Source organism: Euphorbia lathyris, chromosome 10 (genome assembly GCF_963576675.1).
Source record: "Euphorbia lathyris chromosome 10, ddEupLath1.1, whole genome shotgun sequence".
NCBI classification, from domain to species: Eukaryota; Viridiplantae; Streptophyta; class Magnoliopsida; order Malpighiales; family Euphorbiaceae; genus Euphorbia; species Euphorbia lathyris.
The window spans coordinates 42685197-42757285 of NC_088919.1; the positions used below are offsets into that span (position 1 = coordinate 42685197).

Below are 72089 nucleotides of genomic sequence, written 5' to 3' on the forward strand. Positions count from 1 at the left end.
CGTACGCCATGAGGCGTACCAACAACTACACTGGGCGGATCTCAAGTTTACTTCCTGCCGAAGGAATTCACCAACAACCTCTGACGCTCCGTACCTGCACCTCTGGTCCTGTTGTCTGGGCGCATTACCTATCTTACCTTCTTATTAATAACTGTATTATAACCCTAGTAGGGGTAGTCCCTGTCCTTTGTTATCTTTTAGAGGGTGTATTTAAACCCTCATTTTGTAAGGATAAGGCAACTTTTAATCAATCAAATATCATTTCTCTTTGAGATTAAGGTTTATACCTTTGTTTATCGGGATTCACTCCTTCTAGTCTAGCTAGAGAAGAAGATCTTTGTTGGTTTACGATTAAAACCTCCATTTATCGCTTTCAATCTGTATCAGTTGGTATCAGAGCCAATCGTTTCCTGACCCGAAACTTCTTTTGGCAATGGTTCAACCCCGACAACCGCAAGATTCCATGGAAACCAGTGACCGGAGATATGAGGAGCTGAGAGAGCACCTCGCGGAACAAATCCAGGCCAGCCTGGAGCGGCAGAAACAAAACGACCAACGGTTCCAGGAGCTAACCGCTTCCCTGGAAAACCTTAGATTGGAGATCCGTGCAGTGGTCAGACCAGCCGCCGGGGAGTCCGACCAGAGGAGGGAAGGAGTCTTTGAACCACGACCCCAAAGGCAACCCACGCCACCTCGACTGCCGTTGACAAATGTCCAACTTCCACAAATGGGTCCTAGGGATCCTGAGGTAAGAAGACCCAACTTTATCCTTGTACATAACGCTGATAGTGATGATTTTGAGGATATTGGGGACAATGGTGCCTTTAGAACTGTGAGGAATGGTGGTCCGATTGATAACAGGCGTGTGGGTATGGCTAGGGCAGAACCAGACCTAGGAAACTTTGACAGAGATGATGCCTTTAAGCTAAAAATAGACTTACCATCTTTTGGTGGCAAGCTGGATATAGAGGGATTCTTAGATTGGTTATCGAAAGTTGAGCGTTTCTTTGAGTATGCTGGGATTCCTAATGAGAGGAAGGTGAGGCTGGTGGCGTATCGCTTGAAGGGGGGCGCATCAGTTTGGTGGGATCAGATGAGGGAAGAAAGAAGAAGAGGGGGCAGAGATCCGATTAGATATTGGCTACGGATGAAGGCGATGTTGAGGGAGCGGTTCCTACCGCCGGATTATGAACAGTATATTTACAGCTCCTACATGGGATGTTCTCAAGGGACCCGAAGTGTTCATGAGTACACCTCAGAGTTCTTGAGGCTATCAGCAAGGGCCAACTTGTCTGAAACTGAGAGCCAAAAGACCTCTAGGTATCTAGAAGGGTTGAGATACAACATCCAGGATCGTATTGGCACACAGATGGTGGTTCGAGTACAAGATGCTAGGAATTTAGCCCTCAAGGCTGAATCCCAACTGACTGGGAGATCCAGGAGATCCGCCACTACTGAGTATACGCCTGGAGGAAGAGATAACGTGAGGTCTTATGACAAAGGCAAGCAGGTGGCGAGTGCCAGTGGGGCCAAGGTTAACAGTGTAGGAAGGGGATCTGTTGGAGATACTAGGCCATACAAGGAAACACCTATACCACCTAAGAACAACAATCCGTATGCGAGGCCAGCACCTTTCAAATGTTTTAGGTGCTATGAGCCAGGACATAGATCCAACGAGTGTCCTAGAAGGAAGAGCGCCAACATGGTGGAGAGGTATGAAGATGACTATGACGAAGAGGATGAAGTATTTTGTGAACCCTTGGGAGAAGATGATGAGGTGGCGGGTGAAGAGAGGTACGTCATTCATGTGGTACGGCGTTTGTTAGTCTCCAGCCGGATAGAGGGCGATCAGAGGCACCGACTATTCAGGACCCGCTGTCTTGTGAAGGGCGGGCGATGTAACGTGATAATAGATAGTGGGAGCCAAGAGAACATTGTGAGTAGCAGCGCCGTTCAGAAGTTCAGATTGTTGGTAGAGGCGCACCCTGATCCCTACAGGGTGGGATGGATCAAGAACGTGGACGAGTTGAGGGTGACCCAGAGATGCAAGGTACCGATTGAGATTGGTAACTATCATGATGAAGTCTGTTGTGATGTGGTCGACATGGACGCATGCCACCTATTGTTGGACCGACCTTGGCAGTTTGATAACAACGCCACTCACGCCGGAAGAGAGAACACTTACAGATTTGTGAAGAATGGGGTGAAGTTTGTCCTTACACCAATGGTGAGAGAGCCAAAGGCCGACGAGAAGTCTACCTTGGTAGTCTGTCCTACACACAAATCGTTTGTGAGCGAATGTGAAGAGAGCCAAATGGTATACGTGGTAATGGTTAAGGCGAATCACGAATCCGCCCAAAGGGACGAAAGGGAGATGCCGAGTGAAGTGACCCGCCTACTTGGCGAATATCAGGATCTGTTCCCTAACGAACTGCCAAGTGGGTTACCACCTTTGAGGGACATCCAACATCATATCGATCATGTGCCCGGGGCTAGTTTACCAAGCCTCCCACACTATCGAATGAGCCCAAAGGAGAATGACATCACGAGACAGAAAGTGGAGGAACTCATCGAGATGGGATACGTTAGGGAGAGTATGAGTCCTTGCGCCGTTCCAGCTTTACTTACACCGAAGAAGGATGGGTCTTGGCGGATGTGTGTTGACAGTAGGGCTATTAACAAGATCACCATCAAGTATAAGTTCCCGATTCCAAGGTTGGATGACATGTTGGACCAACTTGGCGGATCTCGAGTCTTCTCCAAGATTGATCTTAGGAGTGGGTATCATCAGATACGAATCCGATCTGGGGATGAGTGGAAGACTGCCTTTAAGACAAGAGATGGATTGTATGAATGGTTAGCCATGCCCTTTGGGATGACCAACGCCCCTAGTACTTTTATGAGACTGATGAATCAGGTGCTTCGCCCGGTGATTGGGAAGTTCGTAGTTGTGTATTTTGACGACATTTTGATCCACAGCCAGACCTTGGCGGAACATGAAGAGCACTTGCAGACAGTGTTTGACCTGTTAAGGAAACACCAACTATACGCCAACACCAAGAAGTGTGACTTTGTCATGGAGAGCTTAGTTTTCCTTGGATTCGTGGTCAGTGGGAATGGAATCCAAGTTGATGGGGAGAAGGTAAGAGCCATCCGAGAATGGCCTACCCCGAGGAACGTGGGGGATATCAGGAGTTTTCATGGGCTAGCAACGTTTTATCGCCGATTCATTAAAAACTTCAGTTCCATAGTGGCCCCGTTGACAGAATGTTTGAAGAAAGGAAGGGGGTTCGAGTGGGCGGACGCCCAAGAAGAGAGCTTCGCCTTGATCAAGGAAAAGCTGAGTACCGCGCCAGTGCTGGCGTATCCCAATTTTGATAAGCTGTTCGAAGTTGAGTGTGATGCCAGTGGAGTTGGGATTGGTGGTGTCTTGATGCAAGAAAAGAGGCCCATTGCATACTTCAGTGAGAAGCTCTGTGAGGCACGGCAAAAGTGGGCAACGTATGATCAAGAGTTTTATGCTGTAGTGAGGGCGCTGAAAGTATGGGAACATTACTTGGTGGGAAAAGAGTTCATCCTCTACACTGACCATCAAGCTCTCAAGTACCTGGGAAGTCAGAAACAACTTCGAAGCTCTATGCATGCCCGGTGGTCCGCCTTCATAGATAAGTTCCCCTATAAGCTTATCCATAGTGGCGGACGCCTTGAGTCGAAGGGTGTCGCTAATCAAGACAGTTAACTTGGAGACCGATTGTTTTGAACACATCCGAGGAGAATACGTGGCGGATCCTGATTTTGGTAGTATCTGGGAAAGGTGTAAGAACCAGCATGGAGATGGAGCGTATCACGTGATGGATGAGTATCTAATGAGGGGCAACCAACTTTGTTTACCCTGCACTTCCATCCGCGAGAAGGTTGTCCGTGATCTATATGGCGGATCCCTGGGGGGGACATTTTGGGCGAGACAAGACATATGAAGCACTGAGTTCCCGTTATTTTTGGCCCAAAATGAGAAGAGATGTGGCGTACCTGGTAGAACGATGCTATATCTACCAGACTGCCAAAGGACACGCTACAAATGCTGGCTTACAGCTACCCTTGCCTGTACCAGAAACCATATGGGAGGATCTGTCCATGGATTTTGTCCTAGGGTTACCCAGAACTCAGAGAGGCATGGATTCCATCTTTGTGGTTGTTGACCGGTTTTCGAAAATGGCACACTTCATACCATGCCGTAAGACTAACGACGCCTCAGCAACTGCCAAGCTATTCTTCAAAGAGATCGTCAGGCTACATGGCGTACCGAAGAGCATTGTCTCAAACCGTGACACGAGGTTCCTGAGTCACTTCTGGCGGACCTTGTGGGCTCTTTTTGATACTTCTCTGAAGTTTAGTACCACCGCCCACCCTCAGACAGACGGACAGACAGAAGTGGTCAATCGGACTCTGGGAAACTTACTGCGCAGCAAATGTAAGGATAAGCCCAGGATGTGGGACGTGGTTTTAGCACAAGCTGAGTTCGCCTACAATGGATCTGTACACTCGGGAACTGGGAAGTCACCCTTTGAGGTGGTATACACTAAGACCCCGAATCACGTCCTTGATATAGCCCATCTTCCCAAAGGAAACGTGACTGCAAACCAGCTAGCCAAAGACTATGTCCAGATGCACCAAGAGGTGAAGGAGACTCTTGAGGAGAGAAACCAGAAACTAAAAGCTAAGGCGGATGAGCACCGCAGGGACCTACAGTTCGAAGTGGGAGATGAGGTTATGGTACACTTGGGAAAAGAGAGACTCGCCAACGCCACAAGCAGCAAGCTTCGACCGAGAAAGTACGGGCCATATAAGATCACCAAGAAGGTCAATGCCAATGCCTATCACATAGCCTTGCCAAATTGGCTTGGTAAAGTCTCACCGGCGTTCAATGTTCGTGGCCTTAGCCCGTGGAAGTCAGATGGCCCTTTGGAGAACAACACAGACAAGCCAGTGCCGAATTCTTTTAAAGAAGGAGAGAATGATGCGGACATCCTAACTGGGATCAATAATAACATGTGCCTTGGCGGACCTCCTCTCGGCGTTCCCACAGAGGTTGTATCTAAGAGGGCGGATCCCCTGGACACGCGAGCGGGGCGGATCTAGGCGTACGCCATGAGGCGTACCAACAACTACACTGGGCGGATCTCAAGTTTACTTCCTGCCGAAGGAATTCACCAACAACCTCTGACGCTCTGTACCTGCACCTCTGGTCCTGTTGTATGGGCGCATTACCTATCTTACCCTCTTATTAATAACTGTATTGTAACCCTAGTAGGGGTAGTCCCTGTCCTTTGTTATCTTTTAGAGGGTGTATTTAAACCCTCATTTTGTAAGGATAAGACAACTTTTAATCAATCAAATATCATTTCTCTTTGAGATTAAGGTTTATACCTTTGTTTATCGGGATTCACTCCTTCTAGTCTAGCTAGAGAAGAAGATCTTTGTTGGTTTACGATTAAAACCTCCATTTATCGCTTTCAATCTATATCAAATACCCTTTTGAGATTAGGAGGAATCCTTTTATATTTGTTTTCGTCTGGTTATAACTAAGTAAGACGGCAAATATTTAGTCTCACTAATCTTTAAAGAAATCTGAATTAATAGTAGGAGAAATTTTCAAATACCAAGTCAAAGCTTTGGTATCCGATAAGACAAACAAGTGATATTGACATTATAAATGGTTCTATAATTGCGGAAAAATAATAATCTATATAAGGTAGAGCAGCCTGCTTCTTCTCTAACCTTATAATTTCTGAAATCAAAAGCATCTGATATGGCAACTTCACCTCAAACTGGAGCTCTGTTAATCTTTATGTTATTGTTGATCAATGTCATGGCAATCCAAGCTCACCTCTCCTCTAAATACTATGAAAAATCATGTCCAAAAGCACTATTTGCTATACCAAAGTCAGTCAGGACAGCAATTGCACAAGAAAAAAGAATGGCTGCCTCTCTCATTCGCTTGCATTTCCATGATTGCTTTGTTCAGGTTATTATTCCATGAGTGTTAATTCCAAATTAACCAATCTGGTTCTGTAGAATATTGTCATGGAACCGTTTTAATCAACCGTTCAAATTGATAGTTAAGGTCAAAACATATATTTTATATTAATTTTGGATACATCCCACCATGTGTTTTTAATTACACAATTAACGAGGTTACGAGGACTCAAACCCTCGACCCTTTGGTCTAAGAGGCTTTGATACCATGTCATGGAACCGTTTTAACCAACAGCTCAAGCCGATAGTTAAGGCCCAAACATATATCTTATATTAATCTCTAATAGTGTTTAATTACTTGATTTTGTAGGGATGTGACGCCTCAATCTTGCTTAACGAGACATCATCAGAAGAGGGTGAAAAGACTGCAATTCCAAATAATTCAGTAAGGGGTTATGAAGTTATAGACAATGCCAAATCTAAAGTAGAGAAGCTATGCCCTGGTGTCGTTTCCTGGGCTGATATCATCGCTGTGGCTGCAAGAGATGCCTCTGTATATGTATGTTCCAAAATTAGCCTAAATTACACTACAAGAAAAAGGGGATTTAATGACAGGTAATACCATCACTAAAAGTCTAATTCCACTCATTAAATGTTTTTAATGAGCGGAATATTCCCCTTGAGGAAGCCCTTCTTACTAAAAGTATTAGTGAGCGGAATAATTCCGCTCATTATTAACTTACAATGAGTGGACATTTACCTTTACCAAAAGTATGTATAATGATAAAAAATACACTAATTAAAAGTATTTATAATGATTAAAAATACACTCATTAGAAGTATTTATAATAATTAAAAATACACTCATTAGAAATGTTTACAATGATTTAAAATCCACTCATTAGAAATATTTATAATAATTAAAAAGCCTCTTATTAAAATTATTTATAATGATTAAAAATCTGATTTGGATTGAAGGGAGCTACTCTAAATTAGGTAACTCGACTCTCAAATAAATTAAAATAACTTAAATAATTCCAAAACACGGTTAAAAAAGAAGTAAATATATGACTATATTATATAAACATTGATAAAATTGAATCAGTATGCAAACAAATAGCCATGAGATATCACTTGTTCTAAGATCTGAAACCCTGTAAAAACCTCTTGATAGCCACGAGTGATCTCTTGTTCTAAGATTTGAGACCCTGTAAAAAACCCCTCATAGCAGAGACATAGAATTACCTATTACAGAAATCAATGCCAATGTACACAAATCATGCATTCCACCAAAAAAGTTTTAGAGAAACAATTAAAAAACACAAGAGGAGGGAAGGAAAATGGGAAGAAAATGAAGGCTATGAACGACCAAAATCTCTAATTATCCATCCTGAAAGGGGGTAGCATGGAGAGTATATACCAGCACTGCAGTAGGTGTAGCTAGTCCCCGTGCACATGGGCAAGCAATAACCTGCAATGATATTCATCAGTGTCAAACAGATCGGATAATGAGGTGACCAACAATATTTCAATTTCAAGATCTCAACATTGAGCAGCTTTCTGCAGAAGCAACATCACCAGATGACTAGAGAATTAGATATTACTGAGTGCCATACCAAAATGCTGCAAGAGAGCTGCAGAGCCAGTGAAATGGGATTCCCATGGTGAAATGGATTAGGAGAACCAAGCAGGGTAAATTCCATGAATATATCACTACTAATAACATGTTTTCATGTGAACACTCTTCTCGTTCATTTGCACTTTGGATACCAAATCAGAGACTTTAAATGGAAAAATAATCAGTAAAAAAAAGATGAAAGAGGGAAATATTAAGAAAACAAGCCCATAATTGAATGACACTGCCAAGATGAACACAAATAATCTATACATAAAAACCTAAAATATCAAAGACATTATGTAATTAGATATATCACTTCAGGTTGGGAACCTATCACTGCCTAAGAGAAAAGCATCTTAATCTCAGGAAAAGGCAAAGAAAAGATGCAACTATGCATCAATGATCCTAAGGTAAAATAATGTCAATTATTGTACCTGTGCATCACAGCAACTAGAAGATAGAAATGTGGAAATAACTTAGCAAAATCAATAAAATGATACAAAAAATCCACCACCCTAGAAACTTTGATAGTCACAACAGAAAAATAATATCAGAACTATGGAGAAAAGAGACCTTGTCTGCTAGCCGTTACACAGGAGCTTCTCTGCTTTGCGGTTCTTCTACCAAACGAACAATGTCTCCGATGTCAGTCTCGCCACCCGGTCTCTGCACTGCAACTGTTAGAGTTCCATTAAGGTTTATGCTTCCAGCTGCTACTTGACTCTAGCACAAGAATAATTCAAGCATGATTAGAAAATTTGCAGAAAGGTATGGAGTGGAGTGAAAATTAGTTGCAGGCTGAAAATTCATGCCTTAAGTAAAAACCAAAACAACTAAAGCAGTTCCAGTTTTCAATAGTCAACAATATAATGCAAACTACAGGCTGATTGAGGGGCCATGAACGTCTAACATTTGAGTAGAAATGAATATGAAATTGACAGTCAAATTCTTTAAGCTTTGAATGTACCTCTGGACTTTGCAAATTGACAGCCTGAGCAGCTTTTACTATAGCTTTTCCAACAGGATGAATAGTATTGGATTCCACACCAGCAGCTAAAGTTAGAGCATCAGCTTCCAACCATCCCTCGCTAGAAGTTAGTCTGCATCAAAGCATATTATTCCCAACTCAGTATACGATATGCAGGAATATCTATCAGAATATGAATCTTTTGAGAATTAGGGAGACTTCAAATGTCTCATCTTTCACAGAATTTCCCAAATAGACACTTATCCCATACTGAGTTGGTCTAAGAGGCTTTGATACCATACAAACAAGGACCTAACTCACCCCAAAAGAACCTCAAAAGAGGAGGATTGTCTGACATATATAGGAGCCATATAGCTCATCAATTAAGCATGTGGGGCATTTAACATGTCCAACAACCATACGACCCAAAAGCTAAAGCTGATAGGTATTTAACATGTCCAACAACCATATGACCCATATGACCCAAAAGCTAAAGCTGACATGTCCAACAAGTCAGAGGGGAAATAATACGATAATCAAAGACTTATATAAAGCATAAAGTAGAACAATATGATATTATGTTGCTAGGCATTTCAAAAGCAGCACAGGAAATCTTAGGTGTTGCAAGAGCAATCAGGTGTTGGCCAACAAATTTGAATTCCTCCAAGATACAGTTACATGGAACATGCATATGTGTGCAAGAAGAGAATATGCAAAATACCTCTGGACCCAATCTAGTGTTCCAACAGACACTCTCTTGTTCTCAATTAAGGCTACTGCACCAGACCCTGGTTCCTCCAAGAATGTTCCATCTTCCACCTGCAGTATCAAGATAAAAAAAAAATGCGGATTCAAGCTGCAAGTAAAAGAACTTCCATCATACCTAACAGTCTTGATCTTTGATCCCCTTTAAACTTATGCAACATCAGTCCGAATCATTCTTTTATTGACAGCAAGCTATAGAATAGCAATTATTTATGGATGATGTCTTAGAACATGGTTTCAAAGGCCAAATTTGGAAAACTAGAGTAAATCTTCGACATGTTCATGAATATTACTTATTAACATCTCCAAACGGTCTCATAACCCAGGGCTAAGATTAGCCCCCCAAATCTAAATTCCTGGCTCCGCCACTAATTGAAACTATAAATTTAAGTATGGCTTTAATACCTGACCCCAACACTGGAAATAGATATCCCCTTGCCTTCTTCAGCTCTCATTGTGAACTGCAGATACAGACTATCCCTTCTCAAAACAGAGGCAGTCATATCAATATGTGGAGGATCATTGAAATTTCCCAAGCCTGGAACAAGATGCACACAGACCCTCTCATCTCGGTACAACCTATGAAGCTATACCTTCCAACCACCATCCCAAAGTTCAAAAGGAAATCCAGGCGGGATAAAAGGGAGGCGTCTAAATTTCTGTTCAGGGATCATTGAAAACAAAAGGATGAAGGACACACATATAAACTATGACTCAGTGTTGTTAAAGGCGCAAGGCGCACTAAGGCGCAAGCGGGGTCCTGGAGCCTTGGCGCAAGGCGCAACTTAAGGCGCGCGCCCGAGCGACTCGAGGCGCACCAAAAAAAAAATCATAAATTTATAAAACTAGTCATAAATAATCAAAAACCAACAATAAACCATAAAATGCACTAGTTAAGTTCTAGTTAACTACTAAGACCTAATCTAAAACTCGTAATTCTAACTTAAAACAACTAATAGTCTTGACTCTAGAAATCTTTAACTTCCTAGTCTGCCTTCCTAATCTTCATCAGAATCATCATCATCATCGTCACTACTTCCATCATCATATGCTTCTTGAATAAGGTTCTCAATCTCCTCATCATTGTCACCTTCCTCATCAATGTACTCATCATCTACAAAGTCGGGTTCATCATCTATAAGATGCATTTTACCCTTATCTTTCTCTTTAGCCTGAGACCTAACACTTGAACTAGATGCATTTGCAGCATTTTTTACTACTCCTCTAGTTTGATAAGCACTTTCATCCGCTCCCATAGCATCACCAACATGAGCCCATCTCAATCCCTCATTTGGGTGTACTAGATCATCATCATCACCCGACTCCCCTCCATCCAATCTACCCATCAACCATTCATTGGAGTCATCTATATCTCTTAAAGAAATAGGATCAATAGTGTCACGAGTTTCACGATGAAACTTTTGTGCTCGGTTATACTTCACAAACACTAAATCATTCAACCGTTCTTGAGCAAGCTTATTCCTCTTTTTAGTATGAACCTGAAATATAAAATATACAATATATCATATATTTTGAAAATTAAGAATGATGCTAAAGCTAAACAGTAACACTAACAAAGTCCCTTACATGTTCAAACATGCTCCAGTTCCGTTCACATCCAGAGGCACTACACGTGAGGCTTAGCACTTTCACAGCAAAATTTCTTAAAGTTGGAGTGGAAGCTCCATAACAAGTCCACCAATCAGCTTTTACATCAATAGAAAATTGAGCTTAAATTGAAACTTTTAATTAAAACTTAGTTAATATTACAAAAGACTAATCAATATTAAATATTACCTGGAGATTTTGTGCTCCGATGCCTAATAGCAAATGGGTTCCCAAACAGCCCTTTTGCATATTGATACATACTTAGCTCTTGAAGGATAGTTTCTTGCTCCTCATCGTTACGACAAAGCCTCTGGACACATTCATAGAACCCATTACAAACCTCTACATTCGAGAGGACATCATTCGAATAGAAGTATTCCGGGTTAAGATAATTTCCAGCCGCATGTAAAGGTTGATGAAGTTGACAATTCCATCTTTTGTCTATATATTCATAGACTTCCTTGTATTTCTCTTGCTTCTTCTCACTGTTCTCAAAAGCCTTAGCAATGGCTTCTTTAGCTCTATCCATCGCTTCATAAATGTACCCCATCGGTGGCCTTTTCTCACTATCAACCAATCTAAGAACACGAACCAATGGACCAAATATCTTTAAGATATAAAGAATATTCGTCCAAAATTTATCCGACATCACAATTAGAACAACTTTTTTACCACCGGCCTCTTTTGCCCACTTGCTACTTGTCCATTGTTCTGAAGTGAACATCTTCCTCAGATTATGTTTTTCTTGATGTAAGCGTTGAAATGTTAAAAAAGCAGTTGCAAACCTTGTCACCCCGGGCCTAGCAAGATCTCTTTTGTTAGTGAACATCCTCAACATGTTCACTACACCCGGTCGAACATACATGTAGGAATTCAAGGTTATTCCCTTCTTCAAAGTTAGTTGAACTTTAGGCATCTTTCCTATATCCTCCAATATCAAATCAATGCAATGTGCAGCACATGGAGTCCAAAACAAATGTTTGTTTTCTTTCATTAACTTTTTACCTATGAAAAAATAAACATAACTCCATAAATATAAAAATTGAAAATAAGCATTAAACATGAATTAAACTTAAATAAGCGTTAAACCACACTAACCTGCATTGACATTGTTAGCAGCACTATCAGTAACAACTTGAACCACATTTTCAACACCCACACGGTCCACCATCTTTTGAAATAGTGAACACATCAAAGCTCCTGTCTTTGAATGTTCAGAAGCATCAACAGACTCTATAAAAACAGTCCCACTCGGAGAATTCACCAAAAAATTGATCAAAGTCCTACTCCTCTTATCAGTCCAGCCATCTGACATTATCGAGCATCCATACTTCGACCATTCAGCTTCATAACTCTTCATTGAGTCCTTCACTTCATTAACCACCTTATTTAGAAAAGGAACACGCACTTCATGGTAAGATGGAGCTTTCATACCAATACCATATTCACCTATCGACTCAACCATAACGTCAAAACTCGGGTATTTGACTGCATTGAATGCAATGGCAGCATCATACATCCACTTGGTAATATCCAAACATGCTCTTTCTCGCAGTTCCTTCTTACATGCATCATTTATCGTTGTTTGCTTCAACTTCGATTCTTTTCTACTTTTCACCACCTTTTCTGCTCTAGGTGTGAAATACAAATCTATTTGACCCTTTTGTCGTGGTCTTTTTGATTTTTTCCCAAGTTTGGTATTGCTCCTTTTCAATGGTTCAACTTCAAATGCTATATCATCTTCATTCGAATCGTCACCCAAAGTTTCTACATCCTCAAAGTCCATAAATGCATCTCTTTGATTTTGAAGAATGGATCTTTCGGTCTTCTTCTTCACCATAGAGGATTCAATCTCATCATAAACATGTTGTGGAGCATTCTTACACTTCTTCGCATTTCTATAACCTCCTACAATGTGTTGTTTGATTCGACTAATCCCACCTCTGAATGTAATACCACAGAAATTACAATTCAAATCATTCTTATTCTTTGCCTCCAACATTTTACAATATTTCCACCCCGGGTCTTTTGAAGTAAGAGTACAATCAATTGTAGAACTATTGGGCTTATCAGTCCCGGAAGCCGAAGCCATTGCGATTCACCTACACATAATAACATAAAACTTAAACATTTATAATCAAAACATTTGAATAGCATATTCTGAAATTGAAATGAAACATAAACATAAGCATATAAACATGTTCAAATAACATAATCTGAAACATAAACATAAACATAAACAATAAAATATTCCAAATGAAATAGACACTAACATATTCAGAAATTGAAAAAACAACAACAGAAACACAAACAGAAAAAAAACACATGAATTCAGAAACCCAAAATGGAACTGAAAAAAAAGTTGTTCAAAACAAACTGAAACTGCAAAAAAAAACAGACACTAACATAAATTTGGAAAAAAAAACAAGAATAGAGGAAGAACCAGAGAAACAAAACACAGAGGAAGAAACAAAGAACATAGAAAGAATAGAAAAAGAAGAGAGCAAGAAGAGAAGAAAATAATAGAAAGAAGAGAAGAAAATAATAGAAAAAAGAGTAGAACAGAAAAAGAATTGGAAAACAGAGTACAGAGAACAAGAGAGAAGATAAGGAAGAGTACAGGAAGAAGAAACAAAAGAGAAGGAAGAAACATACCTGATGATGGAAGAAGAGCCGTTGTTGGATCGATGATGGAAGAAGAGCCGTTGTTGGAGGGAGAGCAAACTTTTGGAAGCTGCGAGTTAAGTGCGATATGTCTGCTACTTTTTTTCTTTTCTTTTCCTTTTTGAAGTTAGAAACCCTAAAATACCCTAAAAACCTAATATACCCTCAACTCAACCCTAAAATATCATAAAATACCCTAAATTACCAATAAGGAAGCCAAGGCGCGCCAAGGCGCGCGCCTTGTGCCTGGCTTGAGGCGCACAAAGGTGCACCAAGGCGCGCGCCTTACTGCCCGCGCCCGCCTTTGGTCACCAGAGGCGCTAAGGCTGGAGCCTTGGCCGAGGCGCGCCTCAGGCGCGCCTTTAACAACACTGCTATGACTTCCATATTAAATAATGCAACGACAACAATTTTTTTGTGATGAAGAAACTTATAAAGCCACTTCAAGCAGTACATAAGATGCTCATGGCCGGCTTTACTAAAGAAAAGCCTAAACAAATATAAAGCTTGTGGATGAAACTTATGAATTTCCCTGCAATGAATCAACATACACACGAATTCTCTCAATTCCGGACATCCTTCAATGAGATATGCCCCCAACCAGCATCCTCAATTTCAAAAGAAAATCAATCCAGGACGAAGACGGTGGGTTACAATTTCTGTTCAGGGATCATAAAAAACAAAAGGCTCAAGGACACACAAATCATCCATGACTTCCATATTAAACAATTCAATGACAAAAAAAGTTTGTGATGAAGGAACTTATAAAGCCACTTCAAGCCTCATGGAATGATATAGACAATGGGGATGGCCAGCTTTACTGAAGAAAAGCCTAAACAAATATAAAGCTTGTGGATGACACTTATGAATTTCCTTGCAATGAATCAACATAAACACGAATTCTCTCACTTCCGGACATCCCTCGAAGAGATACGCCCCAACCAGCATCCTCAATTTCAAAAGGAAATCCATCCAGGACAAAGACAGTGAGTTTCAATTTGTGTTCAGGGATCATAAGAAAACAAAAGGCTCAAGGATGAAACTTATGAATTTCCTTGCAATGAATCAACATAAACATGAATTCTCTCACCTCCGGACATCCTTCAATGAGATACGCCCCAACCAGCATCCTCAATTTCAAAAGAAAATCTATCCAGGACAAAGAAGGTGGGTTACAATTTCTGTTCAGGGATCATAAAAAACAAAAGGCTCAAGGACACACAAATCATATATGACTTCCATATTAAACAATTCAATGACAACAATTTTTTGTGATGAAGGAACTTATAGAGCCACTTCAAGCATGATGGAATGATATAGACAATGGGGATTGCCGGCTTTACTGAAGAAAAGCCTAAACAAAAATAGAGCTGGTGGATGAAACTTATCAATTTCCATGCAATGAATCAACATAAACACGAATTCTCTCACTTGAGGACATCCCTCGAAGAGGTACGCCCCAACCAGCATCCTCAATTTCAAAAGGAAATCCATCCCGGATATAGACGGTGGATTTCATGTTCTGTTCAGGGATCATCACATATCATCCATAAAATCCCCAAATTTCAATAGAATCTACAATTAGTAGAAAATGTGATGTCTTGCTAAATAATGATTAGGGTGAAATCTAAGATAATGGAAAGGTAAAAATATGTTTAAGGAGGAACAGAAGAAGAAAAGAAGGGTGTTAGAAAAGCATACCAAGTTTTTTCATCTCTCAGCCGCAACGAGTCTGAGAACCGCCCTAGAAGGTGGACCAGAGATCATTATACCAATAATATACCGCTAGTATAAGATGAATTCGAGGCTGAAGCGGAGGCAAAGGCAGAAGCAGAGCCGAGGTGGAGACGGAGGCGGAGGCGGAGGCGGAGGCGGAGGCGGAGTCCAAAGTAGTCTGTGTAAAGGGGCATTCTCTTTATGAGATAGGGAGAGAGAAACGATGTGCTTTTAGGGTTTTATTTGTTTTTTATTTATTATCACTTATTTTTGTTTTATTTTGGTGGGAACTTTGCCTCCATAAATTTTGGAAATGATAATAATGAGCTGAATTTTGTTTAAGTTACTGAAAAATGCAATATTTGATCATTATAGGTATTCCGATCATTAAAATTATAAAAATTAATGCTTTTAATGATGGTTTATTATACATCCATTAAGTTTTGGTCATTACTACTTGTTTTTCTTGTAGTGTTATATACGTGTTGTACAATATTTGTCTTTTTCACACTCTGCGTTACCAGTCAACTTTTGAATTTTAAAATGGTCGCGTGACCTGTCACAATACTGGTTATTGTATACAAGATGTGAAATAGGATAAAAGTTGTACCCTAATTTACCCTTCAAAATGATTATATCTTCCTCATTAATTTATGATCTTCATTTTATAACAAAATCAGGCTGGAGGTCCATCTTGGAGTGTAAAGCTTGGAAGAAAGGATTCAAAAACTGCAAATAAAAACCTAACTTTCATAGAACTCCCAAGCTTTTCAGACGGATTACATAAACTTATATCTCGCTTTAAAACCAAAGGTTTCACTGCTAGAGACATGGTTGCTTTGTCAGGTTTAATTACCATTACCACTTCTTCCTTTTCATTGATTGTGTTCTTCAATTTGGGGATGAAATAAAGCAATTGAGTTTCTCAAAATTGCAGGTTCTCATACACTAGGGCAAGCTCAGTGTGGTACATTTCGTGAAAGGATATACAATAATAAGAGTAACATTGATGCCGGATTTGCAAGAAGTCGCCGCCGAAGTTGTCCTGCTGTTGGTGGTGACCGGAATTTGGCTGCACTTGATTTGGTGACTCCTAATTCATTTGATAACAGATATTTTAAGAATTTGATTGAAAAGAAAGGGCTTCTTCATTCTGATCAGGTTCTTTTTAGTGGAGGTTATACTGATAATATTGTGTTGGAATATAGCAGAAATAATAAGAAATTCTACTCAGATTTTGCATCTGCCATGATCAAAATGGGAAACCTTATCAATCCTTCGAGGGGAGAGATAAGGAGAATATGCAGTGTTGTTAACTAGTTCTCAGTACAAAATGGTAAAATCAGATGTAACAAAACAAATATATTTGTAATTTATCTTCAATCAATTGTTCATTAATAGACTGACATTGGTTTGGTTGCTCCATTCTTTCCATTGAGTGTCATTAATTCTTATGACGAAGCTTATTAGAGTTAATTTAATTAACTTTTTTAATTATAGTGTTCTATGGTTAATTAGCTTTTAAATTGTTTTACTTTGTTACTGTTCCTCTAGAGAAAGTACAAAGTTAGTGATTGAAAAAAAATATTAGAGAGAGAAAGTAATTTAAAGACATAGAAGTTAGAGAAAGAAAGAAATTTGAAGAGTGAAAAAGAAATAGAGAGAAGAAAATGGAAAAATGGAGGGTTTAGGGTAAAAGAGGGAAATAATAAAAATTGATTGTTTTTTAATTTGTGGGTTCCACTTTGCTAATGACCTGAATGAAAATGATGAGGTGTCGCATTAACCAAACGTTGACCGGTCATTTTGATCAGTTGTACACCAAAGTGAGAGGTTATCTATAAAGTCATATATATAAATTTGAAGGTTGTAAACCAAAGTTTGAAATAAGGCAAATGTTATACAACATTGATGAAATTTACACGCTTAATTGATAACACATTATATCCTATTTATAAAATTTACATAAAATGCCACATCATCATACATTCATTATTATATATTGATATATGTAAACTTCACACCGCTTTTCAGGATGAAATTACCAAACTAGTGGATAACACTCCCATTTTGACTATAGAAGGTTGCATTTTATTGCCAGTCAAGGGCTTTGTAAAGATGTCTACAAGTTGTCTTTCTGTTTAAATATCTCGAGTTGCCAAAAAACCATTTAACAAATATTCTTGCACAAAATGACAATTAATGTCAAGGTGCTTGCTTCGTTCACAAAACACCGGATTTGCTGCAATATGAATGGCTGTTTGATTGTCGCAATAAAACTGAATATGTAGTTTAACTGGTATACAGAATTTCCTAAGAATTTATAACATCCATTTCAATTCACAAGTTGTCATGCCTATAGCACGACATTCAAATTTAGTCGATAACTTACTGAGTTTTGTTTCTTAGTCTTCCAAGAAACTAAGGAATTTTCGAGAAAGACACAGTAACCTGCGATATATTTTCGTGTCTCTTCACACCTAGCCCAATCTGAGTCACAGTACATGGTAATTGAAAAGAACTATGAACCGGATAAAATAACAGATACTTGATTGTGTGCTTAAAATATCTAAGCACATATAAAGCAGCCTCCATAGGAATTTGTGTAGGAGTAGAGTCATATATTCACTAAGTTGTTGTGTCGGATAGGTTATGTCATGCCTAATGAATCTGAGATACAACGATCTCCCAACTAGTCTCCTAAACTGATATGGATATTTGTATACTGCTGAATCTGATTCTAAATTGATTCCAGACCGAAAAGGACTAGTTGCAACCCGAGCTTTATTCGTTTATGTGCCTTTTAAAAATTCAACGATATACTCATGTTGTGTTAATAACAAACCTGCCTCGGACCTAGCAAGATGAATGCCTAGAAAGAAATGGGCAGCACCTCTGTGTTTGATCGTAAACTTTTGATGCAAATGAATTTTTACATCATTTATCAATGCATACGATGTTCTAGAAATCAGAATATCATCAACACACTATACCAAAACCCCCTTCAGACGACGGTTAAAAACCGTTGTCCCGCGAGATATAAATCTGTCACATCCGTCTATTGCACCTTCAGACGATGGTTAGGTTCTGTCATTTGAAGATATTATACATGACATCATCCTAGTCTCGTACTGTCATATGAACATTGTTACGATGCATCTTTTTATTTATTAACGTCACTTTTAATGTCATCACATGACATACTAATAATTAAAAATGTCAAATCGATATATGGGAAATTGGCATATTGGTATTCGCTGTGACAGTTTTTATAATAATTTCTGTCGTAGTAACTTGTATCAGATGGCATAGGTCTTAATCAATCATGTCAAGAGATTTGTTTTAGATGACAGATTCTTTTAATCTAATGTCTTTTTATTGTCGTTTAGATGATATTTTTTTAAACGTAAATGTCACTCCTTGCCTTCTTCTTCGAATGATTCTGGAAATGAACAATAATTATCAAATGAACAAGAATTTCTGTATATCAATGATTTTAATTTTACTGGAGACTAATGCTCATAATCTGGTTACATTTGAACTACACAAAATAACTGAATGAATGTCTGATGACAAAAAAATATAAGCAATTAATGTACATCTCCAAATCTGTATATATAGTCAGAGGCGTGGTGGTGTTGATTGGAAAGCCAAATCCAACTTGAACTGAAGCATATCTAAGTCATCATCTCCTAGAATCCCCAAAGTCTTGGTATCTGCAAAACCAATTGATGATGCTCATTAATTACACACCGTATACAGATAGACCTAATTAATCTCAATTTACCCTTTCTCCATTCTGAGACCCTTCATTTACCCACCCACATTATAAATAGGAAGCGTTTACCAATTATCAATAGTCACCCAGGGCAACGTAACACTATACTTAAAGATTGTTATGTCGGGCAGGAATAGAAGGAACCTCTATCGTAATGTTGAGTTTCAGATTGAACAACTCCGATATGAGGCACCTAGGTGGCTTGTCAATATACATGGTCCTGACCGGCAGCAATGGACTGCCGTGATGAATGACCCTCCAAACACCCCTTATGAAGGAGGTGTATTCATAGTCCAAATGGACTTCCCTGTCGATTTCCCCTCCACACCTCCAGTTGTAAGAACATGCATAAACTTGTTAACACACATAAATCAGTTCATATCTTTGTAAATACACTCATGATACTACTATTGTTCGCAGGTAATATTCAGGACCAAAATTTACCATCCTAATATTGGTCCCTTGGGCATGTTTCTATGCCCCAGCTACTTGATCGCCCTGCCCATAGTATTGCCACGGTAAGATGTAAATCTATGTATTTTTTACCCGTAAATTTATCTATTCATGTTTGGGGTCTAATTTAACTCATGTTTGGGGTCTAATTTAATTTATCTATGCATTTTATAGCTGCTGTGGAATATTTATGGACTGCTGGTAGAGCCCTTCATTGAGGGGACATTTCCTGGCCGAGAGTGAATTATTGAACGATACATCAGCAATAGGGCAGGTTATGTAGCAACTGCCAGGAGATGGACTGAAGAGCATGCAATGGATATATGATGTGCAAATAGCAAGCAAGGGGGGCATTATGATGTGACGTGCGAATAGTGTTCAAGGGGGGACGTGATGTGCGAATAGCAAGGAAATTTGGATGTTGGGCAACCATTGAGTTAGATGGTGTCGACTACTGGATGGGCATAGAGCCAATCTTGAAGAACAGAATGATTACTGATTACAAATTTACTTGGTAATCAATCTGATCTTCAATGTTGGCTCCATGCCCCTCCAGTATTTGACGCCATTTAACTCTGATGGTTCCCCATCATCCCGATATCCTTGTTTACCATTTGCACATTCTTGAAGCAAGGAGATTTTGATGCTAAAGAAACACTAGAGCTGGATGGTGTGGACTACTAGATGGGCATAGAGCCAATCTTGAAGAACAGAATGATTACTGATTATAAATGTACATGGTAATCAATTTGATCTTCAATGTTGGCTCCATGCCCCTCCAGTACTCCACTCCATCCATCCAGCTCCAGTGTTTCTTTAGCATCAAAATCTCCTTTCTAATCACGCATCACGCCCCCCTCCCTTTGTACGCTATTCGCACGTCACATCATAATGCCCCCCTTGCACGCTATCCTTTTTTGATAGGCAATACAAAGTAGACAACTTATTCAAGTAGACATATATATGTATATTCAAGTGGATGATAACATGCTATAACAAAGTAGTCAACTTATTCGTTTATGTCTATTAAATTGAATCAGTTCTACTTCTTAACACATAACATGCTAAATTGATATGAAACATATGTCTATTCTTGAATCAGTTACTTCATAAACAGAACATAAAACAAGCCAACATATGTCTCATCAGCATAACTCATGTTAAAATAGAAAAGAATTAGGCAAGTTCATCATTTTCAGCTTTAAGAGTATGCACGATCAGCTACCTTCCTAAACATAATATCAAGTTCATAACTTATGCTGATAGCATCGAAAACCCATCAACATCCTGAATGGTTTCAATCAAATAACAAGCCAAGTGGAAGGTATATTGTAAACTTATCTCATCACCATCCTGAATGGTTTCATAACATTTTCAGGTTTAAGAGTATGCCTAACATGTTGTAACAAATAGACAACTTATTCGTGCATATCTAAAACTTGTTCTCATAGCATCATAAAGCCACCACTACGTACCTGCCACTTGGATTGTACAGTTCATGATGAAGTTAGCATGGTGATGAAGTGTATAATACTGTCACCACAAGCTTAGTCATAAACTTGTGTTGTTAGAATCATACAACTTCATCACCATGTTAAACACTTTTCCATAAGCATAACAAGCCAAGTGACATGATACATAGTAATGGAGATTTAGGAGTATGCCTAACATGCTATAACAAGTAGACAACTTATTCAACTGAACATGCTATAACAAGCATACAACTTATTCCTTACTTATCATCATAGGTCATGTTCAAATAAAAAAGATAATGGTGATATCAATTAGCCTAAATTTACCTTTTAATACATGCTTCATACATGCTCAATGACCCTTTTACAATGTTCCTCTAATACTTGATGCATGATTAATAAGCTACATACTCATACAGAACCTCAAACATAAACATCAACAGAACATCATACATAAACATGTTTCATACACATACACATACTCAATCACTTCTAGCAGTATAACTCATAGGTGTAAGAGTAGTGCCAATCACAATGAACATTCAAAGCTTTAGAGTATGCCTAATCAGCCACATGTTCAATGACCCTTTTACAATGTTCCTCCAATACTTGATGCATGATTAATAAGCTACATGCCCAAATAAACAATCGTACACATACTCATACAGAACCTCAAACATAAACATCAACAGAACATCATACATAAACATGTTTCATACACATACACATACTCAATCACTTCTAGCAGTATAACTCATAGGTGTAAGAGTAGTGCCAATCTCAAAGAACATTCAAAGCTTTAGAGTATGCCTAATCAGGCACATGTTTAATGATCATTCATACATGAACTCTATGAGTCCTAGGTTCCAAAACAGCACATCAAACAATATATATACTAAATCAGGCTAGTTTCCTAAATCAATGAGTTCTAGGTTCCAAAACAGTACATTAAACATACACAAGCACTTCTAAAGGCATGACCAATCAGTTCAAACCAACTTAACATTAATATATATTCAGTAAGTTAAAGAAATCTCCCCATATGCTAAAGGCATGAACCGATTGACAATCTCTTCAGTCAGCCTTCGCATGTAGCATTCTTACTATCCCTGCAAATATTATGGTCAAATAAAAAGAAATTAGAACATCTTCAGCAACCGGCAATGTATTACCCTAGGTTAAAAAAGATAATGACCCAAGAATTTCATCGGTGAATCTAACAATGAATACAATAAAATCAGTATCTAAGCGAGAGATCTAACCCTTTAAATCATAGCTTTGAAAATCAATAGATCCTTATTCCAGCTCCTGAAATCGACATACACAAAAGTAAATCGGATGAGGAAAAGAGAGAGTAAGGACCAATGCCAATCAATAGATACTTACCAGTACTGTGTTTATAGCTCACTCAGTGATTGCATGTCCAAATAAGCCATGACGATAGAGAGGGGTGAAGCTCTTGCATAACCTAAAATGGGGTTTAGGATTAGAGAGAGGGTTTATATATCAGCTGAAAATTTCAGTCAAACAAGAGCGCCTAAAATTTGGGGATTGACCGCGTAAGTGAAATTTCATTTGCCGCTTTTTTGTTTTCGGCAAACAATGACATTCATTTATTATAAGTGTCATCTGTTAAGTAAGTGAAATTTAACGAAAACACGCGTTTTCTTTGGATGACAGGATTATGTAATCGTAATGTCATCTAAGAATCGAACGCATTTTTTTCGCTTTCAGATAACATACAGTTAAAATACTGTCACGAAAAATATTCAGACGACATGAAAACAAATGTCTGTCATGTATCTTGTCATCTGAAAGGGAAAATGGCATAGTGACATATGCAATTAAAAAAATTCAGAATCAGTTTGTCTATTAAATAAATAATGATCGTGTATAGACTTAACAAATCCCTATTTCAACAATGTTTGTGTAAATCTATTAGTGATCAACTCGATTTAAGCCATAAATTGACTTAGACAGCTTGCAAACCTCTCATTTTTTAGCCTTTTGATAGCCTTATGGAGGTTCCCTATATAACTTTTTTTCAATCTGACCATGCAAATAGGCACTATTGATGTCTATCTGGTGTATAGGCCATTATTTTGATGTTGTAATAGGCAGAGACATTCTTACTGTTACTATTTTTGTGATAAGTGAAAAACTATCTATATAATCCACACCAACCAACCTAGATTTATACTTATCCACAAACCCATCAGAGTTATATTTCTCCCAAAAAGCCCATCCACTAGTTATAACTTTTTTATCCTTAGGTAAAGGAACAAAATCCCAAGTTTGGCTACTCTCCAAAGTTTTTAACTTTGTTTCCATAGCCAGGGCGGTAAGGTTTAGGATGTGGCTCGGGAACCAACCCAAACTTACTCAAGACGGACTGATTAATGATATTCACTTGGCTTCCTCCGTCAATCACCATCTCACACTTCCCAAGAAAGCATCGAGTTCTAAATAATTGATGTCATGGACTATGTTCCTCTTCATTAGACACTATAGGATACGACTTCCGGGATACGCCCTCACCACAATGCTATGGCACGCCCATGTAACCTTCTTCCCTCCTGATACTCATGTCGCGGGCGGTTTCAAGAGAGGCTAGGAACCACATCCGCCAGGTTATTGATTGTCGGGTCTAGATAAGATATTAGTTTGTTCGAGCTTTTTGGAAGCTAATCTTGAATTGAGGTGATTGTCTCGTGAATCCTACTGGCTAGGGTCATTTTCTATTTCTTCTGGCTAGGCGCCTCTTTCTATTTCTTCGAGAAAGGGGCCCTTTTCTATCTCCGGTAGAAGCTGACAGTTCGTCCATGTCGTGTCTAACTTGAGGTGAGTATAAAGAAAGTAATGATAAATAGGGATTATTGTCTAAATAGGATTCATTGTTAGTATAATATTATATTTATATTATTTCTAGTTAGATACAAATACTTGCCTCTACATTGAATATAAGAGAATACTCTTTTTCTTATTTCTGCCTTCCTTTCTTGTGACGACTAGGAATGGGTAAATCAAAAGTTTCACTTCGAATTTCGGCTCTGGAAAACCGGCCACTAGTTACAAAGCAAACATAAGATATTGAGAGGGCTACCACAGTTGGGTGTCAAGCAAATTAGCCCCTATTTCTAAAGTAGGAAATAAAAGTTCATTTTCTCTTCACAAATTCCTCAAGCATTTTATAATAGATTTGTAATTTTAATTATTTAATATCTGATGTAATAAAAAGGAGAAAGAAGAATAAAGAATAAAGAAAGAGGCCTTTTCTCTATAGCAGTATGTTACTGAAACTTTTTGAGCAAAGGCAATTAATATGCTAATTTAGCAATCTTACAAGTCAAAACATAGCCTGGCTTTTTCTTTTTCCTCTAACATGATGCTTTCTTCTTAATTTCACTTTTTCAGCTTCATCTTTCACACACTTTAAATTACTTTTGGAATAGGGAGCGCATTGAAATGTCTTAAACACCAGCAAAATATTTTGCACTATTTTGACTAAATATAAGAACATAAGAATGAAATCACTTATGATCACATGTAAATGTTTATATTTGCAATATTAACATTTGACGAAATGAATTACAAAATAATAAATTCAATGAAAAACAAAACAAGTTCCTTTACATTTAACTTTGGAATAAAAAGAATGAAAAAATATGAACAAAACATGAACAACTAGTTGACAGCACTGCAGATCTTCCTAATTTGGTCAGCATTTGGATTGAGAAGATTTCCCATTTTGATCATAGCAGATCCAAAATCAGAGCTGAAAGTAGAAGGGCTCCTGCTATAATCCGACACAATGCTATCAGTAGAGCCTCCACTGAAAAGGATTTGATCAGATTCAAGAAGACCTTTCTTCTGAATCAGATTCTTGAAGTAATTGTTATCAAAAGAATTGGGCGTAACCAGATCAAGTGCAGCCAAATTCCCATCACCGCCACTCGTTGGACAAGCCCGACGACGAGTGCTAGCAAAACCAGCATCAATATGGGAGCCATTAGTGTAAATCCTATCACGAAAAGTAAAGCATTGAGCTTGACCCAAAGTATGAGCGCCTGATAAAGCAACCATATCTCTAGGACTTAATCCTTTAGTTTGAAAGCGAGAAATGAGCCTATCAAGCCCATCTTTAAAACTAGGCAATTCGGATTCAGCTAGACTTCTACTCGCTGTAGCTGAGTCTTTTCTTCCGAGCAGTACAGTCCAAGACGGTCCACCCACGTAAGCAGAAGCATCTCTTGCAGCGACAGCGAGAATATCAGCACAAGAAACAACTCCAGGACATATTTTCTCTACTTCAGTTTTTGCAGTTTGGATAACGTTGTAACCCCTTGCGGAATCTTTATTAGGGAGAGCTGATTGTTCGCTCTCGACGGATGGAGCCTCGTCTAGTAGAATTGAGGCGTCGCAGCCTTGAACGAAGCAGTCGTGGAAGTGGAGACGGATGAGAGAAGCGGACATTCTTCGTTCTTTGGCTATGGCGTTTCTTATTGAAGTTCGGATTGTGGTCAGTGCGTTTGGACACGAAAGTTTGGTAAAATGTGGAAGTGAGTTGGGCATGGCAGCATGAACTGCTTAGAAGCAGCACTAATATTGTAAATAGAAATGTTTTTCGAGCTGCTGAACTTGCCATGATTCTATCTGAAAATGTTGATTTGAAGAAGAGATTAAAAGGATTATAGGAGTAGAGAGAAATGGTTAATGATGAAGAAGGAAGGGGAAGGAGGATGGGCTTATATAGAAAATAATGTCAGCGCATGATTATATTGGAGGCAATACGCGTAGAAGTTGTCAATTTCTTGTGAGGACTAAATCCTAATTCTCCACTTGCATGCACTACGTACATGGATTTCATCCAGCTCATTAATTATATAATAATATATTGTTTAATTTTGAATGTAAATTCAACTCATAAGAACTATTCTAATATTTCATCCGGTCAACATCATATTTATTTATAAGAGGATAGATGGTTCATTTTCAGTTTATATCATCAACTTGTAATTTTGCTAAACAATGCAATACTACTGAATTTACTTAATCACTAATTACATTAATTACATCTAATAATTACTAGTGTTTGATAAAACTTAAAATTAAAATAAATAAATAAAGGTTTAAACCATACGCAATTCTCTGAATTTGTTAATTTGGGTCATTTTGCTCCCTTAATTTACGGGACGACCTATTTTCCCCCTCAACTATTTAAAAGTGGTATTAGTAACCTCATCTTTTCATTATAACGGAAACAATATGAAGTTCCAATATTAGTATAATACAATATAAATGTTCATGGAAGTATTGGAACCACCCTACATATATTAAGACGATTTAAAAGGAATTAAAGCTATATGCAATTTTTACAAGAGAACTTGTGTACTATTTATACAAACCTCATTTGCAGCTTGTTTTAGTAGTGCATAACCAGTTTTATTATGACATCGGTGCTTGCAATGAGAAAGTGTCATAATTATTTCTGTTATAATGAAAAAAGAGGATTGCTAATACCACTTTTCAAGAGTTAAATAGGTAAATAAATCATCACATAAATTCAGGGTACAAAATGAGCAAATGATTTAAGCCATAAATAAATAAATAGTATTTTAAGTGCCAAATATTAATTACTTTTATTTATTTACTCTGAACTAAATTAGTAAAAGTTAAAATCTGAAACTAAAATTTTAGATATTATTTTGGAAATAAAGACTCACTTCCTTAAAAAAAAAAAAAAAAAAACATTTAATAATAAGGAAAACGGTTGAAGAAACCGATTCGAAGTCAGAGCTCGTGGTTTCAATCTTTCAAAAAAAAAAATTAAATAAAACACTTCTTAATTATTAGAATCGGAAGAAAGGACAATATTAAAATAGGATGGTGGACATACCCACACACCACGAAAAGACTAAGAATTGACCATCTTGTCTAAGAGATGAGCGACCGAATTCGCTGAACGTTTTACATAAGAAACTGAGCAATTGTTTAGCTCTTTTAAGATACGAACACAAGACAAAATAACCTCAAAACCAAGTTGTTTACATATTTCGGAGATGCGTTTTGAGTTAACCATTGTCTCTATAAGAAACACTAATATGGGCATGTGGACCTGCACCGGATCCTTTAGAACACTAACTGTTCGTGGGTTGCCCAGCCCAAGGCAGTTCCAGCTTATGAGACTCATAACCCCAAGCGAGTCTTGGATCATGAATAAGTTCGTCTTCAATAGAGGGATTCTGACTCTCCTTGTTGTTTGAACTGTCAATTCGGGATGGGCCACCACTTATCGGTATATTCTTGCTCCTAAACGCCCTGGATTTAGACTTATACCCTGCAGGAACTTCATCAACATTTGAACCGTCTAAATTATTCTCATCAACTGTCTCTTATGGATTCCTCAGCCATCCTCTTCCAATTTGTGTCGCCGTTCTTCTTGGCTGGGCACGTAGATGGCTGCCAAAATGTCTCTCAATAGGATCATCAGGATTGTCAAATAGCAATTGGCAGAATTTGTCTGAGTGTCCGATAATTCCACAATAAAAAAAGAAGGACGGTAATCTCTCATAGCGAAAATTGATCCACAACCACTCTCTACCACTACGTTTTAACTTCTGACCCCTTTTGATTGGGTTTCGGACATCGATAGTAACTTTTATTGGCTGATAATTTCTCTACCACTATGTGTACTCGTGTATGAGCTGTAGATGTATTGCTCGTAGTCAGATGGCAAGAATCTCTCCCTCAACATCGATTTCATCCTTAACCAAGACCTAATCGGCTCCCTTCCTCCCCTACTTTTCTCTTCCTTCATATGATCCCACTAAACTCAGGCTCCGCCCTTCAAACGATACACTGCCAATCGAACTTTCCGATCTTCTGGTATTCTCGTATAGTCGAAGAACCTCTCAACCTCTATCAACCAATCAAGGAATCCATCTATATCAAGCTCCCCTCCAAACGATGGTAGATCAATTTTTAGCTTGAAGGCATTATCTCTGTCGAAATTTCCTCCATACCTGCCTCTTTCATTCAAATTCCCCCTATATCCGCCTCTTCCATTCTCATTACCCCCATACGGGTCATCCACAAAATAATTTCTCCTCCCGTGACCACCTACATTAATATCATTTCCAATATCCACATTCCTAGCATTCAAATGCATAGGACCAACAACACCAACATCATTCATATTCCTAGCATTCATGTGTCTATCATTCACAACATCAACATCATTTCGAATGGCCATATTCCAAGCAATTCTATTCAGCTCAAAATCGTCAAACATATATCCATCACTATCATTATCGGCGTTCTAATGATAATGGCATTAGGACGCCTTACCTCATGAACTCGAGGGTCCATTTGTTGTGGCACGTGATTCCTTCTAGCAGGTGGTGTCGGATGTCGATCGGGTTGAGGTCGGATAGGCTCTTCTTGTCTCCGGTTAGGATCTCCGACGGGTTGTGCTTGGTTATTTCGGATCTCCACCTTGAGGCCTTCAATGGAGAAAGCTAACTCTCGTATAGTCGTTTGATGCTTCTCGTCATTATCACTCAACTGTTTTAAGATAGCTTCTATTGCTTCAAGTCGTTGTTCATTGGATCCCATGGCTTTGGGTTGGATACGTGGTTGGACCATTTAAGAGAAGAAGTCTCCGGGAAGAAAAATGACTCAGCTCTGATACCAATTGATATGGATCGTAAATCGAAGTGAGGATTTTAATCTTAAATCCACAAAGAAGTTCTTTATAAGCTAGCTTGAAGGAGTGAAACCTAAAGAAAATCAGAGCTCTACACAATAGAGGCTTAGAAATTCATATTCATCAATAAGTTGTCTTTCAATACAAAATAAAGAGGCTTTTATACCTCCTTCTAAAAGAGAGTAAAAGACCAAAAGACCACACTAGGGTTACAAGCTAAGAGGCAACTCTAAGGGTAAAATAGGGACTAAAAACAACAAATGGCATTAGGGTAAATAATGTACAATGGCAAAACAGTATATTAATGAAGTTTAGCTATTGTTCTCTCCACCAGAACTTGGTGAAGAAGTTTCCTCTAACAAACTCACGCTCTGCATCTTCTAACCCACGCTCCGCGTCAAGTAGCAATCACTCCGCGTGGAGGTTGACGCTCCGCGTAAGTGGCCTCCCGACCTCGATCCTCCAAGAATGGCTCTTCTCCTCCCTTTCGGACAATGACCCCACGCGGGGCATGATCTAACTGACACTCCGCGCGAGTGGCTTCCTGACCTCTATCCTCTAAGAATGGCTCTTCTCCTTCCTTTCGAACAATAGCCCGACGCGGGGCGTGATCTAACTGACGCGTCGCGTGGGGGTCAGCTCCTTCGTGCCTTTGTTCCGCTCCCGTTGAACCTTTGTCCTCTCCAGCTCTCGGCTTCGGACTAGAGATGTCCTCATCATTTATTTGTTTGAAGAAATTATTGTTGTATTATTTAGTAAAAAAACAAGTAGTTGTATTTCATATCTATTTAGCACAAATAAGTAGTTCTATTTCATATCTATTTAGCACAAATCGGAGTTTCCAATTAAATATTTGCCTACCTTGTTCTCATCAACTTCTTAAGGATTGAATTAATCCTTATAGTAAAAGTTATATAATATCTGAAATAGAAAATAAAGCTGATCCGAAACAAGTGGGCATACATAATTGAGAACTTTGTCAATTACTTTTTAGCTTAGTTTAATTATTGATATTAGACTTTGCATGGTCATATAATTAAAATAGAAATGTTCAATAAAGTAACATAAACATGTAAAATACTTTTCTTCAAACATCATATCCAAAGCTCATATTCAATTATTCATGATTGAACAATAGATTTGGTCTTAACAGCTGCTACACTAGCCATCTAAAATTGAATGGTAATACCCTTCTCAATTCTGTATATAACATCTTACTTTCATCTTCATCTTCATCGTTTCTCAATACTCTTTCTACTTAAAAATCGTATCTTTTTTCTCTCTGAAACTTGAGAAAACACAAACAAAATGAGAATTACATCAAAAGCTTCAGCAGCATTCATGTGTATGTTATTCTGTCTAAACATAGCAATATGCCAAGCTCAACTCACCTCAACATTTTATGAAAAATCATGCCCAAATGCTCTCAATACTATCAGAACTTCAATCAGAACAGCCATAGCTCGAGAACGAAGAATGGCTGCCTCTCTTATTCGTCTTCATTTTCATGATTGCTTTGTTCAGGTTTATTGCCTTTTCTTTACTACATTTATACGCTTAATTATAATTACTTAACCAGTATTAATTCTTGATTTCACAGGGCTGCGACGCCTCAATTTTGCTAGACGAAACTTCATCCATTGACAGCGAACAAAATGCTCTCCCTAATAAGGATTCTGCTAGAGGTTACAACGTTATCCAAAGTGCAAAGACTCGAGTAGAGAAGATATGCCCTGGAGTTGTTTCCTGTGCTGATATTCTCGCTGTCGCTGCAAGAGATGCTTCTGCTTATGTAAGTTTATAAAAGACAGAGGATTGTCTCACATATATAAGAAGTTATACAGCTCTTTAATTAAGTAATATGTAGTAATCTCTATTGTTACCGTAATTCTTAGCAATTGATCCTTAGCCAATATTCCGGTCACCTGAAAACCAAAATAGATATTAGAAAAGGGGTTGGAGTTCCGGCCAACTTTCTCTGATACTAAAGTTAGTGATATTATGGAATATCGAGCTAACATAATTATAGAAATAGAATTCTGATAACTGAAAATGAGATACCTGGATTGCCTCTGCTATTTATAAATAATTTGAGATGCATATTTTGGATATATGGCAGCTTAAGATAGGTCCTGGGACCCAATTTTTGCGTGCCAATATATTTGTAAAAGTGAGGAGCGTATGTTTAGAAGCCAGCGCACTAATTGGTCCACATGTCTCCAAACACTGTAAGCTGCCCGAAGCTTTGACTTTGGTTAAGCTTCGGTCAAGACTAACCAATACCATTATCTTGAATGGGCCAAGGCCCATTTGAGATCTTCGAGTCATGATAGGTGTTCTAATAAAAGAACAAATGACTTAATACCATATCAACTAACATGAAGGCAAACATATCAGGTGGGCGGTCCATCTTGGACAGTGAAGATGGGAAGAAGGGATTCAACAACAGCAAGTAGAAATTTAGCCAACAGTGAGCTGCCAAGTTTCAAAGATGGGCTTGACAGGCTTATATCTAGATTTAAAACTAAAGGACTAAATGCAAGAGACATGGTTGCTTTATCAGGCGCTCATACTTTAGGGCAAGCTCAATGCTTTACATTTCGTGATAGAATTTACACCAATGGCTCCCGCATTGATGCCGGGTTTGCTAGTACTCGTCGGCGTCGCTGTCCTTTGGCTGCCAATAACGGTGACGCGAATTTGGCTGCACTTGATCTGGTCACACCCAATTCTTTTGATAACAATTACTTCAAGAATCTGATTCAAAAGAAAGGTCTTCTTGAATCTGATCAAATCCTTTTCAGTGGCGGCTCTACCGATAGCATTGTGTCGGAATATAGCAGAAATCCTAAATCATTCAGCGTGGATTTTGCTGCTGCAATGATCAAAATGGGAGATATTAAACCTCTCATTGGAACTGCTGGGCAGATAAGGAGGATATGCAGTGCTGTTAACTAGATGCTCCATTTTTATTTCTATGAATTTGATTTCTTGAATCTTTGTACATGCATAATTTTTTTTTCCCATTCTTTCTATTCATTAAGTGTAAAGCTTGTTTGATTTAATGTTCAATCTCATGTATTGTGAGTCCTTTTATTCATGTAAATTTTTCCACAAATATAATTGTAATGTGATTAAAGAAAATTCATATTTATTCAATGTACTGGGTCGACTTTATTAAATTTCTTATAGTTCAATTTGACCTGACCCTTTTATTTTACAAAATCAAATAAGATTATAGACGACTTCTACGGTGGACCGGGTGCAATGGACCATAGTATAACACTCCAAGGAAAACCCCATTTACAAGCGGACATTTTGGTCGATGATGTACCAAATATTATTGATGGATTAGTAGCATATTTTATTCCGCCCGTAAAAGGATTGTTGGAACCGAATACCGACCACAAATTTCTTTCCGCCGGAGATTTATTACAACCAAATTGGGTTAGAGAATTTCACTGGTAAATTTCAAATACTAGCCACTTATTTCCGACTCATTTTAGTAGGTGAAAATATTTACAAATGCACTCCGCTACTAATATTATATTTTTTATTTCATAATTAATTACAGATAATGTTACCGATGACTATGATGGATCAAGAAATTAAGTAGAGAACACAATTGGATGACATAGTCGCCCCCTCCATCGTTGCTCCGCCTCTCCTTCGTTTTCCATGCATGGCTTCTCCCTCAATATCGGAGTTCTTTTCAATCCAAAATTGTGTTTTGCCCCTGTTGTGGTTGATCCCAGTGCTGATTGCTCCATCCTTGCCCAAACCTCTGTCGTTCTCTTCAGTCCTGCACAAAACATCGTTGATGCACCAATCTCTACTGCTAAACTTTCAAATATTCGCAGGCTCAAATCACACTATGCCATTTTCCCTTTCACATGACACAAGATACATGACAGACATTTGTTTTCGTGTCGTCTGAATATTTTTCGTCACAGTATTTTAATTGTATGTCATCTGAAAGCGAAATAAAAAATGCGCTCGATTCTCAGATGACATTACGATTACATAATCCTGTCATCCAAAGAAAACGCGCGTTTTCGTTAAATTTCACTTACTCAACAGATGACACTTATAATAAATGAATGTCATTGTTTGCCGAAAACAAAAAAGCGGCAAATGAAATTTCACTTACGCGGTCAATCACCAAATTTTAGGCGCTCTTGTTTGACTGAAATTTTCAGCTGATATATAAACCCTCTCTCTAATCCCAAACCCCATTTTAGGTTATGCAAGAGCTTCATCCCTCTCATCCCTCTCTATCGCCATGGCTGATTTGAACATGCAATCACTGGGTGGTACTGGTAAGTATCTATTGATTGGCATTGTTCCTTACTCTCTCTTTTCCTCATCTGATTTACTTTTGTGTATGTCGATTTTAGCAGCTGGAATAAGGATCTATTGATTTTCAGAGCTATGATTTAAAGGGTTAGATCTCTCACTTAGATACTGATTTTATTGTATTCATTGTTAGATTCACCGATGAAATTCTTGGGTCATTATCTTTTTTAACCTAGGGCAATACATTGCCGGTTGCTGAAGATGTTCTGATTTCTTTTTATTTGAACATAATATTTGCAGGGATAGTAAGAATGTTACATGCGAAGGCTGGCTGAAGAGATTGTCAATCGGTTCATGCCTTTAGCATATGGGAAGATTTCTTTAACTTACTGAATATATATGAATGTTAAGTTGGTTTGAACTGATTGATCATGCCTTTAGAAGTGCTTGTGTATGTTGATGTACTGTTTTGGAACCTAGAACTCATTGATTTAGGAAACTAGCCTGATTTAGTATATATATTGTTATGTGGGTTTGAACTGAACGATTACGTATATGTATGATGTTTTGGGTTATGATGAAATGATTGATATAAACTGATTGGTTAGATATAACTGTTTAGGAAGCTAGGACTCATAGAGTTTATGTATGAATGATCATTAAGCATGTGCCTGACTAGGCATACTCTAAAGCTTTGAATGTTCTTTGAGATTGGCACTACTCTTACACCTATGAGTTATACTGCTAGAAGTGATTGAGTATGTGTATGTGTATGAAACATGTTTACATATGATGTTCTGTTGATGTTTATGTTTGAGGTTCTGTATGAGTATGTGTACGATTGTTCATTTGGGCATGTAGCTTATTAATCATGCATCAAGTATTAGAGGAACATTGTAAAAGGGTCATTGAGCATGTGGCTAATTAGGCATACTCTAAAGCTTTGAATGTTCATTGTGATTGGCACTACTCTTACACCTATGAGTTATACTGCTAGAAGTGATTGAGTATGAAACATGTTTATGTATGATGTTCTGTTGATGTTTATGTTTGAGGTTCTGTATGAGTATGTGTACGATTGTTCACTTGGGCATGTAGCTTATTAATCATGCATCAAGTATTAGAGGAACATTGTAAAAGGGTCATTGAGCATGTATGAAGCATGTATTAAAAGGTAAATTTAGGCTAATTGATATCACCATTCTCTTTTTTATTTGAACATGACCTATGATGATAAGTAAGGAATAAGTTGTACGCTTGTTATAGCATGTTCACTTGAATAAGTTGTCTACTTGTTATAGCATGTTAGGCATACTCCTAAATCTCCATTACTATGTATCATGTCACTTGGCTTGTTATGTTTATGGAAAAGTGTTTAACATGGTGATGAAGTTGTATGATTCTAACAATACAAGTTTATGACTAAGCTTGTGGTGACAGTATCATACACTTCATCACCATGCTAACTTCATCATGAACTGTACAATCCAAGTGGCAGGTGCATAGTGGTGGCTTTATGATGCTATGAGAACAAGTTTTAGATATGCACGAATAAGTTGTCTATTTGTTATAACATGTTAGGCATACTCTTAAAGCTGAAAATGTTATGAAACCATTCGGGATGGTGATAAATTAAGTTTACAATATACCTTCCACTTAGCTTGTTTTCTGATTGAAACCATTCAGGATGTTGATGGGTTTTCGATGCTACCAGCATAAGTTATGAACTTGATATTATGTTTAGGAAGGTTGCTGATCATGCATACTCTTAAAGCTGAAAATGATGAACATGCCTGATTCTTTTCTATTTTAACATGAGTTATGCTGATGAGACATATGTTGGCTTGTTTTATGTTCTGTTTATGAAGTAACTGATTCAAGAATAGACATATGTTTCATATCAATTTAGCATGTTATGTGTTAGGAAGTAGAACTGATTCAATTTAATAGACATAAACGAATAAGTTGACTACTTTGTTATAGCATGTTATAATCCACTTGAATATACATATATATGTCTACTTGAATAAGTTGTCTACTTTGTATTGCCTATAAAAAAAAGGATAGCGTGCAAGGGGGGTGTCGCGCCTGTGCCCGCGGATCGTGAACTGTTTATATTCGATATGGCTCCCGCTCTACTGGTTTTCAACGGTGCTGGATAGCCCCTTCTAAGGAGACTGGTCCAATGAATTTTTGAGTCGCCACCAATCAGTTTGACGGTCTGATTGGACACCGATTTGATTCCGAATCAACCCATTCGGGTAAAGTTCGGATAAGGTATTGGTCTACGATGATTCTAAGCTCGGTTTCCGGTTACGTGTAGGGAAGAGACGTAATCTCACCCTACCCCGCCCGATAAATCGGTACTGTTATATTTCTATGTGCTTGTGTTTAGGATTGCTTTGAAGGGTCATTGATTGTATATATTCAAGCTATTGATAACGCTCGCAAGGTTTTTGTCGTATGTTTATCAGGATCACTATCCAGTGATCAACATGATATGATAGTTATATAATCGCTATACAACGATCGAATATTAAAACATAATAATGTATTAAAACATAATAATCACTCTCAATTATTTATCGTTTATTTATACAGATCACTATTCAGTGGTCGAGATAATCCGGTCATTTTACAACCATTATCCAACAGTTAAAACCCGATAAATAAAAGAACGTCACATATTATCATCTTTATATAATTTTGGTGAAGAGAGAAAAAAGCATTATATTTATTAAACGAATATAGCCACATATACTTTAGCGCTATTTATCGTTAGTTTATTAAAATTACTATCCAGTAATCGAGATAAACTTATCATATTATAATCGTTATACAACAATTTAAATCCGATAAATGAAACTAATTCATAAATTATTATATTCATCGAATAAAGATTATTATCAGAAATTAAATTAAAAACTAATTAATCTAACATTAATTTACAGGATGTAAAGTTAGATTAAATTAAACTAGGAGTTAATAGCAATGTTCATATTATATGGAGAAGAAGGGAAACGGGCCATATGGGCTGATATCCATTTAAATTGCTAAATAGATCCAGGACCCATTTGAGTGATGGAGGAATATATTCATAAGATTGGAATTAGGGTTTCTATTTGGATGCTAGGGTTTGAGAACACAGCAGTCACCGTTTTACCCATTTGCTCTCCACTCTCCTCCTAAATCTACTTCCGTAAGAGGAACAGAGCAGCAGCCATCCGGCCGGCCGTCGCCTCATTCAACTTCGACCGCTTCAGTCGTCCGTCGCCTATCGTCGCCGCTTGGTTTATGTCCGACAGTCGTCGTCTCCGACTTGGTTCATGTCTGACTGTCGCCGTCTCCTCCTCTTCTTCGAGAACAGAAACAGCACTCCTGGACGGCCATTCCTTACTGCCCGAGCTTCAGTCTGCGTCGTTGCTGCCTGAGCATTCCGTTGTGCACCTGCTCGTCGTCTCCTCCGTTTTTGACGCTCCGTCTGCCCCTCCGCCGTATCGGCTCAGCTCCTGCTGCCACTGTTCAAGTCGTCTAACTCCATCTCGTCTCGCCGGCGGTGAGGTAAGGTTTTACTTTTCCAGATTTTTGGTTTATTTGCTATTTAATCACTTTTATTTTCTATGTTGTTTTTTGGTTTAACAGAAGAATTATAACTAAACAAAATTCCTAGTTACACTTGTAATCTTACATCTATAATGATCCTAGCTTAAATAATGATTACAAGAAAAGAATATATACTATGATGAAATTATTTCACAGATGGAGCTAGATATTTATTATTTTTGGGTTTAGATCTATAATATTCTGATATTTTCCTTATCTAGGAAATCTTCCGGTGATTGGCGGGTGGTGGATAACGACGATGGTGGATCCGGTGACGGTGAAGTGGGCGAAGGGAAGATTCAGTGAGGGTGAAATTGGTAAAAGGATAAAAAAAAAAATCCTACCTTATTAAACCTTATTAACTTTGGTTAATCTAGATTAACTATGATTTTACTGCTAATGTTAGTTATTATTTTTGGGTTATGAAATTAATACCTTAATTTAGGTAAAGTCAGTAATTAGAAAGAAAGAGTTTAGATCAAGCATATAACTCATTTTTTTAAAAGAATTCCTAAAGAAAAGCAATATCGAAATATGAAGAACAGACAAATGTTAGTGGTCAGTAACAGATAAATGTTAGTGGTTAGTAACGAACTAGTAAATGTTAGTGGTTAGTAAATGATAAATATAAACAGTAGTATTATGCAAATAAGGATATAAGTTGTATTTAATATATGAAGTTAGTAAGATTAGTAAATAGTTAGTAGAATAAATTTAAAGTACACTAAATAAATAAAACATGTATTTAAATGAGCTGAGAACCAATAGATTTTTATTCAAAGTTTATAAAATCAGATCATTTCAAAAGCAAAATAGATGCTTTTAATCACTGTTTTTATAAACTAAGAATAAAAACCCTTAGTTCAAAGCTTTGGAGATCAAATGGAGAAAGAATTGATTTATATTGGACTTTGGTGAATACAAGATTTTCACTCTTTGGGTACTCTCAAATTTGAAACTATTACAAGGATTTCTGCTTAAAAATAATTCTGAAAAATTGCTCTCTAAATTGGCCTCTTCCCTTCTAAAAATTCGGCCTCCCCCCCTTTCAATGAGCAAAAGAAGCTCCTTTTATAACTAGATTTCAGCATGGCTTCTTTTTCCCAATGCATTTTGTTTCATTAGCCTTGGAATTGAGATTTTTGCATAGTTTTGTCTATAGTTTTCAGATTTTCTCATGTGATTTTGTCTTCTTAGTCTTGAGAGTAGGTCTTGTCTTTTTCTTTCTTGGAAGTGGAGAACCAACTCATGGTGATGCTGCCTATCTTTGGATTTGCTTGGAAATTTCAAATTTGAATTTTGGAATCTTGCTTAGAAATTATTTTTAGGACTTGAGGCTTGATTTGAGCTGTTGAGGGATGGAATTAATCCCATGTTTATCTGCAAAAGACAAAGATGTAAATTGATTAACTTTATTAATACAAATTTATTTCTTCATAATGCATTCTATTTTTTTATGTTTTATTATTTTTTTAATAGTGAGAATTTATTTTCTGAATATTAATTCATTCCTAACTAATTAGTTCTAAGAATAAATTATGCTTCAAATATGACTTAGATAAAACTTTATCAAAAATCATATCTCAAACTATATTTATTTCTTGAGAATAATTTTAAATGAATGAGCTAAATTCAAAATATTAACTTAACTATTTAAACAAAAATTGAGTTTAACTAACAATTTGAAATATAACCATTTCAAAATTATATTTACAAACAACATATTATGTCTCACATATAATTTAGCAAGATGGAAGATACTTTTGTTCCAAAGAATTATATCTTGAATGTGACTTGATAATTATATTGGGATATAACAAATTGGTATACAAAAAGCCTCACTTCTCGGATAAATCATACGTGGGAATGCAATGTTGTATTTCTGATATAATTTATAAATTTGTCGAAATTTCAAATATTGTCAGTTAAAGTATAAAAATGTCCCGGACAAAAATGGATATCTACAGCTGCCCCCCTTTGTATATCTCCATTAAAAATGGAGTATACAAAGTACACATAGATAACCATTTTTGTATTTTATTGAGCAAAAGGTAAAAATTTAAAAAGAAAGGTTTAGGAAAACTCCCTGAATGTTTTGATCAATCTGTATTGATCCGACTTGGTTCGTGCTGATTTGATTTCGATTTGTGAGTGTTTAGAGCGGCTCCCCACAACAGATTTGTGAGATTGTTCATCTTATAGTTTTGAATGATCTGAAACTGTTCATTCTCCAGTTTGAATGACCTTTAACGGGCATCCTCCGTTTGTTTTGAATGACGTTTACGGTCATCATCCGTTTGTTGTTTTTTTTTCTTTTCCGAATGACGTTTACGGTCATCCTCCGCTTGTTTTGAATGACCTTTAACGGGCATCCTCCGTTTGTTTTGAATGACCTTTAACGGGCATCCTCCGTTTGTTTTGAATGACGTTTACGGTCATCCTCCGCTTGTTTTGAATGACGTTTACGGTCATCCTCCGTTTGTTGTTTTTTTTGTCGAATGACGTTTACGGTCATCCTCCGTTTGTTTTGAATGACCTTTAACGGGCATCCTCCGTTTGTTTTGAATGACGTTTACGGTCATCCTCTGCTTGTTTTGAATGACGTTTACGGTCATCCTCCGTTTGTTTTGAATGACGTTTATGGTCATCCTCCGTTTGTTGTTTTTTTTTCGAATGACGTTTACGGTCATCCTCCGTTTGTTTTGAATGACCTTTAACGGGCATCCTCCGTTTGTTTTGAATGACCTTTAACGGGCATCCTCCGTTTGTTTTGAATGACGTTTACGGTCATCCTCCGTTTGTTTTGAATGACGTTTACGGTCATCCTCCGTTTGTTTTGAATGACCTTTAACGGGCATCCTCCGTTTGTTTTGAACTGGATTTGCAGACTCTTCTGCCATTGATGTTAAAATGATGTGAATAGGCGATTCTCCCAACGGACGTTCCCTATCCACTTTTGCATTTGCTCTTGCTTTTTTTTTCAAATTTGGCTGGGACGATATTGTTGATTGCTCGCCAGGCTTTTATTGCTTTCCTGCAAAATAACTCGATGGCTATGCAGGACAAAATTTATTGACACACGTGGATGATACATGTAATGTTTATACTTATGAATGCATGTTTTTAATGATACAATGGTGATATGTCTTCCGACTTTAATTTCAGTGAGAATTTTCGCGAATTTGAGCTCTTCGTGCAAAAAGGATATTGTGATTTTTTTATTTTTTTATTATTATTTTTTTTAAATGACGGTTTAAAAACCTTTATTGAAAACATCATGAAAGATGTTATATATTTTAAAGAATGAATGACTTTCTTGTCTGTTTGGCTCATTCAAAATGCATAATCCAAAAGAGATCAGTGCCACTCCTTGGGATCTTGACTTTATCTCGTTAAAGGCCTCAATTACTTCAGGTTTTCTTTGACTTATTCTCGAGTTTGTTCTTCTGACTCCTTGTTGTCTTTGAGGATGCTCTGTATCTACATGCTTTTCACCTCTTCGATCATATCTCGGGAAGGTATCCTGCCCCCATGCTTTTTGGTTTGGATTTTGGCATTATTGGTACCTCTGTTTGATGGATCTGGTGCCGAGGAAATCATTTGTTGCCCCCTAGCAAGATTCCAGATGAAGGATGATTTGAAGTGGTGCATCAATGTCCCATTTCTGTGAGGGACTGTGATTCCAAAAAAGTCAACCATTCGTTTCACATATTTTTCAGGATCATGACTCTTTAACAAATGCATAAAACCATTTTCAAAGCAAAGTTTATGAGGAAAAGATGAATGTTGGTATGAATTGTGTTTTTCATTTTTTTTTTATTTTTTTTTGGGAAAAATGGTTTAGATAATGAAACCATCAAAAAGTTCAAATGATCAAGAAGGTTTCTATTGCTCCACGTGTCTCGACGTGATGTTCTTCTGAATTTTATCTTTATTGGTGACATCATCTCGATTGCCCCCAACTCACATTCTGTCTTGTTGATGAACTCACTGGCTTGTATGGCTAGCATTTCTGTGATTGCCCCCAGCTTCGCTTTTTCACAACTGTCAACTTGTATAAGTTCAAACTTGAACGAGTTTATGTTGATGTTATGGAGATCAACCTTGTTGCCCCCAATGCTTCTGGTATTTCGCTTCTGGAGTGCTATTGTTGAAGTCTTTGCACAAAGTCTTGATATTTTTCTTTTGTTTTTTTTCCTTTTTAGAGTCTTATTTGAATAGTGAGACAAACTCCTTTTGATCGTCTAATGAGAAGATGTTGCTTGTCGCAGCTCCATATGTATGCTTGAATCGTAGTTTCGTATTCTAGGTAGATTATCAAGATCAAGTCAAATTTGAAATGCAAATTGTCATATGCATGATTTTCTTATCCCTCTCTGCTAATATAGACTAACATCATGGTGAAGGATCAAAAGGTCTTTTTAGGTTTTCAAGGGTTAAAGGTAATACTGATGGAAAAGGTTTAGAAGAATCAGGTAAACCAATTGATTTTGAGAATTCCTTGTTTGTCAAAAGAAAACTACTATTTTTTGATGATTTTTTTTTAATCGGCTTTCAATGTCACACGATTAATCTTTTATCGCTTGCCTTTTCTTTTGCCTAGATTTCTTTTTGAGAATGTCAATCTAGCAGGCACTTTTTTCTTTTTTATTTGCCCTAACTTTTGCCTAGATTGCCCTTACGGGTTTTCAACCTAGCGGGCTTTTTTCGGAGTTCAATTGCTTTTCATGTTGTAGCATCTTCAAATGTTCTTTAGACTTGACAAATTGAGGGAACATTGTCGCTTTGTTGAATCTTGATCATTCTTCAATCAATTGGTTTCCTTTTTATGGAAAAGGGAAAATTGGCGATATGAAAGAAAATGTCTATGGCTCAAAGGGGCGAACAAAAGAGTATATTGAAAAAGGTAGGTTAAAGGCTGAATGTACGTTCCAAAGAAGGCCTTAATCATGATGAGTCTGATATTTCGCTTCGAGGAATAATAAAATGATTTTAAATTTTGACTTAACCAAGACAATTTTCCTAGAAAATGATAAATTGATTGCAAGACATCTATCACGTGGTCTTCATTGATCTCATTGATGATAGGATCAAACTTCCATTTCTTTCCTTTTCTCTTTTTCTCTTTTTTTCATTTTTTGTTTTTTTTCTTTTTTTTTAAACCTCAACTCAAACATCTCTCAAGTGCGTGAAGGTCAATGGAAATTCTACCTTGATCATTATCACTTTTCAAAATGGTTTCATTACCTATTGATGAACGATATGTTTGAGAGTGAATGAAAGGAAGAATTTAGTATGGGGTATGAATAAAATGAAGATGATAACATGCATTTTATTAAACAATCATGATCCTGATAATGTTTGAAATAAATGTGCCTTTCCCGAACCTTCGGCAGAATTTATGATGATGCTCCATGATACATCCTTTGTTCAATCAATTTCAACCTTCTTGAATTTCCAATGTCTCAGGAATGGTACGCGCATTTGGCACTTAAGATTATACCACTTCGAATAAGGTGGTCGTGGAGGTTCAGAACGTTCTGATAATTCTGAAGCAATTTATTGAATAATTTGTGTGAGGCACCAAAGTAAGATCCCCGACTTTGTTTTTTTTTTCCTTTTTTATGATTCATGATCTCTATTTATCGTTTTTTTCTTTTTTTTGTTGGATTATTGATTGAACAAGCCAAACAGACAATTTTTTTCTATTTTTTTAAATGTGCTTTTTTTTCTTTTAGAAAGACAATGCAAATGCATGAGATGTTGAAAGCCTTTTTTCTAAAAGGTCCCTAGAATTTTGCTCTCATTAAAACGAAGAATGAAATATAACCCGTGAAATGTATGTTGTATGAAATTAGGCCACACACGACCATGTTATGGATGAAAATCATTATAAAAGCTTATGCGTGATAATGAACGACACGAACTGACATGTGAAAAAGGAGACCGCACAACTACAATGACATACGGGCTCAAAGAAATCATGATAATTTTGAATGATTTTATTTATGATATGAATGATTGACACGTGGGTGTTCACATATGTGTGGTGACACAAATCACGATATGTGATATCATGTAGCCTAGATGTACGTTGACATGATGATATGAAACGTGACAAGAATGTACGACACAGAAAATGGTATGAAATGAGGTGACATATCTTGCGTAATGGAGTGCGCAAGAACACATCATGTTGTGAAATGTATGATAAAAACATATGTTGGACACACGTGTACTGACGACATGATACAACGTATGATGTAATGTGATGCTATCAAAATACAATTTCATTAGGCAAGAAATGCTTTCTTAGACACTCTTCGTACACATTATCAAAACAAAATATAAGTATAAGCATTCGATAATTATCTCTTTCTTCAAGCATATTCATCGTATTATTTTATCCCATTGATGAATTAATCAACCTATTTTTTCGAGATCAACTTTCATTGTGTTTTTTTTATTCAAGATTTCTATTATGCTTGAAGAAGATGCCATGAGAAAGTATCAAATATCCATATTTATATATTTATTCGATAATGAGTATAAGAGAGAAAACAAAGCATTAGTGCCAATAAATCATATTCCATTTTAAAGTTTTTTATTTTTATTTTTTTATTCGTGAATAAATGACAAAATCTTCTCATTTAAATAGTGATTATAACAACTGAATTATCCTTAAAAGGTCCATTCCATTTTTTAGAATATCTTTGGACAAAAAATGAATCACTTTTGGCATCTGAAGAGTGATTTATTTCATGCTTAAAACAATGTCTTCAACCAAATAGGTATTCTTTAACATTCTAGACATTTTAAGGATAACCCATTTATTATTTCCATAATCTTTCATGAGAAAATCATGTTATGTTAGACAACAACACACATATAAACAGATAGGTGTAATCACATACACGTTAATCAGATCACAAAGTAACTTTTATTATAATGTATGCCTTAAAGGGTTAACCTGCACAAAAATGGCTAGCTTCTACTAGGTAGCTCTTGGATCTATTTCTAAAGGTAGGAAAATCGTGGTTCGGGTCACAAATCCTTAACCCCATCATTGCTGAATAGGGAAGTCCAATTTGAGTTGAGTCGTTTCAGGACCCCAACCTCGGTGTTCCCGAGAGGACAGTCCGTACTTTGCCTCGTCCTAGATCCTAGAAAAGGGTAAGATCATATACATGACCTTTGAGTGCAAGTGTGATAGTGTGGCTTGAATGATATGTCCACAAAATAACGTTTAATCAAAGCAATAACACATATACGTAGTATAAGCATATATAAATACGTACACAGCCAGGAAATCAAAGTCCCCGGCAGAGTCGCCAGCTGTCGCGCCTGTGCCCGCGGATCGTGAACTGTTTATATTCGATATGGCTCCCGCTCTACTGGTTTTCAACGGTGCTGGATAGCCCCTTCTAAGGAGACTGGTCCAATGAATTTTCGAGTCGCCACCAATCAGTTTGACGGTCTGATTGGACACCGATTTGATTCCGAATCAACCCATTCGGGTAAAGTTCGGATAAGGTATTGGTCTACGATGATTCTAAGCTCGGTTTCCGGTTACGTGTAGGGAAGAGACGTAATCTCACCCTACCCCGTCCGATAAATCGGTACTGTTATATTTCTATGTGCTTGTGTTTAGGATTGCTTTGAAGGGTCATTGATTGTATATATTCAAGCTATTGATAACGCTCGCAAGGTTTTTGTCGTATGTTTATCAGGATCACTATCCAGTGATCAACATGATATGATAGTTATATAATCGCTATACAACGATCGAATATTAAAACATAATAATGTATTAAAACATAATAATCACTCTCAATTATTTGTCGTTTATTTATACAGATCACTATTCAGTGGTCGAGATAATCCGGTCATTTTACAACCATTATCCAACAGTTAAAACCCGATAAATAAAAGAACGTCACATATTATCATCTTTATATAATTTTGGTGAAGAGAGAAAAAAGCATTATATTTATTAAACGAATATAGCCACATATACTTTAGCGCTATTTATCGTTAGTTTATTAAAATTACTATCCAGTAATCGAGATAAACTTATCATATTATAATCGTTATACAACAATTTAAATCCGATAAATGAAACTAATTCATAAATTATTATATTCATCGAATAAAGATTATTATCAGAAATTAAATTAAAAACTAATTAATCTAACATTAATTTACAGGATGTAAAGTTAGATTAAATTAAACTAGGAGTTAATAGCAATGTTCATATTATATGGAGAAGAAGGGAAACGGGCCATATGGGCTGATATCCATTTAAATTGCTAAATAGATCCAGGACCCATTTGAGTGATGGAGGAATATATTCATAAGATTGGAATTAGGGTTTCTATTTGGATGCTAGGGTTTGAGAACACAGCAGTCACCGTTTTACCCATTTGCTCTCCACTCTCCTCCTAAATCTACTTCCGTAAGAGGAACAGAGCAGCAGCCATCCGGCCGGCCGTCGCCTCATTCAACTTCGACCGCTTCAGTCGTCCGTCGCCTATCGTCGCCGCTTGGTTTATGTCCGACAGTCGTCGTCTCCGACTTGGTTCATGTCTGACTGTCGCCGTCTCCTCCTCTTCTTCGAGAACAGAAACAGCACTCCTGGACGGCCATTCCTTACTGCCCGAGCTTCAGTCTGCGTCGTTGCTGCCTGAGCATTCCGTTGTGCACCTGCTCGTCGTCTCCTCCGTTTTTGACGCTCCGTCTGCCCCTCCGCCGTATCGGCTCAACTCCTGCTGCCACTGTTCAAGTCGTCTAACTCCATCTCGTCTCGCCGGCGGTGAGGTAAGGTTTTACTTTTCCAGATTTTTGGTTTATTTGCTATTTAATCACTTTTATTTTCTATGTTGTTTTTTGGTTTAACAGAAGAATTATAACTAAACAAAATTCCTAGTTACACTTGTAATCTTACATCTATAATGATCCTAGCTTAAATAATGATTACAAGAAAAGAATATATACTATGATGAAATTATTTCACAGATGGAGCTAGATATTTATTATTTTTGGGTTTAGATCTATAATATTCTGATATTTTCCTTATCTAGGAAATCTTCCGGTGATTGGCGGGTGGTGGATAACGACGATGGTGGATCCGGTGACGGTGAAGTGGGCGAAGGGAAGATTCAGTGAGGGTGAAATTGGTAAAAGGATAAAAAAAAAATCCTACCTTATTAAACCTTATTAACTTTGATTAATCTAGATTAACTATGATTTTACTGCTAATGTTAGTTATTATTTTTGGGTTATGAAATTAATACCTTAATTTAGGTAAAGTCAGTAATTAGAAAGAAAGAGTTTAGATCAAGCATATAACTCATTTTTTTAAAAGAATTCCTAAAGAAAAGCAATATCGAAATATGAAGAACAGACAAATGTTAGTGGTCAGTAACAGATAAATGTTAGTGGTTAGTAACGAACTAGTAAATGTTAGTGGTTAGTAAATGATAAATATAAACAGTAGTATTATGCAAATAAGGATATAAGTTGTATTTAATATATGAAGTTAGTAAGATTAGTAAATAGTTAGTAGAATAAATTTAAAGTACACTAAATAAATAAAACATGTATTTAAATGAGCTGAGAACCAATAGATTTTTATTCAAAGTTTATAAAATCAGATCATTTCAAAAGCAAAATAGATGCTTTTAATCACTGTTTTTATAAACTAAGAATAAAAACCCTTAGTTCAAAGCTTTGGAGATCAAATGGAGAAAGAATTGATTTATATTGGACTTTGGTGAATACAAGATTTTCACTCTTTGGGTACTCTCAAATTTGAAACTATTACAAGGATTTCTGCTTAAAAATAATTCTGAAAAATTGCTCTCTAAATTGGCCTCTTCCCTTCTAAAAATTCGGCCTCCCCCCCTTTCAATGAGCAAAAGAAGCTCCTTTTATAACTAGATTTCAGCATGGCTTCTTTTTCCCAATGCATTTTGTTTCATTAGCCTTGGAATTGAGATTTTTGCATAGTTTTGTCTATAGTTTTCAGATTTTCTCATGTGATTTTGTCTTCTTAGTCTTGAGAGTAGGTCTTGTCTTTTTCTTTCTTGGAAGTGGAGAACCAACTCATGGTGATGCTGCCTATCTTTGGATTTGCTTGGAAATTTCAAATTTGAATTTTGGAATCTTGCTTAGAAATTATTTTTAGGACTTGAGGCTTGATTTGAGCTGTTGAGGGATGGAATTAATCCCATGTTTATCTGCAAAAGACAAAGATGTAAATTGATTAACTTTATTAATACAAATTTATTTCTTCATAATGCATTCTATTTTTTTATGTTTTATTATTTTTTTAATAGTGAGAATTTATTTTCTGAATATTAATTCATTCCTAACTAATTAGTTCTAAGAATAAATTATGCTTCAAATATGACTTAGATAAAACTTTATCAAAAATCATATCTCAAACTATATTTATTTCTTGAGAATAATTTTAAATGAATGAGCTAAATTCAAAATATTAACTTAACTATTTAAACAAAAATTGAGTTTAACTAACAATTTGAAATATAACCATTTCAAAATTATATTTACAAACAACATATTATGTCTCACATATAATTTAGCAAGATGGAAGATACTTTTGTTCCAAAGAATTATATCTTGAATGTGACTTGATAATTATATTGGGATATAACAAATTGGTATACAAAAAGCCTCACTTCTCGGATAAATCATACGTGGGAATGCAATGTTGTATTTCTGATATAATTTATAAATTTGTCGAAATTTCAAATATTGTCAGTTAAAGTATAAAAATGTCCCGGACAAAAATGGATATCTACAGGGGGCATTATGATGTGACATGCGAATAGCGTACAAGGGGGGCGTGATGCGCGATTAGAAAGGAGATTTTGATGCTAAAGAAACACTGGAGCTGGATGGATGGAGTGGAGTACTGGAGGGGCATGGAGCCAACATTGAAGATCAGATTGATTACCAAGTACATTTGTAATCAGTAATCATTCTGTTCTTCAAGATTGGCTCTATGCCTATCCAGTAGTCCACACCATCCAGCTTAGTGTTTCTTTGGCATCCAAATCTCCTTGCTTCAAGAATGTGCAAATGCTAAACAAGGATATTGGGATGATGGGGAACCATCAGAGTTAAATAGCGTCGAATACTAGAGGGGCATGGAGCCAACATTGAAGATCAGATTGATTACCAAGTACATTTGTAATCAGTAATCATTCTGTTCTTCAAGATTGGCTCTATACCTATCCAGTAGTCCACACCATCTAACTCAATGGTTGCCCAGCATCCAAATTTCCTTGCTATTCGCACATCACGCCCCCCTATACGCTATTCGCACGTCACATCATAATGCCCCCCTTGCTTGCTATTTGCACATTATATATCCACTGCATGCTCTTCAGTCCATCTTCTGGCAGTTGCTATGTAACCTGCCCTGTTGCTGATGTATCGTTCAGCAATTCGCTCTCGGCTAGGAAATGGCCCCTCAATGAAGGGCTCTACCAGTAGTCCATAAATATTCCACACCAGCTATAAAATGCATAGATAAATTAAATTAGACCCCAAACATGAGTAGATAAACTAGACCCCAAATATGAATAGATAAAATAGACCTCAAATGCAAAGATTTATAGTATCATCTTACCGCGGCAATACTATGGGCAGGGCGATCAAGTAGTTGGGGCATAGAAACATGCCCCAAGGGACCGATATTTGGATGATAAATTTTGGTCCTGAATATGACCTGCGAACAATAGTAATATCATGAGTGTATTTACAAATATATGAACAGATTTATGTGTGTTAACAAGTTTATGCATGTTCTTACAACTGGAGGTGTGGAGGGGAAATCGAGGGGGAAGTCCATGTGGACTGTGAATACACCTCCTTCATCACGGCAGCCCATTGCCGCCAGTAAGGACCATTTATATTGACAAGCCACCTGGGTGCCTCATATCGGAGTTGGTCAATCTGAAACTCAACATTACGATAGAGGTTCCTTACAAGTCTATCCATGCTCGAAATAACAAACTGTAAGTATAGTGTTAGGTTGCCCTGGGTAACTATTGAGAATTGGTAAACACTTCCTATTTATAATGTGGGTGGGTAAGTGAAGGGTCTCAGAATGACTTAGATAGGGTAAAAGGAGATTAATTAGGTCTATCTGTATACGGTGTGTAATTAATGAGCATCATCAATTGGTTTTGCAGATACCAAGACTTTGGGGATTCTAGGAGATGATGACTTAGATATGCTTCAGTTCAAGTTGGATTTGGCTTTCCAATCAACACCACCACGCCTCTAACTATATATACAGATTTGGAGATGTACATTAATTGCTTATTTTTTTTTACCCTACATTCATTCAGTTATTTGTGTAGTTCAAATGTAAACAGATTATGAGCATTATTCTCCAGTAAAATTAAAATCATTGATATACAGAAATTCTTGTTCATTTGATAATTATTGTTCATTTCCAGAATCATTCGAAGAAGAAGGCAATGAGTGACATTTACATTTAAAAAAATATCATCTAAACAACAATAAAAAAACATTAAATTAAAAGAATCTGTCATCTAAAACAAATCTCTTGACATGATTGATTAAGACCTATGCCATCTGATACAAGTTACTACGACAGAAATTATTATAAAAAACTGTCACCGCGAATACCAATATGTCAATTTCCCATATAGCGACTTGACATTTTTAATTATTAGTATGTCATGTGATGACATTAAAAGTGACGTTTAATAAATAAAAAGATGCATCGTAACAATGTTCATATGACAGTACGAAACTAGGCTGATGTCATGTATAGTATCTTCAAATGACAGAACCTAACCGTCGTCTGAAGGTGCAATAGACGGCAGCGAGCCCTGTGACAGATTTATATCTCGCGGGACGATGGTTTTTAACCGTCGTCTGAAGGGGGTTTTGGCGTAGTGTCAGTTAGAATCTCTAAAGCAGCCTACGAATGACGGCTAGCCCTTTGCTCTAATCCGTCATCGGCAGACTGATTTTAGTGAAGGGAGATGCCCTTTGGAAGGTTGCAGACCTTAAATAGACTATTTCCACCTCTTGGGGTCTTGTTGAACCATGGAAGCTTATTACAATTGGAAGGCGTTTTTTCTATGTTATTTTGTCTATAAAGGAAGCTAAGGCCAAGGCTTTTGGACGAGGAGTTCCCAATGTTCGCCCTGGCACTTTTCGACTTCAGTTATGAGTGTCGGACTTTGATAATTGCGTGGAACCTTCCACAAACGCTCAGGTATATGTTCAACTTTATGCTCTTGCGTAGGAGTATTGGGATATGCAGATTCTTTCCGACATTGCGAAAGGAATTGGTGGGCTAATTCATTTTGACAGGGCAACCCTTGAGAGAGACTTTGGACACTTTGCCATATTACTTCTAGACGTTGATATGGCTGGGGATTACCGACTCAGCTTGGCATTGAGAAGGAAGGGAAACAGTTTTTTCGATTAATGTAGTTTATGAAAAACTCCCCGGTTTTTGTAGAGTTTGATCCTGCATTAGGCACATGGCGTGTGATTGTGGGAAGAAGAAGAAATCATCTTAACCTAAGCCACTGACTGTTGATTTTGTTCTTAGGAAATTATATCCCTCTCAAATCTTCTACTCCCCAAGCTCAGCGGCTGGACTGGTCCGAAGAGATCCAAGTGTAGCAACTCTAATGGACGCTTGGTTGAGACAATGTTTTTGCTTTGAAAAGATTTTCTAGTTTGTTTTGCATACTGACAAGCATTGCATAATTGATCTTTTTCAAACTTAAGTTTGGGCAGTCCCTCAACTAATTGCTTTCTTGCTAATTTGGACAGAATGTCCATGCTTACATGAGCAAGTCTCATGTGTCATAGCCAGGAATTTTCTTCTTTCGACACTAAGCATATATCTTTTGAAAACTTCTTTTCCAAATTCAGCATAAAGACATTATCGATACGAGGGGCAGTTAATATTAACTCATTGGTCTTACCCTCGAGTATTTGACATCTAGAGGCATCAAATATAACTTTCCTACCGCTGACACACAGCTGAGCTACAATCAGTAGGTTATATTTAAGTCCTCTAACTAGGGAGACTAACTCAATAGTAGGGTTACCACCAATGGTTCCTGACCCAACTATCTTACCCTTTTTTTGTCTCTACGTTTCCTCCACGTTTATGCACAAGTGTGATGAACTGAGTTTTATCACCCGTCATATGCCTCGAGCATGCACTGTCAATGTACCATAACTTTGACTTCTCAGCACACCTCAGGCCTACCTGCAATACAACTAGTTACTTTTAGGTACCAAAATCTTTTTAGGTCCTCGTTTGTTAGGCTCAGCAGGTGATACATTATATTTCACTCGGTGGCGATACACTTTTGTAGTGTGGCCATTCTTCCCACAAAAGTCACACTGGACATTTTGCTGGGGATTCCATCTCCACTGACCAGTACGTTGGTACTGAGCATTCTGATGGGAATTTCTTTTATTCAGAACCCCGAGTTGGTTCTGAATAGATGTGATGTCCTTTCTCAGTTTCTTAGAATCTGATTGGACCTTAGTGACAAACCGATGCATGATTTTTAGATTCTCAACTTGTCTGATATTGTCCTGGAGAAGATGTCAAAGGTCACTGAGTTTGACCTCTTCTATCTTATCACATCGCCTACTGAGTGCCTTTACCTTTTTTATTACACCGTTTGACCAGTGAGTAAAGATCACTCAGTGCGTTTATCATTTCATTCCTAAGCACAGGAAGAGATATTACCTCAGTGGTTTCTTTTTCAATGTATGATGCATAGGAGGGTTCACCTTTTTCAGAAACACGAGGCTCAGCAAACTCATCAGCCATAAAGTAGATGTTTGCTGACTCAGTGGCGCCAGCTTCAGAGGATGATGACTCGTCACAATCACTCCAGGTGGCCACCATCGCCTTCTTGCCGTTTCTTTTGTCTTTCTTGAGTGTAGGGCAGTTTGACTTGATATGGCCAGGCTAATGACACTCGAAGCAGGTGATTGGCTTTGAGCTCTCCTTTCTGCTTTTGATGTCGTTGTGATCAGCTTTGTACTTGTCATACTTCCGGAATGGCTTCTTGCCATACTTCTCATTCTTCCAGAACAACCTCTTCAACTTTCTGGTGAAAATGGCCATTTCTTTATCATCTGACGTCTTGTCGTTAATAGAGTCTGCTTTCATAACAAGAGACTTTTGCTTCTTATCCTCAGACTTTTCCTTGACCTTAAAGTTCTTCATTGAGATCTCATGGGTCAGCAGAGATCCAATGAGCTCGTCATACTTATAGGTGATCAAGTCCTGAGCTTCCTCAACAGCTGTTTTCTTTGCCTGCCAACTCTTGGGGAGGCTTCTCAGTATTTTCTTGACTTGCTCCTCTTTAGAGAAGATTTTGTCAAGTCTCTTGAGCTCGTTGATTATGTTGGTGAATTTTGAGTTCATTTCAGAGATCCCTTCACCTTCGTTCATTTCGAACAGCTTATACAGCCTCATCTGCTGATTCACCTTTGATTCTTTGACCTTGCTGGTTCCCTCGTAGGTGACCTCTAGCTTCTTTCAGATTTTTTGTGCTGACTCACAACCTGAAATCTTATTATACGCTGCAGCATCTAGAGCACAGTGAAGCATGTTTATAGCCGAGGCGTGGTTTTGGAGTTTCTTGAGGTCATCCTCAGTCCACTTTGCCTCTTCTTTGACAACTTTTACATTGGCAATAGTTTCATAGGGAACAAACATGCCTTGGACTATTGCTAGCCATGCACTCATGTTTGTTCCCTGGATGAAATTTTTAATCCTATTCTTCTAGAAGGTATAGTTTGACCCAAAGAAAAGGGGAGGCCTAGTGATAGATAAACCATCAAGTAGAATCTGAGTTGTTTCAGTTCCAGGAAGGAAACGAGTGCTGTTAGCAGCCATTATGGGGATCAGCTCAAGATAGTTTTATCTTGTGCATTGAGCTAATGAGCTCGGATACCACTTGTTGGTCCCGTGTAACGTGACAAGATTAGTTCCAAGGGGGGGGGGGGGGTAGAAACAATTTAAAAAATTTCACGTTAAGATTGACTTCTTTTTAAGTTAAGACTTTTACTTAGTCTTTTAGCACAGTGATGCTGAGTAAGATCAGAGGCAAGTTTAGTTAACTAGTAATTAGAACTGGTTCTATCGTTGAGTCATGAGATAACACTTAAGTCTATTCCTGAACTCAGTGACTAGGTCACACAACTCAGTATATAAATTTTACATTTTACTAGGCACAGTACAAAGCAAGTATATAAGGAGTAAGAGTTAGAAAGTGTTACTCAGCAGATTTATCCTGGTTTGGCCTCCTGCCTACGTCCAATCCCCAGAATCCTTTCGAGCTTTTGAATCTACTACTGAGCTCTTTCAGGTAGAGCACAAACCTCTTACAATAGTCAGTGAGTATACAGAGTACCTTCCTCTATATCCTATACTCAATACTATTCTACCACTGAGTGTTATAACCGAGCAGCTCGGTATCTCCTTCTATTCTCTAGAAATGATAAATGTTTTGTTCTAAGTACAAAGAACACTTTATATGATTAACAATCTAGGCTTTTACACAAGAATATGAATGAGTGTAACATTTCTTTGCTTTGCTTTGGCAAAGAACTTTGATTTGCTATTTGGTCAGCGTTTCGACTTGGTGAAGATTTGCATCGAATGAAGCAAATGAGAGGCCTATTTATAGTGACATCTGAGGCACCGGTTATTTCAAATTTCGAAATAACCGTTGGAGGGAAACGGCTTACTGTCGCTTTCACTTCTGATAACATTGAGATATTATCCTAAGGACCAAAAGGGATATTCACCTAGAGAACGCCGCGTATTAATCCCCAAAGGAGATCCGGATGGCGGATCTCCACGATCCCACTCAAAGAGATCCGCTGGCGAACCTATAAGGCGGATCTCCTCATCTACTTGATTCGTCACTGTAACAGCTAAAGCCGACTCGGCCATAAAGGCCATTAGTGAGCTATCAATTAGCTAAACCGCCAGTTTAAGGATAACTTATAACCGCCATTAATGGAGCATTAATGGAGACTTTCTGGTTGCCAAAGGTTACGACTTCCAAGCTATATATAGCCTACATCCTTAGGCTATCAAGGTACACTTACTGATTCTCTACTCTTGTGCTTACAGTTTATTCTCAGAAATATTACTGACTTTGGCATCGGAGTGTCCCCGGCCGATCCCAACGGCGCCTCACAGGGAAGTGCTCCGATCAAGGATTTTTCTATAAGTTATCAATTGGTGCGGTGAGCGTGGAATCCTTAAACAAATAAAGGGTTTTCACTCACGATTAAAAGAAATATGACAAATGGAGATCATAACCCCTCCTCAGGGGTCGAGACACCACTAATAACTAGTGCTGGTCGCACTGATTCCAATGCTCCTCCAGCGCACGCTGAAAGTAGTATGCCTCCGGACGCATTCATCAACATGTGTGCAGAAGCTATAAGGGAAAAGTTTGGCCCAGAAACAGGTGATCGCCTACGATCATTTATGACCATTCCCCCATTTTGGAGTTTGTCGCCTTCATCTACAATATCTTCTTGGCCCCAGATGACTTTAGGGCCAAATGCCCATAATTATTCATTTCTCCAAGCCCATAATACGGAATCCATGGTAACCACCACGACGGCGTTAGGAGAATGACCGATCAATCGAGAGTTATTTCCTGCTGGCGCAGGAGGGAGTCAAAGAACCACTCAAACTCTGGTGGGCGGATCCACTAGCCAGAGGATTGATCTGGGCGGATCAGATATCCCAAGGCGACCACGGACAAACCTCTCCATGGGTGGATCAGAAGGGCGGAAGCATAAGAAGCGTAGAAAGGAGAAAAGTAGGCGGTCTGAATCACCTTCGCCCCAAAAACTGAGATCTTCCCGAGGTCACCCCCATCTACTGGACGTAGGCAGAGTAAAAGGCCAGTAGTCACACCATATCCAAGTGGGCTGCCACCACCACCACCACACCAGGGAAATAATGAGCATATTCCTTCAGGAGGTGCTGGAGGAGATAACGGTCAGGCTCCCCCAGGCGAAGGAGGTGGAGGTGGAGGTGGAGGCGGGCATGGAGGCGGAGGCGGACGTGACGGACAATCACCCTCGGATCCGTCTTCGGGATCCAGTTCGTCATCTTCTCCAAGCAGATCTCCACGGAGGGGTCGCCCAAGGGCGGATCCGGAGAATTTTGATGACAGAGTTCGAGCAGCGGTGCTCCGCATGAATGAAGAGAATGCCAGGCATAACCCATTCGCCAATCGTGATTCGCCCTTCACGGCTTGGATTGAAGCGGAGGAGACGGATAGGCATTTTAAAATACCTAATCTCGCTATATACACAGGTGCTGACAACCCGGAGGCACATGTCAGAAAATACCGAATATTGCTTTGCCTCAATCGACCAGTGCTATGCAAAATGTTTGTCACCACGTTAGGAGGTCCCGCTTATGGCTGGTTCCAATCATTGCCTCCTGGCTCGATTGATAGTTGGGACCAACTAAGCAGAGAGTTTTGCGCTAAATTCGCTGGCTGTATCCCTCCAGTGGTCAAATCCAGGAAGCTCTTTGAATTAAAGCAGAAGGCGAATGAATCCCTTCGAGATTATATAAACTCCTTCAACAAATTGTGTATACAAATTGTGGATGTAGATATCTCCATGGCAGTGGAATCTCTGGTAAAAAATACCACTTGTAAAAGTTTACAGGAGGATCTAATTCGCAAGAAGCCTACCAGCATAGCAGAACTAATAGAGCGCTGCAAGGACTTTATGGAGGTGGATGACATTCGCCGCGAATCTCTATCTCCGTATAGAAGGGACAGAGGCGATTCTCGCCATCGAGATAGAGAAAAGGACAAGCAACAGGATTCCTCCTCTAGAGGTCGGCGAAAAGGTTCTAAGAACAAATCGGCATTTGTCACCTCTTTCACGCCTCTCAATGCTTCTAAAAGTGAAGTACTTATGTGGATCGAGAACAGTCAATACAAACGGAGCATTTCATACCCCGAACCAAAATGGGGGGAGTACACCAATACTGGTAAAAATCCTAAAAATTATTGTAAATATCACAGGAAAAATGGCCATGACACCGATGCGTGTTGGGAGTTGGCTCGGGAAATCGAGCGTCTCATTGAGAGAGGCAAATTGGATCGGTTCATCCAAAATGATGGCAAGAAGGGAGATGGCGATAGATCCAGAGAGGACCCAAAGAAGAAAGGAAAGGGTACCATTAATGTCATAGCAGGCGGACCTGGATATCAACCAATGCTGAAGAAGGCAAAGACCACCGCTCTTGACAGGACATCGTTAAATCGCCCCTTTGCCGATGTAGGTCCTGAAATCTCTCCTCATGCGGATGCATTGGTCGTCACTATGATGGTGGAAGGCTGGGAGATGAAAAGAGTGATGATTGATACTGGAAGTTCGTGCAATGTCATCACTAGAGGAGCTTTCGCCAAACTCATGATTGATCTGGTCCAAGTGGAGCCAATTGTGGTAGATATCCTAGGAGTGACAGGACACACCATCCAGACAAAAGGCCAAGTCACTCTAGATTGCGAGCTTGCAGACGATGATCAAGTTTGGAAAGGTGATCTGGAATTTTCTGTCTTGGATGGTCAGTTAGCCTACAATATCATCCTTGGATGGCCCTTTATCTCCGAAGCAGCAGCCCTTATCTCCATATGCCACTTAACGCTTTACATCCCCACGGCCAAGGGAGGTGTAATGATCAGAGGGAGCCAAAAGGTGGCTCAGGAGACGTATTCAGCATCACTAAGGATTCGCCCTCAATCTAAGGAGGAGGATGAGGAGGAGCTCATCACAATGGTCTTGGGCGAGACAGAAATGTACCTCATGGCGGATGAAAAACAGGTGCGAATGGCCAAGGGGCTCAAGGGCGAAATTAAAGACGCAATCACCAAGGTACTCTATGAAGCGGAGAATGTCTTTGCTTGGAAGGATGAGATCCTCCCCGGGATCAGTCCAGACGTGATCACTCACAAGCTTAACATTGATAAAGATGCAATTCCCGTAGCTCAGAAGCGAAGGAACCATGGGCTTGAAAGACAGAAGGTGATAGAAGAAGAGATCACCAAGCTCCAACGGGCGGATGCCATTGAGGAGGTACTTTATACTCAATGGTTGGCGAACGTCGTTCTGGTGAAGAAAGCAGGCGGATCCTACCGCATGTGTATCGAATTTATAGATCTTAACAAGGCTTGTCCTAAGGACAACTACCCTTTGCCATGTATTGACATACTCGTGGATGGAACTGCCGGGCATGCAATGTACTCCTTTACAGACGTGAAGTCAAGTTACCATCAAATTCCCATGGAGCCTTCAGATAGAATTAAAACCTCGTTCGTGACTCATCAAACCACTTATTGTTTTAAAGTCATGCCCTTTAGGCTTAAGAATGCAGGAGCTACCTATCAGCGGATGATGAACAAAATATTCGGGGAAAGCAAGGGTGATAACTACTCAGTCTATGTGGATGACATGATCATTAAAAGCATAACCGTTGAAAAGCATGCGGATGATGTGAAGGAGGTACTGGACGTACTCTGACGCCACAACATTAAGCTGAACCCAGAGAAGTGTACTTTTGGTGCGACGTATGGAAAATTCTTAGGGTTCATGATCAGCGAAAAAGGAGTTAGCCCAAATCCTGACAAGGTTAAGGCTGTCCTAGAAATGCAAGCACCACGGAACATCAGAGAAGTGCAACGCCTTAGGCCATATTTTCAGGCTCATAATGTGCTGGTTCGAACGAATATACCGATGAGAAAGGTGTTGCAGAAGCCGGACACTTCTGGAAGGTTGATGGTATGGGCAATCCGCCTTGGTGAATTCGATGTGAGATATGAAAGCAGGTCAGCTTTAAAGAGTCAGGTCTTGGCAGACTTTGTGAATGAATTCACTGAAGAGGGGATAGATCATCCCAAACCTCAAATGGAAGAGTGGACAATGTACACCGATGGTGCCTCCTCGGCGGATGGAGGTGGCATAGGCGTTGTGATCAAGGGTCCCCAATACATAAAGTTACGGTACGCAGCAAAATTGAATTTTCATGCAACTAATAATGCCGCTGAATATGAAGCTCTGGTATTGGGATTATGCCTACTTAAAGAAATCACTCCCGAGCGGATTGTGATCTATAGTGACTCCAAGCTAATGGTCAATCAAGTGATCAAGAATTACGAGGTAAAAGATGAAGTTTTGGCCAAATACGTAGCAGAAGTCAAAAAATTGTTAGATCACCTCGAGGCTAAAGAAACTAAATGGGAACTGATTCATGTCCCCCGGGGATCCAACACTGAGGCGGATCATTTAGCCAAAATGGCCTCTAGTGAGGAGAACTGGACGGATCCACAATGTCCCTTCGAAGTTAAAATAGCTCCAGCCTTCGCCTCGGAGGAAGTATCCCTACTCACAACAGTAGAAGATGATTGGAGATCGGCCATTCGCCAATATCTGCTGGGTGGAACTCTACCTGAGGATAAAGAAGAGGCACGGCGGATCGTCAGAAAAGCGGCTTATTTCTCCATAATCAATGATGGCCTCTATAGAAAATCTTTTAGCCATCCTTGGTTAAAATGCATCCTGCCAGAAGAAGGACGACAAGTCCTCAAGGAGTTGCACGAGGGATCGTGTGGGGCCCATGAAGCATCCGCCTCAATCTTGAAGAAATCCAGGTTAGCAGGATTTTATTGGCCAACGGCCGAACTTGATGCGCAAAAATTGGTGGAAACTTGCCATAATTGTCAGATTCATGCAAATGAATCACATACAGCCAAGAATCTCCAGAGGCCCATCATAGAAGGACGGCCATTCGCCCTTTGGGGAATTGACATAGTAGGGCCATTCCCTCCTACCCGCCGGCAGAGGAAGTACGTGATAGTGGCAGTAGATCACTTCACTAAGTGGGTAGAAGCCGAAGCTGTTTCCTCCATCACTGCTGAACGAATGGTGGAATGTGTCAAGGACAACATCGTGGGAAGATATGGCGTTCCCCACACCATCATCACCGATAATGGCACACAGTTTAACTGCGGCAAGTTCAAAACTTTCTATGAGAAATTGGGCATTCTAAACAGATTCGCCTCCGTTTACTATCCCCAATCCAACAGAATGACTGAAGTTACGAATCGGACGATCGTAAAGGGCATAAAGAAGAGATTAGGGGAGCATGATAAAAAATGGGTGGATCAGCTAACCAGCGTCTTATGGGCCTATCGCACAACTCCTAGAACGGCGACAGGAGAAACGTCGTTCGCTCTCTCTCATGGGGTAGAGGCCGTGATCCCAATTGAGATACAGGTTCCAAGTGATAGAGTTGCATTCTATTGTGAGGAGGACAACGGTGACAAGTTAAAGGAGAGTCTTGATCAAGTGGAAGATCGAAGAGGACAGGCCTACGTACGTATGGCGGCTTACAAGCAGCGAATCGCCGCTTACCATGACAAAAATGCCAAGCTTGTGGACCTGAATGTAGGTGATCTCGTGCTCCGCAAGGCCGACAAAATCCAGTCTCGAGAGGGAAAGGGAAAGTTAGGGCTCACCTGGACGGGTCCGTATCAGATAGTGGACAAGATTGGATTCGCCACCTTTAAAATTCAAGACATGGAGGGGAACACATTGCCGCGCACATGGAACCTCCAAAATCTCCGCAAATATCTTGTCAGAAAATAAAGTGTACATACGGTCTTGAGTAATCTTTTTCCTTTAGTAAGCTTTTTCCCATGTGGTTTTTTTTATTAAAGGTTTTAACGAGGCTCACATATAAGACCTGCTTACTGTAATAAAGCATTTCTCCTATCAATAAACAAATATTGTTCTATTCTCTATGTTCTTTTTAAGGTTTTTCTTGCAGCAATATTAATATTCCAGTCTTAAAAAGAAGGGGGGCATCCAACGCTCTCCGCATTAAAAAAAAAGTATTGCTATCTCATAGCTACTTTTTCTCCTCGGATATAGGAGAATCAGTCTCATGGGCGGATCCATCTCTGTGATGATCCCCATTTTAGATAGAGTTAAAACGATCATTTGACGCAAGGTCTTTACACTCTCTTACATCCTTCCCAAAAAAGGATTCACAAGTCCTACGGGCGGATCACTTCACCTCAAAGGCAGGTAGCAAATTGATCCCCTAGGCAACTTTACTTCCTTCAATGGAATAAAACAGCTTCTAACCCTCACAAAGGTTCCTACTATGGAGTATGGCTGGCCACCTACCCCAGAATAAATCCTAGATGCCTATATATTTACTTACGCAAACGTAACAGTAATATAAATAGCTGCCATAAAGGATTAAACAAATTGTACTTAACGATTTTTTACAAATCAAAAGTAAACGACTAAGTAATAATGGGAGCATCCTCCTTTGCACTCTTCTCGCTTGCGGCACTTGCTTGAGAAGCCTCCTTCTCCACAGCCTCAGATACGCCTACCAAGAGTACCTCCTTTTCCACGGAAGATGTGGGACCAAGAGGAAGGGCGTTATCGTTGATCGGTTCTTCACCCGCCTTAGGGGGCACTTCCTCGAGCTCCACTAGTTCAACATTAGTGGGGGGGTTTGCTTTCTTCCATGGGTCCCTTCATCCATCTCCGAACGTAGTCACGGAGGTAGTCTTTAGCGTCTGGCATTTTGTTATATTTGGCAACATAATCTGGGTCTGGAATGGCGAACTGCGGGTCTGTGAAATCAACCTCAGGATGCGCTAGAGAGAAGTACGCCATGAGTAGTTCGCCATAGTAGAAAGCTTACTCACCAGCCGTGTACTCTGCTTCTCCTATCGCCACCTCATAGTTCTTAGCGTCTGTCACGATCTTTTCCTTCAACTTCTTGATCTCCGTGTCTCTAAGAACCAAGGCAGCCGTGGCAGAGGCAATGTTCGCATTCGCAGAGGCGATGTTCGCATTGGCATCCGCTACCTCTTTCTCCAACTTTTCAATGGTAGCCTTATCCGCCACGCTCTGAAGAAGCTCAGCTTCCATGGCACGTATGCGAGTATACATCTGTCAAAAACAAACAGTTTCGTCAAAAGAAAAGAACAAAAGAACAACTTTTTCAGCGAAACGAAATCCTTTGTAGTGAAGGGGTTTACCGTGAGGAGCTCCGTCTTCCCCTTTTGTGCATGAATGGAACCGGCGATCTGGTTCTGATTCCTTTGCACTTCGCCCAACTGGCCCAGGGCCTCATCTAAGTCGTTTATGACGGACTCATTCTCCAAAGTTCCTTGGGCGCCATACTTGGCGGACCAGTATCCGCCCAGATCAGGCTTCGCCATCTGCAAAAATATTCAAGGATCAAAACTCAGATCCAAAATTTGATGAACAGATAAAAATAAAAGGCAATTTACCTGTTCTATCTCCCCTACAGGCATTGCGGACCTCATGGCATCCGCCATAAGCTTAGGGCCTCCAGTAACTATAGGCTTCCTCCTTTTTAGTGGCGGTTCAACCACTATTCCAGCGGGACGCTTCCCGTCATCCTTTTGGGGATTCGTCGCTTGATCTTTCCTACGTGCCTCAGCCTCTAGAAACTTCCTACGCTTCTCTGCAATAGCGTGATTGGCCTTAGATAAACCCCTGCCAAAGAAAACAATAAAGTAATCAAAGTTCAAGAAGAAATAAAAGTTACCTTGGTCAAATTGCGCAATCTTGGAGTAAATGAACTGCTCCCCCTCTCGGCGAATCAACGGAATATCACTCATCATGAAGGCTAAAGCGTCCGCGTATGTCCATGCATCCGCCTTGACCTTCTTCATGAGCTCCGCCACCACTTCATCGCTATCGGTCAATATTCGCATATCGCCTGTCATGTGTAAAGGCTTGGGATTCCAAAACGAGGGAAAACCCAGTGATTCGCCCTCTTTTATCTTCACATAGAAGAATTTCTCATCCCAGCAATGGACATTGGACATTTTATCACTGAATGGCGAATATACTCCGAATTTGGCAAAAGTGAGATAAGACTCGGACTTCCGCTTTGAGGGTTTATGGAAAGCTCTAAAGACACGACCCATATAAACCACTCCTAAATTTGAGGCGAGGTAGCAGTCTAAAGCGATATCCAACCAACCGTTAGGGTGTAGTTAGCTGGCAGTAATATCAAAGTAGGAGAGGATGTCCGCCATCATCTTTGGGAGAGGAAGTCGGAACCCTCTCTCCACATGACTACAATATACGGTCAGAAAACCGCTAGGCGGACAGGAGGGTCGTTGATGGGCTGCGGCTAACTGAGTCTCGTAATTATCGATCCAAGGGAAGCAGTTCGCCAGATCCGCTAGATCCGCGGCACTCATACGAGACGGAGTAGACTCCGCTCGAGGGTTCTTTTTCCTAGGTTGGATTGAAGAAGAGGCCATTGCCCCCGGAAAACACCTGGACTTAACGGCCGGAGCGGTACCGGAGACAGAAGTAGAAAGAACTTGCCTACTGGTTGAACGAGTCTGATAGCGATTACGCGCCGAGTTATACAACCCAGCTAACTCAGAGCTAACAGAGGCCTCGGAGGAAGATGAGTTCTCCGATGACGAAGTGGTCCAACTAAAATTAACTACTATTTCAGGAGAAGGGGTCGAATTAAAAAGCTTCGAAGTTGATCTAGAAGATGATGAAGAACTCCTAAACATTCAGAACAAATCGAGTAAGGAAAGATGAACTTACATGAAATCAAAAAGCTTTGAACTCCGACATTCCCAGGAAAAAGCTTCACGCAGATGAAAATGAAGATGGAATGAGGAAGAGAGAGAGAGAGAAGGAAGAAGAAGGCGTCTTTTCTTTCTTTGAACAGGGCGCTCCTTACACGTGTCACTCTACGATTGGCATCGAATGGAATGTTCATTAATGCAGGTAATCATGACGGCGCCCAGAAGATCAAAAGCCCTAAAGGACTTTAAGGGAACTTTGGGGGGGCTTCTGATAACATTGAGATATTATCCTAAGGACCAAAAGGGATATTCACCTAGAGAACGCCGCGTATTAATCCCCAAGGGAGATCCGGATGGCGGATCTCCACGATCCCACTCAAAGAGATCCGCTGGCGAACCTATAAGGCGGATCTCCTCATCTACTTGATTCGTCACTGTAACAGCTAAAGCCGACTCGGCCATAAAGGCCATTAATGAGCTATCAATTAGCTAAACCGTCAGTTTAAGGATAACTTATAACCGCCATTAATGGAGCATTAATGGAGACTTTCTGGTTGCCAAAGGTTACGACTTCCAAGCTATATATAGCCTACATCCTTAGGCTATCAAGGTACACTTACTGATTCTCTACTCTTGTGCTTACAGTTTATTCTCAGAAATATTACTGACTTTGGCATCGGAGTGTCCCCGGCCGATCCCAGCGGCACCTCACAGGGAAGTGCTCCGATCAAGGATTTTTCCATAAGTTATCAACTTCGTTAGTATTCAATGTCTTCGGCCAATGAGAACGTTGTCTTTTCTGTCTTCTTCAGTTGCCAGGTACTTCTGGTCGGTAGGCATTAGATTGTCCCTTTACTTATGGCAAAGTCTTCCAGACAGCTTCCTGCGTCTTCTGAAACTTTTCCAAAGTGGAACAGCTTTGTCTCGAAGTTACCCAGGTCAACTGCTGACATGTCTTATATCCGTTCGACTCAGTAGCTTTGGTATGAAGTTGTTCGAACTTCCTTCTGGATCCTTCCATTTGCTGGACCGCGTTCGGGTGCTGAGTTGGATCTGTTGACTTGGGCTTTGACCTTCTCTTGTGGGCTTTTGGGCCTTGGTCTTTTAATGTCTTCTAATCTTATTAATTTAAATACTCAACATCGAACAAACACATTAGGAGTAATTAAATCAAAGCATTTAAATTTAATATATTAAAGTATTTAATCATGGAAATTTAAATCTAATTTAAATAATTTTGTCAAATCAAAATCATTGTGGAAAGGTGTTTCAACAGTAACTTCATCTAGAAGTCGTAAGGGAGGAAGCACTTCAGTGGATCAGGAATTCATGCTAACCCAAGCAAAGAGGGTTATAGCCTATTTTGTGCCAATGCAATGGAGGTTTTTTTCCACTTTGACACCAACATTGCAGCTGCTTGGTTAGACAATATTCAGTATGAAATTGATTTAAATGGTTGGATGGATGAGCTTCACAATAACAAAATAGGATAAACACTCATTTGAGTGAGCTAATTCTCTGTCTGACATGCTCAATGGTAAACATTTCATAAAACATTACTATTAGCAACACAGAAACTACAACAATAGGGATCAGCACAAAATGGAGATGTAAACGAAACCTATCTCAACAGGCTTTCAACCACAGGAGGTCCGTAGTCATGCTATAGTACGATTTAGACTCGGAGTCCAATTGAGAAACGACAGCTCGACAAGACCGGAGTTAGAGAAAGAATCGACACTTAGATTTTAGGTCAAAGAATATTACTAAGATTCCTTGTTGTGAGAATAAAGTGGGTTCGAAAAGTTAGGTACGCTTGACAAAGATTAATATTCCCTCAAAATGAAATATTATGCACCCTCAAAATCACACGGTGAATCTATCGACCTCCTACTTAGCATTTCTAAATACGTTTAGACTATTAATAACTTTTTTAAACTTATGACAATTGTAAAAAAATGTATGATACGTGTGAAGAGTGTTAATTTACAAGTTGTTTTAACCAGGCATTGCCAATTTATTAGCATGTAAGTCTGTATTTAGTTTATAACACGACAAAAGAAAATAAAGTAAATAAAAACCAACTTATTACAAGCAAAATGCCAAAATGAAAATTAAATTGACATTTACAAACCAACTTGGGCATCCCCGAGCCTTCTTTCTTTTTTGATGTTGTTGAAATAAGCTTGGTTGCACACAAAATCAATTAAAAATACCAAAAAGATAAGAATGAGGCAAAAAAATCTACATTCTCATCATATCTCGTCATGTGGTTCAACTCTGATCTTACTTTCTTTATAACTTTGACAATAAAAAGATACTAGAATTTTACCCTTCATTAAGCATCATAGGTGCTATCTACGCGGTCAAAAACCGACCAGTGGAACAAAAAGCTCAGAGGGCCTTGGCGGACCAAAAAGACAAATTCTTGCATAAAACACAGTTAATAGAAGCCTTATTAATTTCATACGCGTTTGAAATTTTTTTTTTTAACAATTCAAAAACAATTTTTATACATGTGTTGTGGTTGTAGAGAAACTATAAAAGTCTTATTTCAAATTGTAAAACATACAATTCCAGATACATATAGAATGGAGAACGCGCTCTATTATGTGAGTTTTATGTTCACAACTAATTTGGTAAACAGAAATTTAATGCGAGCAAAAAAAATTAAGAACTTAATATATTAAAATACTCAGATAAATTGTAAAAACAATTTTAATGTTGATAGTCAGGAGCAATTTTAACTTAACGTATAAAATTGTGCAATTTTATTCATAAAATTGGCAACCAATAGCAATTGCACCCATAACGTTGATAAGTTTGGTTAATTTTCAGACATCATGATAAAACAAAAATATTTGTATTCCTTAATCTGTATTAATTGCATATTAGTTGGTTCTAAAAAAGAGATTTCACTTTTTTTGTGATTTAATAATAGAATTGAAGATTAATATTTTTCAATTCGACGAAATATTTTGGATTTTTTTGTCCAACTCGTATAAAATATAATATATTTAAAAAAATTAATTTTAATGTCTATTGATATGTTTGTAACACGTTACTAATTAGTGATAAAATATTGTAAATGTGACGTAGATGACAAAATTTATGATTGAGAAGACAATTTATTGATCTAACTCAATGTTAGGGAAAATTTTGCTATTTGCTACTAATGTTGGGATAAAATTGCATCATTTTAAATGGTTATTTACGGTTAGATTTAGACTCATTAAATTCTTACCGTGGAGATTCAAATCATTATAAGATGTAGATTTAATGACACATATAATATTAACTCTAAAATACTTAATATACCAAAATTGGGATGACATGGAGTATCAAGATATTGTTTGCTTTTTTTTATTTTTTGATAGATACCCAATAAGAAGTTAAGAAACTATAATTATCATATATTTGTAAAATGAATCAAGGTTTAAAAATGAACGAGCTCCATGAGGGAAAGGAAAACGAGAAATGGCAAAAGTACCCTTGATAGAGCTGCCATCCAAAAATACCCACTCTGTCAACTATGATGTTTCACGAGGACCTAATCCCTTCTTCTCCACACCCATTATTATTAGTAATTATGGCAGCAGTGCAGATAATAATAATATGTGCCTAAACTTATCATTTTTCATGCTTATTAATTATCATTGTAATAATCAATTCTGCAAAAGCTGTAAGGGCAATATTGTCTATTCCTTCACCACCTCCATAATTGCCCATATCTAACATATAAAAAACTATCATTACTTCATATTAATTATTCCCCCTCTCACATTGTTTATGTGGATTCTGGATTTTATAACCATAATTACACTTATTAATCACATATTGACAAAATAATAATTCTTGAGATAAGAAAATAATGTAAATTGGGTTTTGGGGGGTAAATTACACCCATGGCCACTGAATTTTACTCATTTTAACATTACGGCCACTGAACTTCAATTCTTAATAGTGTGGTCACTGAACTTTACACTTTTTAACATCGGTGGTCACTCAATTTTAACTAACTGCTCAAAATGACTGTTAATGACCTCAAAATGAAAATATTCAAGAATTAAAGTTGTTCAGAACGAAATTTACCATGAAACCACAATTTTTATTTTCCAAAATCACATTTTTTGGAGCTTTCTCTCTCTAAAAATTTACTTTCTCTCTCCTAACCAAACAACACCTAAACGACCTCCAAACGAAAAATTTCAAGAGTTAAACTTCTTTAGAATATAAATAACTCTTCGAATTTTTTATTTTGAGGATGTCAACGGTCATTTTGAGGTGTTGAGTGGCTACCGGTATTAAAAAGTGTAAAGTTCGGTGGCAATACTGTTAAAAATTGAAGTTCAGTGGCCACAATATTAAAATGGTAAAGTTCAGTGGCCATGGGTGTAATTTACTCCTGGGTTGTGTTATGAAAGACTAAAAATTATTCCAACAGAAATAAAATTGGTTCAATTTGAAAATTTTAGAAACATAATTGTATTATTTATAACGTTAATAAAAAATTACTTTTGGCTACTAAAATTGAAGGTATTTTTGTAATTTGTATCCTTATCCACATCGGTAATAAGATGTGCAAATGTCATCATGTATACTTAGACATGCTACTCTTAGATAACTATGTTAGAAACTAGCTTCTCTATAAAAAAACAAAATAATAATAATAAGAAAATTACTACTTTGACATATAGTGCAAGACATTAATGTTTAGACTAATAATATATTGATTTTCTAATCACATCTACATTTATCTAGTAAAATTATAAATTTTGACATATAATACATCATGACCTGTAATATCTAAAGTAATCATATATTACAAGATTAATAATTATGACACGTAATATTTACTAGACTAGTAATCATGACATGTAACGTCTGTAACATCTAGACGTCTAGATGTCATGATAGTTATAGACAATACAGTTGTTTAGAATAATCCCTGTAACGTCTAGACGTTACAGAGACTATTCCAGACATTTGTACGTCTATAACGTCTAGACATATATGTCATGATTACTAGTCTAGTAGTTACATGTCATGATTACTAATCTAGTCTAGTAGTGACATATAGTGCATCACGTGTAACGTCTAGATTAGTAATATATTGTTTTTCTAAACACAGTTACACTTATTACTAGCAGACATATAAATTTTGACATAATGCATCACGTGTAACGTCTAGATTAGTAATATATTGCTTTTCTAAACACAGTTACACTTATTACTAACAGACATATAAATTTTGACATATAGTGCATCACGTGTAACGTCTAGATTAGTAATATATTATTTTTCTAAACACAGTTACACTTATTACTAGCAGACATAAACTTTGATATATAGTGCATCACGTGTAACGTCTAGAGTAGTCACATAATCTAGACGTTACACGTGATGCACTATATGTCAAAATTTATATGTCTGCTAGTAATAAGTGTAAATGTGTTTAGAAAAACAATATATCACTAATCTAGACGTTACACGTGATGCACTATATATCAAAATTTATATGTCTGCTAGTAATAAGTGTAGCTGTGTTTAGAAAAAACAATATATTACTGATCTAGACGTTACACATGATGCACTATATGTCAAAGTTTATATGTCTGTTAGTAATAAGTGTAACTGTGTTTAGAAAAACAATATATTACTAATCTAGACGTTACATGTTATGCACTATATGTCAAAGTTTACGGTTTTACTAAGTGTAGTTTTACTAGTCTAAACGTTAGATGTCATGTACTATATGTTAATATGTTTCTAGTCGTTAATAGTTTACGACTTTTTTTTAAATAGATATATTAAGATAATTGGGATGAAGATGAAATTTTTAACCCTAACATTTTTTAAAAAGTGCAAGTTTAGCCTTAAGATATGTCAGGTTGTAAATTTAATTCTAATATTTTCAAGTAATATCAATTTTAGTCCTACGTTACTAAAAATTTAAAAAAGTTTATTTGACTGTTATTTAACTGTCACATTAGACATTCCAAACAAATTTGTCAATAAACTGAAGCAGTTTCATATATCCTTTTGTTGGTTATTTGTAACTACATTAGTAACATCATTAAACATTTTATACACTTTGATAAAAAAAAAATTGTGATTAACTCATGTGTGACAGATTTAGTTGTGTTAGCATTATAACATATTCTTTTATAACTATGGTACAATAGCAAATTAAATATTTTAGACATGATTAATATTTGAAAGGTCCGATGCGACAGTCAAACCAACTTTTTCAAATTTTTGATACTATATGATCAAAATTGATCTTGCTTGGAAAAATTGATATTAAATTTGGACCATTTTATACGTTAAGACCAAATCTACACTTTACTAATAACCTTAGGGTCAAATTCGATATTTATCTAATTATTTTTTAATATATTAATCCCTTGATTTTTTAAATTGATATATTAAGTCTTTTTTGGAAGACTCGGTTATGTGTGATTCAAACTCTGTTTATTGCATGTAGAACTGCCAACATGTTACTATTCCCCTACCTACGATAGAACAAAACTAAATGAGTTTTTTGTTTGATTGTTTTACTCGATAAAATTAGTTTAGAAGTTGATGTAGTAAGTTTATTTTTAAACATTGACAATATATGTTATTAGAAAAAATTTACTTGACATGAATTTGGGCACGGAAATTCTGTTTCCTGAGTATTTTTCATGTCTATTTCAAAAAATGAAAACTCCTAAGTACAAACTGTTTCCGGAATAAGAGTCTGTTTGTTTTATCTATTGTTTGTTGTTGCTGTTTGTTAATATGGTTTGCTGTTTGTTGTTGGAAAAAAGCTGATTTTCTAAAAAGCATGGATTCACTGCTTTTATAAAATGTTGTTTTTCGAATGTAAATAGCAAACAGAAGGTCACTAACCAAACACTTAAAACTATGGATGTAAATGGGGCAGGGATTACCTGTCCCCGATGGGGCCCGTCCTATCGGGGCAGGCCCGTCCCTGAGCATGGGCAAAAGGGGCATCAGCCCAGGGCCCAAGGATGAGAAGGGCCCCAATTATAGTAATGTATTAGTATCTATTAAATTATACTTCATTAAATTCAAAAAAAAATATAATTGATTAAAAACGTTGGCATTAGATTCTTTCCAAATTAGTTTTTCGAAATAAAAAACGTTGACATCAGTTATTAAATAGTCTTTCTAAATTCTCTAATTTATCTCGGATATTTTTCAAATTTCCTAATAAAAATTTTGGGCATCAATTCCCTAATTTATCTCAAAGTATTTCTATGATTAGCTTTCCCACCTATCAATCCCAACAAAAATTTATAATTTATCTCTCCATTTTTAATCACACTTTAATCCCAAAGAATATTAAACAGTAATATTATCCTACATCCTTAGTTCATCTTCTCAATTCATCAGCTATATAATCAATTATGTTTTCTAATCACCTCACTGTGAAACTTCCAATTACTAATAACCTTTTTTGTTGTCTTTGAGAAACTCTATCAGATTCTGATTTACTCGGTTTTCAAAAGAAGTTTGGGAAAAATATATCAAAATCTTCCAATTTCAAGAACTTAGGCGCTAAACCTCGTTAAATGATGTGATTTTCAAATTTAGTTTTTCATTTTTCTGTTATCATGCTTTGTATCGTAAAGAGCATAAAATCTATTAGAACTATTTCATAATTTATTAAATTTAAGAAATTTACTTCTAGAAATGCTCATAGACATCATTTTGTATAAGAAATTGGATACTTATAGCATATATTTTTATTAGATATTTTGTTAAATGTAACAAGAAAAGTGTCATTTTTAAGTAATGTTCTTTTATACAATTTACTTTTCTACTTATTTTTTTTATTTCCACTTATTTATTAGGGCCTCATTTGGAAATTCGCCCCCGAGCCTCTAAAATCTCAGGATCGGCCCTGCATCGGGGACGGGTAATCCCCGTCCTGTTGTATTATGAGGCGGGACGGGGACTAATATGTGTCCCGTTAGCGGGGATGGGAAAGGGTATCCCAGCCCCGTATTGTGCCCCGCGGGGATTTCCGATGGATTACCCGTTTAATCCCCGATAACATATTATTAAAATATAAACTACACATAGAAAAACTTGAACCTATGATTAATCTGATCCAAATGCTTTACCTCTATTTCACTCTATATCTATTTGTTTATCATATTCTCTTATTTTCTTTCTTTTTTTTTCTCTATTCTTTTCATTTATTTCTTTTTTCATATATTCTTTTAAGGGAAAATTACACAGAAATTCATGTTTTAGAAACTATTTACAACTATGTCAAGTCATAATTTTGGATTATGTCAAATTAGTAAAATCAGTACTTTTAATATATTTTAAGGATTCGAATTTATAAATTAGAAGTCTAGAATATATTTTTTAGGGTTTATGATTTATGAGTTGGACTCTATAATTTTTAAATTACAGTGTAAAATCATAATATATAGAGAATAATGACATATTAAGAATTAAATTTGGTGATATGACTTAATTGTAATTTTGTACTTAATTATGATATTCATGTAATTGACCCTTCTTTTAAACTTGAAATGGGTAAACGGGGATACCCGCTGGACGGGGATGGGGATGAATTTTGTCCCTGTTTGTTTCGCGGGGTGGGTATGGGGATTCCCCATTTAGTCGGGGAACGGGGATGGGAACTTCAATCCCCGTCCCGCCCCGTCCGTTTACATCCCTACTTAAAACTCTCAATTTTAAAGTGAAAAGACAAACAGGAGCATGAAAATGAGTAACCAAACATTCCCCTAAATATTTAAAATAGATGTGTTTTTTTTTCCGACAAACACAATTCCAATTAAATTCTGATTATGATTCTAGCAAATGAAAAGTTGAAACAGAAAGATTGAACCTGAGACCTGAATAATTAGTTTCCTTAAGATAGATTGCACCAGGATTGATGATCGTCTCTCAAAATACAATGGCTCTGTCAGTGGACTCTAACTGAATGCGAAAATATCATTAGAGACAAAAACGAAGAAGCAAAAGCACAAAAGCAATAACTGCTTTGAAAGAACTTTGAGACTTTGCAATTCTCTCTGTTAAGCGAATTGGACAAAATTATCTGGTCCTTATTCATATATAAAGTAGATGGAAAAAATGTTATAGACAGATATTAATTCATGTAATTAATCAGTCAATAGAATGCAATTAAGTTCAGCCATTACAATTGTTTCGAATAAATGCTATGAAGCTGAGTTATACAACTATTTCAATTGAATGCAATTAATCTGTCAATTGAATACAATGAATTCCAATATTTCGGAAATTAAATACAATTAATTCTAAATGGTTCACTTTGATCTTTAATTTCTCATTCATCCTTTATGATGGATTTTAAGTTTACAATATAACTTTGAAAAATACATTAACATATTTTAATATATATTTTTTTAGAAAAATATATTTTAAGGTATTTTAACTGTTATTTGTCCATTATAAACTTAAGACTCCTAACAAAGTTTCATATTACTTTTAAAAAAAATAAGGGTTATTTCGAATATAACTCATGTGGTTTCAAATTTTAGCAAATAAATACATGTGGTTTGATTTCGAGCAAATAAATACATGTGGTATGTTCCGTTTTTTAAAAACGCGGAAGCGGATGATGACGCCGTCTATATGCTGATGTGGCTGAGGGTAATTTAGTCAATAAGAGTTAATTTCAAATAAATTGTTGTGATTTGCGTTTTTTTGCAAATAGGTACCTGTGGTTTGGATATTTTTGCAAAT

General features: G+C 37.7%; 3 protein-coding genes and 1 pseudogene across 4 annotated transcripts; 2 read left to right on the forward strand and 2 right to left on the reverse strand.

The window, feature by feature from the left end:
• The first annotated feature begins 5809 nt into the window (after positions 1-5809).
• Positions 5810-16634, forward strand: LOC136209451 (lignin-forming anionic peroxidase-like). The gene is made up of 4 exons (XM_066000913.1): positions 5810-6025; positions 6347-6535; positions 15995-16160; positions 16252-16634. The coding sequence occupies exons 1-4, from the start codon at positions 5810-5812 to the stop codon at positions 16632-16634; spliced, it is 954 nt and encodes a 317-aa protein (XP_065856985.1).
• LOC136209039 (uncharacterized) lies at positions 8194-15524 on the reverse strand. 2 transcript variants are annotated; one of them, XM_066000386.1, is made up of 9 exons: positions 15300-15524; positions 13590-14747; positions 12033-13036; positions 11124-11939; positions 10914-11032; positions 9732-10825; positions 9283-9380; positions 8562-8694; positions 8194-8315 (listed from the first exon to the last, which is right to left on the reverse strand). In XM_066000386.1, the coding sequence occupies exons 3-6, from the start codon at positions 13024-13026 to the stop codon at positions 10325-10327; spliced, it is 2430 nt and encodes an 809-aa protein (XP_065856458.1). In that variant the 5' UTR covers positions 13027-13036; positions 13590-14747; positions 15300-15524; the 3' UTR covers positions 8194-8315; positions 8562-8694; positions 9283-9380; positions 9732-10324. The 2 variants fall into 2 exon arrangements, with proteins under 2 accessions (XP_065856458.1, XP_065856459.1); XM_066000387.1 differs by having other exon boundaries at positions 13590-14779.
• A 7849-nt stretch (positions 16635-24483) lies between the features above and the next one.
• LOC136209293 (lignin-forming anionic peroxidase-like) lies at positions 24484-25736 on the reverse strand (annotated as a pseudogene).
• Positions 25737-29887: 4151 nt separating this feature from the next.
• Positions 29888-31896, forward strand: LOC136209155 (lignin-forming anionic peroxidase-like). The gene is made up of 3 exons (XM_066000539.1): positions 29888-30246; positions 30323-30514; positions 31120-31896. The coding sequence occupies exons 1-3, from the start codon at positions 30031-30033 to the stop codon at positions 31678-31680; spliced, it is 969 nt and encodes a 322-aa protein (XP_065856611.1). The 5' UTR covers positions 29888-30030; the 3' UTR covers positions 31681-31896.
• Positions 31897-72089: the final 40193 nt, after the last annotated feature.

Excerpts from the sequence above, each read along its gene's own strand:
- LOC136209451 (XM_066000913.1), top strand. The coding sequence starts at position 5,810 with ATGGCAACTTCACCTCAAACTGGAGCTCTGTTAATCTTTATGTTATTG. Across the intron at positions 6,026-6,346 it reads TCCATGATTGCTTTGTTCAG|GGATGTGACGCCTCAATCTT; the intron begins GTTATTATTCCA and ends TTGATTTTGTAG. Across the intron at positions 16,161-16,251 it reads AGACATGGTTGCTTTGTCAG|GTTCTCATACACTAGGGCAA; the intron begins GTTTAATTACCA and ends TCAAAATTGCAG.
- LOC136209039 (XM_066000386.1), bottom strand. The coding sequence starts at position 13,026 with ATGGCTTCGGCTTCCGGGACTGATAAGCCCAATAGTTCTACAATTGAT. Across the intron at positions 11,940-12,032 it reads TGCTAACAATGTCAATGCAG|GTAAAAAGTTAATGAAAGAA; the intron begins GTTAGTGTGGTT and ends ATTTTTTCATAG. Across the intron at positions 11,033-11,123 it reads TCGGAGCACAAAATCTCCAG|CTGATTGGTGGACTTGTTAT; the intron begins GTAATATTTAAT and ends TTGATGTAAAAG.
- LOC136209155 (XM_066000539.1), top strand. The coding sequence starts at position 30,031 with ATGAGAATTACATCAAAAGCTTCAGCAGCATTCATGTGTATGTTATTC. Across the intron at positions 30,247-30,322 it reads TTCATGATTGCTTTGTTCAG|GGCTGCGACGCCTCAATTTT; the intron begins GTTTATTGCCTT and ends TTGATTTCACAG. Across the intron at positions 30,515-31,119 it reads CAAGAGATGCTTCTGCTTAT|GTGGGCGGTCCATCTTGGAC; the intron begins GTAAGTTTATAA and ends CAAACATATCAG.